The sequence below is a fragment of the Manis pentadactyla genome, chromosome 3 (genome assembly GCF_030020395.1).
Source record: "Manis pentadactyla isolate mManPen7 chromosome 3, mManPen7.hap1, whole genome shotgun sequence".
Taxonomy (NCBI): Eukaryota; Metazoa; Chordata; class Mammalia; order Pholidota; family Manidae; genus Manis; species Manis pentadactyla.
The window spans coordinates 187,554,851-187,626,118 of NC_080021.1; the positions used below are offsets into that span (position 1 = coordinate 187,554,851).

Sequence of the window (71,268 nt, forward strand, 5' to 3'; positions counted from 1 at the left end):
CTATATATAAGTCATATGTCAGGTTTTAAAAGTATTTTAAAGTACAGTGTGAAAAAGCTGGAAGTTGACATGATACAGACACAGGTGACCAGTATGGCATGGCAGAGCCACAAGCCGCAGTGGCAAGAGACTCGGTTCCGACTCAGATGGGAAACGTGGTCAGGGAAGGCTTCCCCTGAGAGATGGCTCTTGAACTAAGGCCCAAAGGTGGAGACAGAATGAATGGGGGGTGAAAGAGCATCTCAGACATGCTCACTCAAAGGCTCAGAGGCAGGCCAGGGGAGGAGGAAGCATTCACGTGGAGAAGGTGGGGAGCATTGGCCAGGCCTGGGGCATGGAGTATGGTAGGAGAGGATGAGGGATGGGACAGGGCCTCCCGGCTGCAAATGGAGTTGTCTGCTGTGTTGATTTCAGGAATGATCCTAGCATGGTGGGTCAAGGGTGGCCTGTGTCAATGATCTAAGAGGGTCGGGTGGCTGTGCAAGCCTCAGGTGTAGGGGAGACCTGGAGGGTGGGAAGTGGTGGGGGTGGAGTTCGAGGTCCCAAGTGGCTATGGCTGAGGTCCCAAGTCACCGTACTTTGGGATACAGGCCAGGCCCAGACTAGAGAGCTGCACTCTCTGTGGGTCTGTGTGTTTAGGGGAAGGTGGTAACAATAGGTAGCTTAAACTTTGTGGACCAAAAAAAGTAGACAGAGTGTCCTTGGTTGGGGTAAGAGTTTCTCAGGACAAGGTCTTGGGTTGCAGCCTTCAGCCCAGGCTGTCTCAGGAGTTCTTACCCAGTTTATTTTCCCCTTTTTGTTTATATGATCAGATTATAAGACAACCTTTTGTTGTCCAACCTCCACCTCAGTTTAGAGAGGGCAACACTGAGGCCCAGAGAAAGGAAGAGAATTGAGAGGAAAGGAGGATGGGTTAGGTGCTATGAACCAAACCTGCAAGGGATCTGGCAGGTGTCCTGGGCTTGACCTCGGGCCCAGAGACTCATTCAGGCTCACTTCAGAGCAGCCTGGACCAGGAAGACCTCAGAAGGGGCCCTGTCCCTGTCACCCTGAGCCAGTCATTTCAGGAGTATGACTGGAATAAAATACAGAAATGTGCCTGGTATATTTCTGCAGAGCAGCAGCAGTTCCTCCTGAATTTCTGTGGGGTATTTTGGTTGGGGTTTTTTTTTTTTTAATTATCCAGATTAGCATTAGGTAGATCCCCATGATTGAAGGGTTCCTATTTTATGAGACAAGCTGTCAAAGTGGAAGTGGGCACATATTGGGTTTGCCCACTAGCTAGTGTGTTTAATAGGCAGAGGATAGTGGGGCCCAAACCCTTCTTTCACCTTACGAGTTAATTTCTCCTCACTGTATAAACATGAGCTTTGTAAAGCCCTAACATTTATAGCATTTGTTTTCATAATGCTCTGGAACCCCAATGGCCATTTCTGCAATGTAAACCAGCCCTCTTCCAATGGGGGCCACACCCTGGATCTTGATGCTAGCGGGACCAGATGGGCAAGTGTAGGGGCAGGGGCTTTTTTGAAAGGAAGACCGAAAACAGATGTGCTGTGAATCAAGATGTAGGTCTGTGCATCTGCTCGGCAATTATTTGGCAATCAACCGTCTACAGCCTGGAGGGATGAACACAAAGGGGATGATCCCATCTTCCACCTCTAGGCCTTTACCTCTGCCATTCCCTCCCCTAGCATCCCTTTCTCCTACTGCTCTGCCAATCAAAATCCTCCCACGTTCAGCAGCCAGCTCAGTGATACGTTGGCCAGGCAAGCAGGCAGCACAGATTTCTCAGGATTGCTGCAAAAATTCCACATTCATGGCCATCACCAGGGCCACCTCACCAGTCACTCATCCTATAGTCCCCCAGCACTCTGCACAAGCATATGATGTGTTTCAAAACAATAAGCATTAAACTGGAAAATTAAATGCATTCTAAGATTCATTTTTTGTAAAAATGAAAAAAACTGTACCATTTATATAGCCATGTACGCAGGTATTTGGGATGTGTGCATATATAAAAGAATATGTCTGTATATTTATGGAAATCTGAAGGATACCTACCAAACTGTTCCTCTTGCTTATCTCTAAGAAGTGGGTTTGCTTTCATATGTTTTATTGTTTGAATTTAATACAGGCATTTAATAAGTTTTTAAGCTTTTGACCAACATTTGTGGAGATGAGAAGTTTCCTGGATTTGCTTCGGTTTTCTTCCTGGATGGACCTGCTTCTGTCCCCATCACCAAGACACAGCACAAAGTGGGCAAAATGTTTGTTAAATGCAGCGTACACAGTGCGAGGGCAAGCCCTGGCCACCCTTCCATGAGGCAGGGACATGATGCCGTTCACTGGAAGGGTTCTTGTGAGACCACAGTAAGTGTTGAATGAATGAATACAAACCCAGTCCAGATTATTACAAATCCTGAATTTGTGAATCTGAATGAATGGTGTTTTAATATATTAATGTTAGGAATCTAATGACACTGAATTAGAAGATACCAACTGAATGGATCTTAGAAATGTGTTACCACTATGCTTAAATTGTTTTCATTTTAAAGTAACAGAACTCTATTTCAAGAGTTTGGAAAAATAAAGAAACGAAGAAAAAGGTATTACCATACCACCCTAGCACACCCATTATTTGTGTTTTCATGTACTTTCTTTACAGTGTGTGAATGTGTGCACATCTCATAGAAACATTGTGGACTGCTCACACAATATTGTATCTTTTTTTAAACTTACTATTATATTTCAAGTATTTTTTATCCCATTATAAAGTTCCCAAATAATTATTTTATGACTGCAATGAACTTTGTTAAGGGGACTTACATAATTTATTTAGCCGGTCATCTGTTGTTATATTGAGGACCCTTCCTTCTTTTGTTATAGCATGTATTTTTCAAATTACTAGCTTTTGCCTAATGTCTTCAGAAGTTAATTCTGGGGTACCACTCACAGGTGCTTGGGCACTGCATGTCCATGTCTCCAGAAGTAGAGGAGAAATAAACAGTTTCAAAGTAGCTGAACCATAAACTGCTAGTGACCAGTCTGCACAAGATAAGGAGCTTGCATCAGACAGTGAGTCAGCGCACTGCTTCCTTCATTGAGAAAGTATTTCTATAAAAAAGAAGGTCAGCTGAACTAAGCAGTGTGCCTGGTGATATAGGGATATACATTCTAGGGCAACTTCTTGTCCCTTCATGGACATTACAAGATTTGCAGACCAGCCTTGGTTTGCAGGTCACATTTTGAGTAGTGCTTGTCTATACAGCTTCATTAAGCCTAAGTTGTTTATTGTGGGAAAGTACATCAGGGTGGATTTGTGGTTGGGTTTTGGAAGACAATAACAGTCTTCCCCATGAACCTGGTGCTGGGCTGTGGCTTTCCCACGCAACACGCCAAGACGCCCACCCTGCCTCTGAAGGCCTGCTGCTCCCAGACTGCGAGGGCTGCTTTGTGTTCCTCCAGGGTGCACTGGTGTACGCAGGCTGGAGATCTCACAGGCACTGCTATAGCCGGCATCATCAGCCAGGGCTGCCCCTGGAAGCGAGGAGAGCCCAGGGCCACCCAATTATCAGGGGCCACCAGGACAATTGTACTGTTGACATATTTCACAGGACCCTTAGGATATTGTTAAAGACAGAACTTTTACAACTAAATTTCAGTTCTTCTCAGAGGAATAAGGCCACCAAGCAAAGGAAGGATATTAAGCTGAGAGATGACATGGTGAGATTTGTATTTGAGAAGGAGCAAAAATACTCTAGTTCTACGGAGTGAGACCAGAGGTGGGGCGCTAGGGGGAAGGTCAGGACAAAAGCAATAGCCTTTGCCCTCACGCCTGCACAGTCTGACGCAGACTCGTGGGAGGGCTGTACTCTCCTAGCCCCGGACTCTGGGCTTGCTCTCATGCCTGACTTTCACTGGTGGAATGGGGAAGAAGGGACTGGATACCAGTTCTCAGACTTGACCTGAAGAGGCCTCACCTGTTTCTGATTACCCCCTTGTTCATGCACCATCACCAGGAGGACATGTCCAGGTAGCACACTGATCCCAGAAGCTGAGTGACGTGCGGCAGCCCCAGCTGGCTGTAGACTCACAAGCAGGGCCAGCTGCAGTCTGTAGAGCTGCAGAGATTTTGTGACTGCTTGTCAGGCAGCATCGCTGCAGCAGTGAGTAGCTGGTACGGGGGGATCGGGAGACGTGAACAAGGCCAAGCAGTACTTGGAAGGCAAATAGAGTTGGTGGTCAGCTTAGTGTGTCAACTCAATGTCTGACTGATGGAGAGTCTCAGAGGACTTAGGGTTGTGGCTCAGGTACCTGGGCAGTTGAAGGTGCTGTGCCTGGGATGGAGAGCACAGAAAGAGGAGGACAGGAAGTGACCTCCCACGTTAGACCTATGTCAGCATCTCTCTCTCCTTTTTCCCTGACTCACTTTTTCTCCTTGCTTCAAGAGGAGACCAGGGCCTGTGTCAGGATAAGCCCATTACATGCATTCTCTGTGGGCCTTCACCTCTGTCAGAATGTCTCCTCCACTACAGACCCATTAGGACAAGGCTTTATTTGGACAAGAGGGTGCACCAGGCTTCCCAGTCATGGGGACCACTCAAGAACAGCTCTGCTGATTTCCCAGGGTTTTCTGCAGAGAGAGTAGTTTATTCTCATTGCTTTCATTTACTTAAAATATTTGCCTTTGCAGCAGTGAAACTGCCCAAAATATTCACTTCTTTATTTCCAAATAGACAAATTGAACTTAATTTGCATAGGATAATTATTTTTCAATTAAGTGATAACGATCCTGTTTCATGCAAAAATAATCTTGTCCAAAGGCCAAATAGTTTATCCCATTTATCCCCAAGAAACAAGGAGGCAGTGACAGAAGAAGGCCTATTAGAATGCTCTCCATGGGGATAGAGGGATGTCCCAGCCAAGTTCCTCATGGGGCACCTCTGACTCCGTGGCTCTGATGGGGTCACTGGCCTAGGATGCCCTCTGACCCTGCTACCTTGAGCCACTCTCTTCCTCTTTGAACTAAGAAAGAAGGACCTCCTGACAGCTGCCAGCTACTAGAAAAGGCAGCTGATGCAGAGCAGAGCCCAGGACAGAAGCAGGAGACCTGAGTTCTGGATTAGGTGTGTTTCCCTGGGCAAGTCACCCCCACTGTGGGCCTTAGGAGACCCCTCTGTCTGGAGAGCAGTAAGGTTAAATATACAGGAGTGCTCCAGCTCAAACATTCTATTTTGTATTCTGTCCTGCTCATTAAGAGCTACCTAGGTCTAAAGCCAGGTTTTCCATAGGGAAACCAGAGCAGCAGCCAAGCCCCACTTTCTGGGTACCCTGTGTATTGCTGAGGCGGAGGGAGCAGGGTCTGAGTTCTGAAGCCTCATTCAGGAGCAGCTTGTTCAAGCCTGCTCTTGTGTTCAGGAGCAGATAGCTCACAGCCAGGGCTTTCAGGAGCTGGAACTTTGAATCCTAAAGATCACAGAGGTGGGAAACACCCCAAGGTGGTGTCGCTGGGCATGTGCTCCCACACCTGCAGCAACAGACTCACTTCTCCCCAGCAGCCCCTTTGCCACATCAACCCAGCTGCTTCTCTCCCCGTCATCTGTTCTCATCTGTGCTCCCCTCCAGCCACACCAGCCTTGTGTCTGCCCTCTTCCCGGCTTACAGCCCACTTCATTCTCACCACGCAGGTCACTGCTCAGATGGCACCTTCTTGGGTGGACCTGTATTGCCTACCAGGAATGAAGCCCCTGACCTGCACGCCCTCGCTCCACCACACTCACCACTATCTTGGAGTACGTAAGTCGACCAGGCCAGGCCTGAGCTCGTTCACTGCTGTGTCCCAGTGTCTAGAATGATGCCTGGCACAGGGGAGACAACAGCAACCGTGGAGTAAACAGATGATGCCACCAGCGGGTGTCTCGCCTGGTGTGGGTCCTGGCCTAGGAGGTGGAGCCCTGGGTGTGGCCTTGGGTCTTGCCCTCCTCAGCTTTGGACCAGAACCACATCACCCTGACATCTCCCCCTGCTTTTCTGAGTCTGCTAAGTGCATCACCTAACAAAGAAAATAATCTGTGAACAGAAATACAAACATCTCCTAGGAAATTCTGAAGGTATTTTAGGTTTGAAGAGGTAACATAAATTTAAAACTTTAAGTTTACTTTTCTCTCTTTACCAGATAAGACTGAAAGTTACTTTCATACTCAAAAGTCTTTAAAATATCCAAGCTCTAATGTTCTTCATGTAATTGTAGATTAATGATACAAAAATATATATATATATCCAAGCTCAGTTTTTGAAGGGACTAAAACTGTCTCTTTATCATTCCAGAGGCCCTGATTTCACTGTCCTGAGACATTTTCACCTCACTGCGTCCACCCCAGTGGGACAGTATGTGTGTGGTGGGGGGCTGTTTCACCAAGGAGTGCCCTGGGCGAGGGAGTGCCCTGGGCGAGAGCATGCTGGGGTCCAACATTCAGGGCAGCTGCCCAGGGAGGCACCACTGGGGGAGCATGGTACCTACTTAACACTTGAGTGTCAGCCCCATGGGAAGGTTGCCGTGATGGTCTTTCTACTGAGAACGGCAAAGCCAGCTCAGACCTGGAGCTGTGGACTTAAAGGGCAGCACAGCCGCCACAGAACACAGATCCAGGGCTTAGCTCACAGCTGCCCAGCAGGCAGCAGACAGGGGCAGAAGAGGGATCTTTGAGGCACTCCCTTTCCCGGGGAGTGCAGGCTCAGCCCAGGAGGGAGCACGGCCCCCAGCATACAGGCCGCACGCACCTGGCCCTGGTCCTCAGCCTTGCTGGAGCTGAGCTCCTGGTAGGAGGAATACTGGACACAGCTCAAGGGATGCAAATTCAAGTTCTGTCTTTGCTGCCACATGTGGATGAGGTACACCTTGACTCTTGTCCTTGCCTCCCCATTTATAGAGCAAGAGAGTTACAGCTGGTCATTTTCAAATTTCACTCTCTCTCATGATTTTTTCTTTCCTGACCTTGTTGCAGCCTCTGGGATGGGGGTGGGGGAAGTCAAAATGAACAGGCCGCGTGGTGACCCTGTCCTCACTGAGCTCCAAGTTTGGGTAAAGAGATGAAATGAGGCCATGAATGCTGCGCAGTGGGAAGGAGACTTGAATGTGATCCAGTGAAGTGTCCTGCGAGCTCAGAATGGAGAGTCCTCTGCGGCCCAGGAGACCAGAGCTGCTTCCCGGAGGAGACAGAACCGGTGCTGAGCCTGTAGCATCTGGGGGTGTGCATATGCTGAGATGAAAGGGGAGAGAATTGCTACAGAAGAGGATGGAGTGCAAGATTTGGCCTCCCTCAGTCAGGCCAGCAGAGGGGTCCAGGTGGAGGTGCAGGTGAGAAAACAAACTGAGTGGATTGGTGCCCCAGTACGTGGGGCTGGGGAGAGAGGGTTGTTTGGGGTTTGCTCATTGTTGGGGCCAAAGTGTGAATAAAGAGGTTTTTTTGTCTTGTATCTATAGCTGGCCTTTGGCCACAACAGGAGCTTGTTCTTATGGTGGCACAGATCAGTGGGTGGAATTCTTCAAAGCAGTTGATGGACCCATTGCTGCCTCCAACGTGAGAGTCTCATGTGAGACCAGGCTGCACTTTATTTTATGAAAAGACATTTTTGTAAAAGTAACCTTAGACCATCATGGGAAATTCAGAAAAGAGAAACAAGGAGAAACAAAATTACCCTATTATTTCTAAAGGCCATCCCTGAGATACTGGGTGTGTTTCTATCCAGTATTTTCCAATATTGTGTGTGGGCATGAACTACCGCTATGTATCTTAGCCCCGTATCATATGGTAGGGATCGTACTATTCATGCACATTTTTATTCTGCTTCTTCCGTATGCTTCCCTGTCTGCTCCCAATAATACCTCTCTATCCATCAGCTATTGCTGAATAACAATCCAACTTAAAATTCATGGTTTAAAACAAGTTCTCTTGTTGCTCATGAGTCTATGGGTCAAGTGGACAGCTCTACTGGTCTGGGGAGGCTCAGCTAGTCTTGATTGGGGTTGTTTATGTATCCGCGATCAGCTGACAGGTCAGCTAGTTGGTCTAAGATAGCCTCATTCACATGTCCTGTGGCTGGTTAGCGACTGCCTGGGCAACAGGGGTGAGGGCACCACATTTCACCCTCCAACACATTAAAGCAAGTCCCAGGACCAACCCACAGTCAGAGTCAGAGGCACACCAATTTTCAGGGTAAAGGGCATGGGAACAGGGAGACCAGTAATTGCAGCATCAGTTATTGCCAACAATCTACCATGCTCCAAGTTTACATAGCTGCCGTTTTTGATAGCAGAAGAGTTTTCCCAAGATGTACCACTTCCCACAGCCATACCATAAAATGAAGATGTACCACATTTAATTTGTTTAAAATTTTTCTCTAACAACACTTAAGTGATCAATTTGGTACAGACTTAATCTTTGAGGTCAAGAAAATCAGTGTTTCCCACCCTTAATTAAACCACCCAAGATAAAGCAAAGAGGATTGATCTGAAGTGTTCCCATGGTCCTTACAAGCAGTGCTGCCCAGAGACCTTCCCGTGTCCCTCATCTGACCAAATTCACGTGTGTCCAGCTGGGAACACCAGAGCAAGTCCTGGCTGTTGACATCACTTTCACGAGTCCCTTTCCATCTCTGGGCCTCAGTTTCCTGATCTACAAAACTAGAGGGTTAGACTGAATGGTGGAGAGTGTTTGACTAGAATGGTGTCTTTCAAATGATGTTAATCAGGCCTAAAAGCCAAAAAACATGCCAGTGACATCTGTCTTACATGTACTTTTACATATGTAACAAATACACAAGGCACACCTCTATCATTCTCCCTGTCCTGTGGTGACCCAACTTTAAGAAATAGTGTCATGTGCAGAGCAGAGAGGGCAGCAAGAGAGGTGCCTGGCTGGCACAGGAGAGGATGATGTTAGATATGTGTATCCAGGCCAGGCAGCCATCATAAAGCTGTTGATGATTTCTGGTCTTTGTTTAGTGTCTTGTCTTGTAATCTCAACATGTATTTGTGACCTTGCTTGGTGTTCATTGTCTGTTAAATGTACTACAAAATTTAATTCCTGTGGTTTGTGGCTGAGCAAAGGAGCTTTTAAAAGAAAGTTATGTGCATTCTAACTCATGAGCTCTTATCATTATTTTAAAGGCTTTATTAGAGCAGTTTTAGATTTACAACATTGAGAGGAAGGTACAGAGATGTCCCATACACCCTCTCCCCCACACATGCACAGTCTCGCTCATTATCAGCGTCCTGCACCAGAGTGATACATTTTTAACTAAGGATGAACCTACATTGACACATCATGAGCACCCTAAGTCTGTGCTTTACTTTAGGGTTCACTCTTTATCTCGTAGATTCTGTGGGTTTGGACAAATGGATAATGACACATAGTCATCATTATAATAGACAAAGACTTTTCCCTGCTTAAAAATCTCCTGTGCTCCACCTATTCACATGCCCTCCACACCTGCCTATCCCGTGGCATTACTGATCTTTTTACTGTCTCTATAGTTTTGTCTTCACAAGAATGTCATGTAGAATCATACAATACATAGCCTTTTCAGATTGGCTTCTTTTACTTAGTAATGTGCATTAACATTTCCTCCATGTCTTTTCATGGCTTGACAGTTCATTTCTTTTTAGTGCAATAGAATAACATTCCATTGTCTGGATGTACTGCCATTTATTTATCCATTCATCCACTGAAGGACATCTTGGTTGCTTCCAAGGTTTGGCAGTTATGAAAAAAGCTTCTATAAACATCTGTGTGTAACTTTTTGTGTAGACATAAGTTTCAACTCCTTTGGGTAAAACCAAGGAGTTGACTTCTGGATCATATGGTTGGAATATGTTTAGTTTGGTAACAGTCTGCCAAACTGTCTTCCAAAGTGGCTATATCATTTTGGATTCCCACCTGCAATGTCTGAGCATTCCTGTTGTTCTACATCCTCGTTAGCATCTAGTGCTGTCATTGTTCCAGATTTTGGCCATTCTATTAAGTGTGTAGTGGTGTCTCATTATTGTTTTAACTTGAATTTCCCAGATGGCATATGATGTGGATCATCTTTTCATATGGTTATTTGCCATCTGTATCTCTTCTTTGGTGAGGTGTCTATTAAGGTCTTTGGGACATTTTAAATTTGGGTTGTTTGTTTTCTTATTGTTGTGTTTTAAGGGTTCTTTGTATATTTTGGATAGCAGTCTTCTATCAGATATATCTTTTGCAAATAATGTCTCCCAATCAGTAGCTGCTCTTGTTATCATTTTAAAGAGTTCTGTAGATCAAATAAGTGGACTCCAAGCATCCTTTGAGCTCTAACAGCCTAAAGAAGAAGTAGAGAGGGGAGTGCCTGCTTTCTCTTCTCATAGCTGGGTTCAGAGGTCAACAGTCCTCACACAGTGGGCAGGTGCTCATTGGTACTTCTCAAGGGCCACCAGTCATAATGGCCTCACACACTGCAGAGGCCCTGGGGGTGGGACTAGCAATTCCCTGGTTATGAGATTTTCCTGCCTATTCTGCTGGAAGAGGCCTTTCTCATTTCTCCTGGTAGATGTTTAGTTTTGCTTACTAGTGTCCATGGGAGAATCACTCCTCCCTAACTCCATGAGGCTGTCAATTGGTGGCTCCACCATCCAACTCCGGCCCTCTAAGGCAGATAGATGATCTCTCAAGGTCACTCTGTCCTGCCCCTCTGCACAGTGATTGGGCATGTGACTCAAGTAACCAATCAGAATATTTTTCTGGGATTGTTATGTAGTCTCCAAGAGAAAGAGGATTCCTTTGGATAGCCCTGTCTTGCTGGGAGGTTGTATATCCAGGCTGCCCACCACCATCTTGCCTAACTCATGGAGAGAAGAAAGCCAAGCAGAGCCAAGAGATGGAGAGAAAGAGACAAGGCCCTGCCAATGCTGCCTGAGCCCCCATGTTAAGCCTTGTCTGGATGCACCCAGACTCTTACCTTTCAGAAGTCAATGAATTCCTTGATTGCCTAGGCTCAAGCAAGAAAGGTATATCTCTCTTGCAACCAAGAGTCAAGACCCACTCAACAGAGCTGCCATGTACAGCTGTGTAGGTTTGCATTGTGTAACTGTAAGGGGTACCCCAGACTTATGTAATACACACTCTGTTCAGCTGAATACAGTATGATGCTCAGTCATGGCTCAGTCACAGCCTCCTCTCAGAAGCCCTCCTTGATTTCCTCAAGTAGAGTCCGTCATTCCCTCCTCTATGCTTCCAAGTATCTTGTAAGAAATATATACCATGGAGCTAATCTGTCTGTATTCAGTTTACATACATACACACCTGCTTGTCTCCCCATAGAACTAGGAGCTCCTTCAGGGTAGGAATTAGATCTGATTTCTCTCTCCTCAGTGCCCTAACCAAAATAGTGCCTACATGTTTAAGTGAATTATAATCAAATCTCACTAAAACAAACAACTGGGATATCCCATCTAGTTTGTTATAGAGAAAGTTGCCCTTGTAACTGCCATAGAAAAGTACTGTAAGTAAGGAGTCAACAAACTTTTTTCTGTAAAGAGCCAGATAGTAAATATTTTCGGCTTTGCAGGCCACATATTCTCTGTCATGACTACTTAACTCTGTTATTGTACCACAAAAGCATCATGGACAATGTGTAAATGAATGAATATGACTGTGTTCCAGTAAGAGTTTATTTATAAGTACTGTAATTTCATATAATTTCCATGTGTCACAAAATATTATTATTTTGGTTTTCTTCCAAACATTTCACAATGTAAAAACCATTCATGGCTCTCAAGACATAAAAAAATAGGTACCTGGTGGGATTTGGCCCACAGGCCTTAGTTTGCTGACCCCTGATATAGACGGTCACTGGGCATCTCCACCCAAAGGAAACCCTGTAAGAGATTCGGCCTCTGTCCCCTGACTGCAGGTCCCAGAGCTGTGACAGCTGTCGCCTTGCACAGCAGCCTCAGCCCTCACCTGCCCTCACTGTGTGAATCAGAGATTTGGGGCAGGGCATCCTCTGGGAGATTCTCAGGCTTTCAGTGTTCCCCCGGCAGGAAAGGCCTTGGGTGACCTCAAGCACACCTCCTCGCTATAAACCCACTGAGCTGAGGCCACCCAAGCCTCCCGACAGGCCCGAGGCCACACACCTTGGTAGGTCTGGGTCCCGTGGGACTGGGCATGCTGTTCCCAGGAGATTTCACCAAACCACTCAGAGGTGCTGAGAGGAGGTTCAGCTCTTCAGTCATGATCCTCCAGGTGCTGGTTTCACATTCACGCTCCCTCACGCCTTTGGCTCTCAGCTGCACCCACCTCCCCTCACTGCAAATTCTGCCAAGCTGTGACAGTGTGACAGTGCCCCTGCCCACTCACCCGTGAGGCCCAGGGCCTTACCACATGCTGTGGGCTCACGCGCCAGGTCCCTCCCAGCACCCCCTGCAAGCCCAGCCCGTAAAGTCACCAAGACACCTTTGTACAAGGGTCTTTTTCAGAGGCCCAGGTGGCTCCAAGTGTGTCTTCTCCATCTGCAGGAGATAACAGACATGCATTTATGCATTTTTAAAAAGGAATAAATACATATTTAATGATTTAGGTTAAGTAACTGGGCAAATATTCATTTTCTTAAAATGTTAGCACATAATTAACTGATAGTAAAATTAATTGTGTAAAACAGTCTAAAAATAATGCAATACTGGTGTGGGGGATCACAGGGAGAACAGTGTAGCACAGAGAAGGCACATAGTGGATCTGTGGCATCTTGCTGCACTGATGGACAGTGACTGCATTGGGGTATGGGTGGGGTCTTGATAATATGGGTAAATATAGTAACCACATTGTTTTTTCATGTCAAACCTTCATAAGAATGTATATAAATCATACCTTAATAAAAAAAATAAAAAATAAATAAAATAAAATAAAAATAATGCAATACTTACTGCATGAGGGAATATAACTGCTTCAAAAGAGGTTTAATTGTTCCAGAGACCAATGAGTCCCCAAAAGCTGAGAAGGGAAGGGGCTTTGTCCAGCCACTGGTTAAGGGCTCTGGGCGTGGGGCTCCCTGCCCCCTCTGGAGGGGGTGGAGGTGAAGACCACCTCTTGCAATTCAGCAACTTGACAGTGGATTTAGAGAGCATCCCAATGTCCACCCCAGCCCTGACAGCACCCCTCCGCCACCACCAATTTGGAAAGAAGGGAGTTGATTAGGGGGCGTGCAGTCAGAGGAGGTAATGTGGGACTGGCTGGGGTGGGTGGGCTTTGACAGTACAGAGAAGGGAGGAACATGAGCAAAGGCCTGAGACAGAGAGGCACAGGTGAGCCACAGGAAACAGCCCAGGTTTTGTCTAGCTGAAACAGGACACAGGAAGGGCATGGAGAGAGGTGAGTGGAGGCACAGTCTGGGAGAGGGGGTCACAGGTGCAGGAGGAAAGCAGCTCAGCTCTCGCCACTGTTGCCTGGGACAACCCTGCACGCTCTGGGTCCCACTGTAGGCCATACCTTTTATAATTCATCTCTCTTGTGAATTCAGGTGGGGAAAGGTCTGCTGAGAGTCATGCCAGAATTCACAGGAGAGAGATTCTGTAATTTCTTTTAGCTCTGTGACTCTGGACAAAGTATTCAGTATTAATGCAGTTGGCCATGACGTCTTCTATGTGCACGACTGACAGACCAAATTACCTTTCCTTATCTCCTGGGGAGAAAAAAGGACCATTTATTTGACATATTTCATAATCATTTCACCGGCTTGCCCCCTATGGAGAGCATCGGTGACCTGGCTACCTACTTCGTGCTCGATGCAGGAAGCATGTCGGCTAATAAAGCCCAGTTTCTAAAGAATGTTTTTAATCTTGGAATATGAGCACGATTTTCAATTGTATTTTTAATTCTCTGTCTACTTCTTAAAGCCCAGGTTTCTGTTCTCTCTAATTCTTATCTTCGCTCATCAGACCCAGGAGGGACCTCGGACATTCCACATTCCAGTCTCCCTCTCAGCATTCGCCTGTGGAGGAGACAGAGGGCAGTCGCTCTTGAAGCGGTGGGCGGCAGGCTCAGTGTCAGCGGTGAGGGCTCTGCACCGCTGGGGGCCCTGGGCACAGTTCTGTAGGTGGTGGGCAGGAATTCCCACCCAAGACAGCTACGAGGCCCCAGAGGCATCTTTTCTAATCACAGTAAAATACACATAACATAAATTTACCATCCTAGCTATTTGTAAGTGTACAGTTCGATAGTATTAAATAAACTCACACGGTTGTGCAGCCATTACCATCTGTCTCCAGGCCCCTTTTCTTCTTCTCCAGCTAAACCTCTGTCCCCACGAAGCTGCATTTCCCCATCTCCTGCTCCCCCGCACCCTGGCCACCACAATTCTACTTTCTGTCTATATGAATTTGATGCTCGAGGTACTTTATATAAAGTAGCATCATATAGTATTTGTCTTTTTGTGACTGACTTATTTCACTTCACATAATGTCCTCCAGGTTTGTCCATGGTGTAGGGTGGGTCAGCATTTCATTCCTTTGAAGGCTAAATTATATTCCATTGTATGTATATATTGTATTTTGTTGATCCATTCATCCATTAAGGGACATATGGTTGCTTCCATATTTTGGCTATGTGAATAATGCTGCTGTGAATGGAAATATCTCTTCAAGTCCCTGCTTTCAATTATTTGGGGTATTTATGCAAGATACAGGATTGCTGGATCATACGGTAATTCTAATTTTAATTTCTTGAGCAGAAGCAATTTTCACTTACCACCTCTCTGGTCCTCTTCCATTCCTCAGGCTGGAGGCCAAGGCAGGCGGCACATGAGAGTGGGAGAAACCAGCCCTCACCCAGCGGCTCCCGGGGCCCACCAGGCTCCTTAGGGCTTCTCCAACGGAAGGGAAAACCAACTGTGTGGTGGTTCACACCCCCCGTCAGGCTCTGTACATGGCCTGTCAGGGTTTCCTCTTTGGACTTCCAGTCAGTGTTTCCTGGGGTTACCAAGACCCTGGGTCTGAACCCTGCAGGGGACACACTCACACATTAGGTAGAATCGTTTAAGTGCCAGGGACCTCCCATGCAGTATTTCATCTAATTCTCACCTTAACCCTGAGAGGCAGGTACAATTATCCCTTTTTACAGGTGAGAGCACTGATGCTCAGAAAGGCTGAGTGAGGAGCCCACGGTCTCAGCTAGAAAGTGGCTTGGCGTCAAGCCCAGCTCTGTCCACATCCTTCCACTACCTCAGGCTGCCTCTAGTGGTGCTGAGGTGCAGTGATGAGAGGTATGAGCCCAGTCCTGTAGGAAGGAGAGCATAGGGGCACTACACACCTATTAGAATGGCCAAAATCTGGAACACTGACAACACCAAATGCTGATGAGAATGTAGAGCAACAGGAGTGCTCAGACATTGCCGGTGAGATTTCAAAATGATACAGCCACTTTGGAAAACTGTTTGGCAGATTCCTACCAAACTAAACATACTTTTTCCATATGATCCAAAAGTCAAGTCCTTGGTATTTATCGAAAGGAGTTTAAACTTATGTCTACACAAAAGTTACACGCAGATGTTTATAGCAGCTTTTTTCATAATTGCCAAAGCTTAGAAACAACCAAGATGTCCTTCAGTGGGTGAATGGATAAATAAATGGTGGTACATCCAGACAATGGAATGTTAGTCCCTTGCACTAAAAAGAAATGAACTGTCAGACCATGAAAAGACATGGAGGAAATGTTAATGCGTATTACTAAGTAAAAGAAGCCAATCTGAAAAGACTATGTATTGTATGATTCTAACTACATGACATTCTTGTAAAGACAAAACTATGGAGACAGTAAAAAGATCAGTAATGCCAAGGGGTAGGCCGGTGTGGAGGGCACATGAATAGGTGGAGCACAGGAGATTTTTAAGCAGGGAAAAGTCTTTGTCTATTATAATGATTGCTATGTGTCATTATCCATTTGTCCAAGCTCATAGAATGTACAGCACGAAGAGTGAACCCTCAGGTAAACCATGGACTTCAGGTGATGCACCATGCTCGTAAGGGATGTTGATAATGAGGAGACTGGGAGGGGTCAGGAGGTATATGGGAAATCCCTGTACCATCCTCTTAATTTTGTTATAAGCATAAAACTGCTCTAAAAAATTAAGTCTTAAAAAATTAATTTGAAAAAGCAATGAAAGTAAAGCTTATTAAAGCACTTCTCTTGCAAAAGGATGTAGGCAGCTCTCAGGATGAATCTTGTCAGTTTCATGTAAGAGTTAGTGCTTGTGCTATTTAACCTTTTCCAGAGCTTAGAAAAAAAATTAAAATTTTCCAGTTAATTTTACACACTTAGAATAACTCCAATACCAAGGCTTGATTTTTATTTTTTTAAAGAGCACAAGATAAGGTACATTTATCTAAAATCAAGAGTCAGTATCATATCCAGTGATAACACTAATCTTTGGTCTAGAGAGATTCAGATTCAAGTCAGAGGTAAGACACAGGTATCAGGTATCAGCAATGCTAGCTGCTATAGAAAAAAAAACCCCACCCAAATCTCAGTGGCTTAAACCAGTAACAGTGTATTATTTATGCACACAAAGAACATTGAGGATTCCTGGTCAGCAGGTGCCTCCCATGTGGCCTTCCAGAGACCTAGAATAACTCCTGCCTTCTGGCTCTGCCATTGCCTAGACGCTCTGCTAGATCCTCTGGCAGTGTAGGAAGGAAGAGAGAAGAGAGGATCGTAAAGGAGGTTTTATGGGTCAAGCAGGGAAAATGTATACATAACTTCCAACCATAATCCAATGACTAAGCCCAGTCACACTGCCACGCCTAACTGCAAGCAGAGATGAGTATAATCTAGTTATGTACCCAGGGTGTAAAGGAAACGGGCAATAATGTAGCATTTCTTGAAGAGTGCTCCACTGTTGTCTCCAGGACGTTTTTTTACAAATCACTGGCACTTTCTGCACATTTTGATGTGTGGTAGGCAGGCGATGACTGCTTCCTGAGCACCAGTGATTTTAAAAACACCCCAATTTCAGAGATTTAAAATGTGAAAAATTTAGAGGCATGAAATACTGTATATGAATGCTAGATGAAATCATGAGAAATGCTGTACTTGTAGAAGCCTGTGGGTGAGCAAGAGCTTTCCAGGCATTGTCCCAGAGGCAAAATGCATAAAAGATCAACTTAACTACAGAAAAATGAAAAATCCCTCACATCAAAAAAGGAAATTAAACACAGAAGGACCTACTGGGGGGAAATACTTGTAACATATGTGGTAGACCAAGAATCAGTAGGCTTCCTATTAGAGCCTTTGTAAGTCAGTTGTGAAAAAGATGAACGCGCCAAGATGAAGTGACCAGGAACTGCAGCAGGGAATTAACTACAGGAGACCTAGAATTAGTTAGATGTGTTAACTATCAGAAACTATTTGGTAGTCAAAGAAATGCAAATTAAAACTACAGTATGATACTTTTTTTTAACCCTCAAATTGGCTGAGATCTGAAAATTTGACAATGGCGTTTGCAAGGACTGGGAAATTAGACTGTTAGGCCTCTGAAGGGGATGTGATCGGTGCTGTACTGAGCACCGAGGATGAGATGTTACCTGCGTGCGTGCCTGTTGACCCAACAGTTCCCCTTCTGAAGTTTATCTCCAGGAAACAAATACAGAGATCTTAAAGATATTCACAGAAGGCTGCTAATCACAAGGTTTTTTGCTTTTTTAGTTTTTTTGGGTTTTTTAGTTTTTTTAGTTTTTATCAAAGTTATACATGCACATCATTTTAAAAGTTGGAAAATTCTACATGGTTTGTTACGAAAATCAACAATTCCCTGAAGTCCCTCCTCTCCCACCCACCTCCTCTTTCTCAGTCCCAAAGAGACTGCTTTCAATCCTATTGGTGTTTACTTTATTTTCTGTAAATAATAGGCTAATTTGCGACTTCTTGGTTTTTCAGGTTTGGGCATTTCTAATGATTTCTCATCATGTAAAGGGAGGATTTAGCTCTCTTCCCAGCCCCCTCCCCTTGACATGCACAGCTCACAAAACACAAACATATATGTCCCCCATCATCTTTAGCCTCCAAATATAGTTATCTGTAATTTTAAGCAGATCACTATTTGTTATTTGCCTTGAGACTATTAATGTTGTCAGATGAGCTGTGTAGGATACTATCATTTTTTTTCCTGAATGACATTTTGTTTTTCCTGAAGTTAATAATTGACTGGTTTTTATCATTGACTTAGTTTGTTAATATTTATCTGTGGTATAAATCAAGCTTCTTTTCCAAGTTTGGGATTTGCCTTTCTTGGATCTGTTGCATCCATTTACTTTCCAACTTCCAAAGTGGTATTGCCAGTGAATTGACTCCTCTACTGTTCTCCTCTTAATGGGCTTTTTCTTTTCCAATCAGTCTACTATAGCATGGGGAGAAAGCAAAATTGCACCCTTGGTTAGGTTAGGACTATGGAATCTGGCTCCATGTGGAGGGTCTCTGATTAACATCCTTCTGCCCCCGACCCCCACTTGGGTCCTGGGCCAGCACCTCTGTGCCTCACCCTCTCCCACAATTCTCTTAAAATCGGCTACTGTTCAACTCAGTTCAGCTGGGAGGCAAATGCCCTTAACACAAATTAATGACCTAAATGACCAAGTTAAGAAGTTAAAAAAAAATACAATAAACCCCAAAACAATATAAGGAAAGAGATGATTAGAAAACAAAATAGAAAACAAATGTGCAGTGAGAAGACCAAAGAAGCCAAGAGTTGATTCTTTGAAAAGACAAAATAGACAAACCTCTGGGAAGACTGATCAAGGCAAAAAAAAAAAAAAAAGATACAAATAAATAACATCATAAGTGAAAAGGTTAAAATAACTATATTTCAAACAGAGGTTTAAAAGATAGTAAGATAAAGTAGCCACAGTCTGGGATTTTATCTTTTCATGTAGCTGTATTTGCAAGTGAGATTTCTTTTTTTAAAGATAGGAGAATGCTATCAACAACTTTATGCTGATAAATTTGAAGATTTGAAGTCTTAGTAGAAACAGCTAAATTCCTATCAAAAACTGGGAAAAAAATACATATTCTTAACAGTCTTAAAACTATTAAAGAAATACAAGCAATAACTGAAAACCTTTCCACAAAAACTCAAGGCCTAGATAGTTTTATAGGTGAATTCTACCAAATCAAAAATTAGATAAACCCAATTGTATAAGAATTCCTCTAGGGAATAGAAAAATAAAGCATACAAATTCATTTGTTAAGGCCAGTAGAATCTTCATGCCAAAATTAGACAACTAAAGCACAAGAAAGGAAAAATACAGGCCCATTAAACTCATGAACATAGATGTCATAATATATTATTAAAATAATCCAACTGTGTGTAAAAAAGCTAATGTACTAAAACCAAGTAGAGTTTATCATAGGAATACAAAGATGGGTTAATATTAGAAAATCTGTAAAGGTAATTTACTACATTAATGAAGAAAAACCATATGATTATCTAAATAGATACAGAAAAATCACTTGATGAAAGTATATACTGATTAATGATAAACCTCTAAGCAGATTGGAAATAGAAGGAAATTTTCTAAATCTATTAGAAGATATTTGTTTTAAAAATCTAAAGGAGGAGAGGGGCAGAAGATGGCGGCGTGAGTAGAGCAGCGGAAATCTCCTCCCAAAACAACATATATCTATGAAAATATAACAAAGACAACCCTTCCTAGAATAAAGACCAGAGGACACAGGACAATATCCAGACCACATCCGCACCTGAGAGAACCCAGCGCCTCGCGAAGGGGGTAAGATACAAGCCCCGGCCCCGCGGGAGCCGAGCGCCCCTCCCCCCAGCTCCCGGCAGGAGAAGAGCAGGCAGAGCGGGAGGGAGACGGAGCACAGGGCTGCCGAACACCCAGCCCCAGCCATCCGGGCCAGAGTGCAGGGCCCTCGATACTGGGAAAACAGGGCAGCAAGAACAGTGAGCGGGCACCGGAGGCTGGGCAACAGAGGACATAAGAAAAGCGCGCGACCATTTTTTTTTGCTTTTTTGCTGTTTTGTTTTGGCGAGTGCTTTTTGCAAGTCTTAAAGGGATAGGGACCCCAATACTAGGGAAACAGGGCAGAAAGACCGGTGAGCAGAGGCCTGAGGCTGGCACCGCAGAATAAAGACAAACGAACGACCACCCTTTTTTTTTTTTTTTTTTTTTTTAATTAAAAAAATTTTTTTTTTATTTTTTTTTTTGGTGGGCGTTGTTTTGTTTTGGCGGGTGCTTTTTGGAAGTCTTAAAGGGGCAGGGCGGGTCACTTAATCCAGAGGTAGGGAATCCGGGATCTCTGGGCACCCTAACCCCTGGGCTGCAGGGAGCAGGGAGGCCCCTTACGGAGATAAATAGCCTCCCAGCAGCTCCTGCTCCAACGCGACTCCACCATATTGGAGCAGAGGCCCGAACCAGGCCACGCCCACAGCAACAGTGGAGATTAACTCCATAGCAGCCGGGCAGGAAGCAGAAACCCTGTCTGCGTGCAGCTGCGCAGCACAAGCCTCTAGAGGCCGCTGTTCTCCCAGGAGAGGAGGGCCACAAACCAACAAGAAAGGAAGTCCTTCCAGCTGTCACTCGTCCCAGTTCTGCAGACTATTCCTATCACCATGAAAAGGCAAAGCTACAGGCAGACAAAGATCACAGAGACAACACCAGAGAAGGAGACAGACCTAACCAGTCTCCCTGAAAAAGAATTCAAAATAAGAATCATAAACATGCTGACAGAGATGCAGAGAAATACGCAAGAGAAATGGGATGAAGTCCGGAAGGAGATCACAGATGCCAGAAAGGAGATCGCAGAAATGAAACAAACTCTGGAAGGGTTTATAAGCAGAATGGATAGAATGCAAGAGGCCATTGATGGAATTGAAATCATAGAACAGGAACGCATAGAAGCTGACATAGAGAGAGACAAAAGGATCTCCAGGAATGAAACAATATTAAGAGAACTGTGTGACCAATCCAAAAGGAACAATATCCGTATTATAGGGGTCCCAGAAGAAGAAGAGAGAGGAAAAGAGATGGAAAGTATCTTAGAAGAAATAATTGCTGAAAACTTCCCCACACTGGGGGAGGAAGTAATCGAACAGACCACGGAAATACACAGAACCCCCAACAGAAAGGATCCAAGAAGGGCAACACCAAGACACATAATAATTAAAATGGCAAAGATCAAGGACAAGGAAAGAGTGTTAAAGGCAGCTAGAGAGAAAAAGGTCACCTATAAAGGGAAACCCATCAGGCTAACGTCAGATTTCTCAACAGAAACCCTACAGGCCAGAAGAGAATGGCATGATATATTTAATACAATGAAACAGAAGGGCCTTGAACCAAGGATACTGTATCCAGCACGACTATCATTCAAATATGATGGTGGGATTAAACAATTCCCAGACAAACAAAAGCTGAGGGAATTTGCTTTCCACAAACCACCTCTACAGAACATCTTACAGGGACTGCTCTAGATGGGAGCACTCCTAGAAAGAGCACAGCACAAAACACCCAACATATGAAGAATCGAGGAGGAGGAACAAGAAGGGAGAGAAGAAAAGAATCTCCAGACAGTGTATATAACAGCTCAATAAGCGAGCTAAGTTAGGCAGTAAGATACTAAAGAGGCTAACCTTGAACCTTTGGTAACCACGAATTTAAAGCCTGCAATGGCAATAAGTACATATCTTTCAATAGTCACCCTAAATGTTAATGGGTTGAATGCACCAATCAAAAGACACAGAGTAACAGAATGGATAAAAAAGCAAGACCCATCTATATGCTGCTTACAAGAAACTCACCTCAAACCCAAAGACATGTACAGACTAAAAGTCAAGGGATGGAAAAACATATTTCAAGCAAACAACAGTGAGAAGAAAGCAGGGGTTGCAGTACTAATATCAGACAAAATAGACTTCAAAACAAAGAAAGTAACAAGAGATAAAGAAGGACACTACATAATGATAAAGGGCTCAGTCAAACAAGAGGATATAACCATTCTAAATATATATGCACCCAACACAGGAGCACCAGCATATGTGAAACAAATACTAACAGAACTAAAGGGGGATATAGACTGCAATGCATTCATTCTAGGAGACTTCAACACACCACTCACCCCAAAGGATAGATCCACTGGGCAGAAAATAAGTAAGGACACGGAAGCACTGAACAACACAGTAGAGCAGATGGACCTAATAGACATCTATAGAACTCTACATCCAAAAGCAGCGGGATATACATTCTTCTCAAGTGCACATGGAACATTCTCCAGAATAGACCACATACTAGGCCACAAAAAGAGCCTCAGAAAATTCCAAAAGATTGAAATCCTACCAACCAACTTTTCAGACCACAAGGGCATAAAACTAGAAATAAACTGTACAAAGAAAGCAAAGAGGCTCACAAACACATGGAGGCTTAACAACACGCTCCTAAATAATCAATGGATCAATGACCAAATCAAAATGGAGATCCAGCAATATATGGAAACAAATGACAACAACAACACTAAGCCCCAACTTCTGTGGGACACAGCAAAAGCAGTCTTAAGAGGAAAGTATATAGCAATCCAAGCATATTTAAAAAAGGAAGAGCAATCCCAAATGAATGGTCTAATGTCACAATTATTGAAATTGGAAAAAGAAGAACAGATGAGGCCTAAAGTCAGCAGAAGGAGGGACATAATAAAGATCAGAGAAGAAATAAATAAAATTGAGAAGAATAAAACAATAGCAAAAATCAATGAAACCAAGAGCTGGTTCTTCGAGAAAATAAACAAAATAGATAAGCCTCTAGCCAGACTTATTAAGAAGAAAAGAGAGTCAACACAAATCAACAGTATCAGAAACGAGAAAGGAAAAATCACGACGGACCCCACGGAAATGCAAAGAATTATTGGAGAATACTATGAAAACCTATATGCTAACAAGGTGGGAAACCTAGGAGAAATGGACAACTTCCTAGAAAAATATAACCTTCCAAGATTGACCCAGGAAGAAACAGAAAATCTAAACAGACCAATTACCAGCAACGAAATTGAAGCGGTAATCCAAAAACTACCAAAGAACAAAACCCCCGGGCCAGATGGATTTACCTCGGAATTTTATCAGACATACAGGGAAGACATAATACCCATTCTCCTTAAAGTTTTCCAAAAAATAGAGGAGGAGGGGATACTCCCAAACTCATTCTATGAAGCTAACATCACCCTAATACCAAAACCAGGCAAAGACCCTACCAAAAAAGAAAACTACAGACCAATATCCCTGATGAACGTAGATGCAAAAATACTCAACAAAATATTAGCAAACCGAATTCAAAAATACATCAAAAGGATCATAGACCATGACCAAGTGGGATTCATCCCAGGGATGCAAGGATGGTACAACATTCGAAAGTCCATCAACATCATCCACCACATCAACAAGAAGAAAGACAAAAACCACATGATCATCTCCATAGATGCTGAAAAAGCATTTGACAAAGTTCAACATCCATTCATGTTAAAAACTCTCAGCAAAATGGGAATAGAGGGCAAGTACCTCAACATAATAAAGGCCATCTATGATAAACCCACAGCCAACATTATATTGAACAGCGAGAAGCTGAAAGCATTTCCTCTGAGATCGGGAACTAGACAGGGATGCCCACTCTCTCCACTGTTATTTAACATAGTACTGGAGGTCCTAGCCACGGCAATCAGACAAAATAAAGAAATACAAGGAATCCAGATTGGTAAAGAAGAAGTTAAACTGTCACTATTTGCAGATGACATGATACTATACATAAAAAACCCTAAAGACTCCACCCCAAAACTACTAGAACTGATATCGGAATACAGCAAAGTTGCAGGATACAAAATCAACACACAGAAATCTGTGGCTTTCCTATATACTAACAATGAACCAACAGAAAGAGAAATCAGGAAAACAACTCCATTCACAATTGCATCCAAAAAAATAAAATACCTAGGAATAAACCTAACCAAAGAAGTGAAAGACTTATACTCTGAAAACTACAAGTCACTCTTAAGAGAAATTAAAGGGGACACTAACAGATGGAAACTCATCCCATGCTCGTGGCTAGGAAGAATTAATATCGTTAAAATGGCCATCCTGCCCAAAGCAATATACAGATTTGATGCAATCCCTATGAAACTACCAGCAACATTCTTCAATGAACTGGAACAAATAATTCAAAAATTCATATGGAAACACCAAAGACCCCGAATAGCCAAAGCAATCCTGAGAAAGAAGAATAAAGTAGGGGGGATCTCACTCCCCAACTTCAAGCTCTACTATAAAGCCATAGTAATCAAGACAATTTGGTACTGGCACAAGAGCAGAGCCACAGACCAATGGAACAGACTAGAGAATCCAGACATTAACCCAGACATATATGGTCAATTAATATTTGATAAAGGAGCCATGGACATACAATGGGGAAATGACAGTCTCTTCAACAGGTGGTGCTGGCAAAACTGGACAGCTACATGTAGGAGAATGAAACTGGACCATTGTCTAACCCCATATACAAAAGTAAACTCAAAATGGATCAAAGACCTGAATGTAAGCCATGAAACCATTAAACTCCTGGAAGAAAACATAGGCGAAAACCTCTTAGACATAAACATGAGTGACCTCTTCTTGAACATATCTCCCCGGGCAAGGAAAACAACAGCAAAAATGAGTAAGTGGGACTATATTAAGCTGAAAAGCTTCTGTACAGCAAAAGACACCATCAATAGAACAAAAAGGATCCCTACAGTATGGGAGAATATATTTGAAAATGACACATCCGATAAAGGCTTGACGTCCAGAATATATAAGGAGCTCTCACGCCTCAACAAACAAAAAACAAATAACCCAATTAAAAAATGGGCAGAGGAACTGAACAGACAGTTCTCCAAAAAAGAAATACAGATGGCCAACAGACACATGAAAAGATGCTCCACATCGCTAATTATCAGAGAAATGCAAATTAAAACTACAATGAGGTATCACCTCACACCAGTAAGGATGGCTGCCATCCAAAAGACAAACAACAACAAATGTTGGCGAGGCTGTGGAGAAAGGGGAACCCTCCTACACTGCTGGTGGGAATGTAAACTAGTTCAACCATTGTGGAAAGCAGTATGGAGGTATATCAAAATGCTCAAAACAGACTTACCATTTGACCCAGGAATTGCACTCCTAGGAATTTACCCTAAGAACGCAGCAATCAAGTTTGAGAAAGACAGATGCACCCCTATGTTTATTGCAGCACTATTTACAATAGCCAAGAATTGGAAGCAACCTAAATGTCCATCCATAGATGAATGGATAAAGAAGATGTGGTACATATACACAATGGAATACTACTCAGCCATAAGAAAAGGGCAAATCCAATCATTTGCAGCAACATGGATGGAGCTGGAGGGTATTATGCTCAGTGAAACAAGCCAAGCGGAGAAAGAGAAATACCAAATGATTTCACTTATCTGTGGAATATAAGAACAAAGGAAAAACTGAAGGAACAAAACAGCACCAGAATCACAGAACTCAAGAATGGATTAACAGGTACCAAAGGGAAAGGGACTGGGGAGGATGGGTGGGTAGGGAGGGATAAGGGGGGGAGAAGTAGGGGGGTATTAAGATTAACATACATGGGGGGGTAGGAGAAAAAGGAGGGCTGTACAACACAGAGAAGGCAAGTAGTGATTCTACAACATTTTGCTATGCTGATGGACAGTGACTGTAAAGGGGCTTATAGGGGAGACCTGGTATAGGGGAGAGCCTAGTAAACATAATATTCGTCATGTAAGTGTAGATTAGTGATACCAAAAACAAAGCAAAAAAAAAAAAAAAAAAGGGCAGTTCCTGTGTGGTAACCGCCAACGAGTTCTACACAAGGGTATAAAGGGCATATAAAAGTGTAGGCAAAGGGTCTGTTTGTGTTTATACAGAGGATCAAAGCCTAATTGGGCTACCCCGAAAATGAACTAAGATACGATATGAAAAAGAACTTCCAACATCAGCACTCTCTGGAAGACTCATGCCAGAAGATGATGATCAAAAAACCCCAACAAAGATCCACGCACTGCTACAGCTGTAGATGCACTCATCCCACCAGTTCCTGGACTTGCCATGGGAATGAGGAAGGAGATATCTAAGCTGGCCTGTGCATACAGTAAAACAACAAATTTGACTGGATCTATACTGTTGGAACTCAACCAAGAATTTGGAGAAGTGCAAATTGTAGCGCTCCAAACTCTTACAACTACAGACTATTTACTGTTAAAAGAACATATGGCATGTGAACAGTCCCCAGGAATGGGTTGTTTTAATTTGTCTGATTTCTCTCAGACTGTTCAAGTTCAGTTGGACAATATCCACCATATCATAGATAAGTTTTCACAAATGCCTAAGGTGCCTTAATGGTTTTCTTGGTTTCACTGGAGATGGCTGGTAATTACAGATATGCTTTGGTTATGTAACTATACTCCTATTATGTTAATGTGTGTGCGCAATTTAAGTAGTAGCTTAAAACCTATATATGCTGAAGTTACTCTACAAGAAGATATGTCAAAGAAATAATCAATCTTCCCATGTTTTCTTCCGTCTGCTACTTCTATAGCTTTTCTTCTTCCTTCCTAATTACAACCCTTAAATAGAATTCGTGCCTCATATCAAATTTACCAAGTATCATAACTCCTCCAAGTGGTAAAGATACCTCAAGACAAATGCTGGGCATAGAAGCCACAGGGCATAAATATGCAAAGAAGTAAAAAGCTAACCTTTTCAAACAATAAGGCTTCCCTCTCACTTACCAACTTCACATTTCCCTGTATGGCCCCGGAAGATGACTGGTTAGCCAGAGACGGGTAAGATTCCTCAAGGGAGGAACAACCTAAGACAGGCACAGTCGCAGGGGGGCCATCAGGTGAGAAATTGGGGATCAACAGAGGTGAGGCTTAGAACCTCACCCCCCCTGTTCCGAGAGAAATCTTCTGCATATGTGGATGTTTTATTGCCCTGGTCTAGCTTGGATTAACACATAGTCTACAGGCACACACCTGATCACCTACATCTGCTCTCTTACAACACTAAACTATGTTTTGTACCTTTATCTTGTATCTACCTACCACTTCAGCATTTTATTAAAAATAATAATAATAAAGAGAGAAATGTGGTATCCACATATAAATCAAGTATAAAAACCAAATGAGTATTCATATTTGAACTGACTGTTTAGAGTTCATAATGCATGAGCAAAACCGAAAGATTCTGTGATGACTCCCCTTGTACTGTTCACTATGTAACTTATTCATTATGTAAGAATTTGTTCTCCATGTAAGAACTTGTTTGTTATGCCTCAGAAGATTGGAGACTGACGAAAATTAGGCTTGGGGTGGATTAATGATTGTTCATTGAGCATTGACTCCCCTATACAGAATTTTATTGTCGTTAACAACCATTTGATCAATAAATATGAGAGATGCCCTCACAAAAAAAAAAAAAAAAGGACAGACTTCCAATGGTAAAATAAATAAGTAACCGGGATGTAATGTATAGCATAAGGAATATAGTCAAGATACTGTAACAGCTTGGTAGGGTGATAGCTGGAACCTAGAATTATGTATATAAATGTTCTACCACTGTGTTGTACACTTGAAACTAATGTAATGTAATACTGTGCGTCAACTACCCTTCAATAAAAAATAATTATTAAAAAAAAAAAAATCTAAAGGAACCATTACTTGACATGAGAACAATAGAAGCATTTCCTTTAAAATTGGGAAAAGATAAGGATGCCCACTATTACCTTTTTTATCTAACATTATACTTTTGAAATTATTTTTCTTGAATTAATACATTTAATGGCAGAAGTTTTTAAGTAAGTCAATAGGTCGTAAGTCAATAAAGAAAATACATCAATGGCATACATTTGAAAAGAAAGAGAAAAACTCATTATTTGCAGATGATGTCTATTTAGAAAATCCAAAAGAATCTGAGGACCAATTATTAGTTAGCAAAATTTGTGGATATAAAGTCCATACGCAAAGTCAATGAAATTCCTAGTCATTAAAGAAGAAACACAAATGGAAAATCAACTTATGAAAATATGCTCAACCTTCCTAGTTATCTGGGAAATTCAGATAAAAAAAAAATTCAGATAGCATTTTATACTTATCGGATTAGGAAGCATTTAAAAAAATCTGACACCACCAAATGTTGGAGAAAAGGTGGAGTACCTAGAACCCTGATTTCTGCTGGTGAGTGAGTCATCGGTACAGCCACCTTGGTGGGGGCCGTGAGTGCCATCTAGCTAAACTAAGCTGAAGTTGCCCTGGACCCCGCAAATTCATACCGGGGTACATGGCCAGAAAATCTCTTCCAAGAATGTACAAAGAGACATTAACAAGAATGCTCATGGCAGTATTGTTTATAATGACCAAAAAAAGAAATCTTTAATGTTTATTCACAAAGATGGTACATTCATAAAAAAGAAAAATATAATACTGAGTAATGTGCAAGATATGGCAGGATATTATATTACTTAAAACGGCAACATTACACCCCCACCTCTCTATTTTTCCCCTTTGTACCTCTAACATGCTAACATATTATGTAATTTATGTATAGTTCATAAATTTTGCTGCTTATTTGGTTCACTCCACAAGAATGTGCACACCACAAGAGCAGTGATCTTCTCTGTTCTGGTCACTTAGGTTCCCAGGGCTTAGAATGGTGCCTGACATACAGTAGGTGCTCAATAAATATTTGTTGAGTGTGCTTGTTGAATGAATACCAGACAGTATGAAACCACATACTGAAAGTTTAAAAGCATGCAAAACAATACTACTTAAAACGTTTGTGGATAAACACCCAGTTCTGGTTTGGGTTACCTCTGTGACAGAGGAGCATGAGATCAGGGACACCCAGGACACTTCACATGTCCCTGTAGGATTTTATTTCCTAAACTGTGCAGTAGAGACAGGAGTGTTTTATGCATTACAGTCAACAATTTTTGCATAATGGAAAATTTTCACATTACAACTGTTTTAAAATAATAGGAACAACAAGCACCTGCAGTGACTGTTAAGAGTTTCTAAGGGTTTTCCCACATGATCTCATGGGTCAAGAGTACAGAAGGGGCTTCCTATAAGCCCAGCTCAGAGCAAGGTGGGGCCTGGGACTGGGGGTTCTTCCACATCTCCCAAGGGGGGAAATCCCAGCCAGAGAGAGATGAAGGGGCAGCCCAGCGGCCACCTCCCCTGGATGGGACAGGAGAGGGTGGGGGAGAACAGGGCTTTGCCATGCACAGTCCTGACCTGGTAGCAGGGGGGCCTTGCTTCCCCTCTCGGGCACCAGAGGCTCGCTGCCGAGTCCCCACAGGGACTTGCTCCTCTGGGGCAGCACTGGTTCTGTGTCAGGAGCCCTGTGAGCTGTCTCGGGTCAGAATCTGAGTCCCTGTGGTAGCTCACTGCTCAGTCTCCATTTTCTCCCTTGGATAATGGGAGAGTAAACAAGAGCCCTGTTGGGTTCACTGCCTTTGTGAAGCTCATAAAGCCAGGAGAGAAAATTGCCCCAACAGCAGAGACCAGAGTCTCCATGCCGCTTTTCACCTTCTCCTTTGGTGTGAAACCTTTGAAGGTAAACACCATCCATCCACATGATCTTCAAAATGATCATTTCTATTGGCTGAAGAACCATCAAAGCCTCCATCATAATTTAGTAAATCATCCCTATTGTATAGGTTGTGTTTATCATTTTCCTCAACTGTAAACAGCATTGTAACTAACACCTTTATGTGCTTAAATATTTGCTTTGCTTTTTTGGAATTATTTCACTAGGGTAAGTTCCAGAGGAAATAACTAGTCGCAGTATATAAATGGCTTTTCTGGTTCTTGATATGTCCTGTCAAAGTGCTGTTTCCCAAATGGTTGGCCCTGGTGGCATGTAGGCGTGTATGGGACCTTTGCATCTTACACCAGGAAGGTACTACTCCTGTCACAGTAAAACTCAAAATTCACTGAATCCAAGACTAATCCTGACAAAAGGTGAGAGGAAACATTTATATTTGCTTACCAGTTTTAAAAATGCCCTTCTTGGCAGTACTGTGAATCCAGTTTATAGCTCACTTAACCAGACAGCTTTGAAATTATTTGTTTCTTGACATACATTTTAAAAGGTGGGAGAATTCAGACAAAATAAATGAGGTTTTAATAATATTTAAGATTTCATAAATATTACCTTGCATATTTAAAATACTGACAAATGCTTTTACACCGCACTAGTTTTGCCACACCATCTCCACCATTAAGCATCATTATTTTAATTTTTTTCCCTAAACAAATAGGTCTTCTAACTATCCTTTTTGCAGCTCCAAGACTGTGGGATCTATGTGTGAAGCAGAAAAGGAGGAGACAATGTAAGGTATGTGCCTCTCTTAGAACCAGTGAACAATGTTATGTTCTGCTTACTAAGAATTTACTTTCTGCCAGGCCCTGTGCCAAGCACTTTTCTTGTGTTACCTCATTTAATCTTTGATCCTATTGGATAGGTACAATTTTCCCACTTTAGAGAGGAGGAGACTGAGGTGCAGTGCCTAGGGATATAGCCCTTATGGAGGTACCAGGTAGAATCAGAGAACAAAGATAGGACTAACGAGAGGCAGGCAGGGGCTCTGTCCCCAGCCCTGGCGCATCATTCAACCCTGCTGGGTCTTGTCTCTGCCCAGGGAGAAGCTGAGGACCAGGGATGGGCCCAGTCATGCTGGTTCTTCACATCCCACAGGTGGCTTCCCCCACCCCAAGGGAGAGTTACTGCCTTTTCTTTCTCCGCATAGAACACCGGGAGAGCCGTGACCTCAGCCTCAGCTGAGCGTGGCTGGACCAGGCAGCAGCAGGCTGGCACCGGCTGTGTTCACAGCACCGTCACTGCTCACTCAGGAGCTCTGGAACTCAGATCTGCCCCTTCCTTCATTGTCCAAACACTTTTCGAGCACTGACTGAAGGCAGCAGGCCTGGCCTTGGGGCGGGGAACCTACTCCACTCCACCTGTGACACCTGCCGTGGGGCTTGGGTAAGTCACTTCTGCAGACTCTAACCGCAATTTCCTCATCTGTAAAATGGGGAAAATAATGACTACCTTGGAGAGTTGTTATGAGGCTTAAATGAGAAGGGTGTGACTGAGGCCACCCAAGAGGCCCTGTAAACGTGAGCTGGGGCGGGCTCTCCAGGTGTTCTCTGGCTATGACTCAAATGCCCATGGGGGGAGCTTGGCCGACACCCTAAACAGACCACAAGGGAGAAAGTGTCAAGGAGGAGGAGTAAGTAGAACAAACTTTCCCAGAGGGTTGGGAAGGGCTTGGGAGGGGCCGAGGGAAGGGGGTGTGCTCCCTGGAAGAGGTGGTATTTGCACCAACGGAAAATAAGTCCTACTGAGTGATCAGAGCTGCTGTCTGCTGCTGGAACTTTCATTTAGAACCTGGACAGACTTCCCCATGAGCTAACATCAGGCTGTGCCCAGGGGGGACCCCCCAGAACATCCTGGGGGATCCTGCCCACCCTCTCTGTCAAGTGAGAGATGTGCTTCATTCATTCATTTGATAAATATTTACTGAGCATCTGCTATGTGTCAGGCATTGCTCTCGGTCCTGGAAGTATGTCAGTGAGCAAAACAAACCCCTTGCTCTCAGAGCTTACCTTCTGGCGGAAAAGAGAGGGAAACTAGACAATAAATGAGGCTATATTGGTTGGTGGTGAGTGTTAAGGGGATAAATAAAGCAGGGTGAGGGGAGTAGAGAACGAATGAGGGGCTGCCATCAGAGAAGTCTGCCAAGGTGACTTTTGAGTGAGATCTGTAGGAAATGAAGGTGCTGGCTTCAGGGAAGGAAGTTCCAGGCAGAGGGAACAGCAAGTGCAGAATCCCTGAGCTCTCAGCAGGGAATCAGAAGAAAGGCAGTGCAGTCAGAGGGAATGTGGGCAGTGACAGGCCCTGCTGGACTCCAGTGACCCCAAGGGCGGTGGGAGCTGTTGGACAGCTGCTCGGAGCTGTGACAGGCATGGCTCTGACCTCCTGTGAGAAGAGACTGGAACAGGGCAAGGCAGAAGCAGGGATGGCCAGGAGGCCAGTGGAGAGGCGATGGTGGCTTGGACCAGGGTGGAGGCATGGACAGGCTGAAGAGGTCAGATTCTGGGTGTGCTTAAAGGTAGAGCTAAGAGGCATTTTTAATAAGTTAGACTCTGTTCCCCTAGACCTTCCTGGGTCTGCAGGACTGGGAGGTTCCCTCTGGCTACACCAAACACCACCTGGGAGGCTCCTCATTCCACAGGTGATTGGGAAAATAAGACCTTAAATGCTTCATTTTAGGCTTTTTCCTGAATAAAACCAAATGTAATCATTGTAAGGAAAGCCCCACCTCCAGGGCACTGTTCCCTCTGTGGAAGCAGGGATTAGGGAGATTTGCAGGACTGGGTTGACTCCCAGTTTGGATGCTTTCCATAAATTAATGACAGAGGCAAAGCCAGAGCTGGGAGGGAGGTCTGGGGCCATCGGAGCAGCTCTCCCCTCCTCTCAGACAGCTGGACCGTTGCCTGCCATGCCCTGCAGGCTCTGGGAAGCTGCTGGGACTCCTGATTTCTACCCCGACTTGCTGCTTTCAGACCCTGCGTGCAGATGAAGCATCTTCATCAGAGGACTGGGGAGAACACCGAGGCTTTGGTCTTTCTCCCTGGGGCAATAGGGAGCTATGGAAGGTGCCAGGTGGGGAAAGGACTGGACCAGATATGCTTTTTAGAGGGGACCCTCTGGCAGCTCCAGGAGACTAGACTGAAGGAGAGGAGGCTGTAGGCCAGGAGGTCCAGGCAGAGCCTCCTGGGAGGGAGGAGAGAAGGAAAGTGGCATCAACTATAGGAGCAGGAGTTGCCTCTAATACAAATGCAGCTCAGGCCTGATGCCCCAGTCTCCTGTTGGTGCAGCCTTTTGGGGCCCAAGTCAGGCCTGTGACTCATTTCTGAATAAGACAGTTCTGCCTCTCACCTGAGCTACTTGTCCCTCCTCGTCACACTTTAGGGTTTTGGCTCCAAACAGTATCAGATGACAGTGGGATTTCCTAAGGTGGTTTATGGGACTTTTGCTGAAATAGTTGAGTGAACTTCACTTGAGCCTGCAGGAAGCTGACCCGATTCTGCGATGTCCATGGTCCTTCTTGGCCTGTCCTGAGATGGGGCCTTGGCTCCCATCCAGGTAGAACAAGGCAACCTTGGCCTTCCAGCAGTGTGCCTGAGCTCTTGGGTATTGCTCAAGCCCTTTTCCCCAGCAGAGCCTGCATGTCCTGTTCCACAGCACACAGCAAGGCCACACCTCCTCCAGGAAGTTGTTCTCACCCCAGATCTCCTTGGATGGTGCTGACTGACAGGGTACAGGGAGTGTGGAAGCCCAGGTCCCTTGCCTGGAGTTTCTGGCAACGCTGAGAAGTACATTATACTCCAGAGCCCCCCACAAGATCAGAATGAAGCTACCCTCTGCAGGATTAGTCAGAAAGGGCACCATTTATCTTCCCTTCCCTTTTTGTGTCCCGTTCCTCTTCTGACTCATTCTGGGAGCACTTCCAGGGTAAATCACCTGCAACAAGTCTTCAGTGATGAGCCTGCTACTGGGGAGCCAACTGAGGATACAGCCCCCAAGCTTTTACTCCTGCTGTTTCCCTGATTCAGCCCATCCTCCTCTGCAGCTTCCTTACCTACTAGAACGAAGCCTGTCCAGTGCCACACAACCTCTTCTCCCACAGGGAACCTTCCCAGTGGGAATGGCCCTGCTCTGAGACCCTGGGACTCCCAATGGCCAGCCTGGGGTTCCTGGGATGTGGCCCCCTCTCCTTGGCTCTGCCCTGCTGCGCCTGCACTTCAGTCGGCATGTGGAATTGTGCTGCCCCAACCTCACAGCCTCCCTAGGCCTCCATGGCTTCATCTGTATAATGGGGGTGCTGGACTCTGGCCCTCTGTGAGCTCTGCTGCTCTTCCAGGCTTGGATCCTGCTCCCCACACACACACCCCTTTGCAACCGCTGAGCCTTGTCACTGGGAAGGGAGGAGCCAGGCTCACTGAAGAATGAGCAGTTGTTCCCTGCTCACAGAACCACACACTGTGGCCGTTACAGCTCATTACTAAATCCCAGCTATGCATTGAGAAGGATTAAGGAAACGGCCCTGGTAAAAATCCCCAGCAGAAGCAACGAGCCCCCACTGTAGGAAGCCCTAGAAATCTGACTCTGGTAATCTCTGGGTCTTCTCCCACCAAGGCGCATTCCAGGTGTTTGCAAACCATTGGGGTCAGCTGGCAGCTGGGTGATGGGCCTCTGCCAGGCAGAAAAGGGACCCAGGTGCCAGCTTTTGGATCTGTGTGCAGGACTTTGAGCTGTGTAGCTGCTGGGGGAGCTTTGTTTGTCAAAAGCATTCCATGGAGGGAGCCTCACTTTGGACAGCAAAAGGCCAGGGCAGGTCACTGCTCTGCCTGGAGCCTGCTGGTGACCTAGGCAGCTTACTGTCCCCTACTAAAACTCCGTTTCCCATTTGAAAAAAGGGGATGGTGTCCACCCTTGCAGAGGTTCATTTACTCAGAGAGACCATGTTTACCAAGTGTCTGTCTGGATGCTACACCAAAGGCGTGGACCCTACCTTGTCCTTGCCCTGGCATTGGCCCTGGTTTGTGGGGAGGGTGGGCCAGTAAGAAGAGTGGTGAGGGGAAAGGGGAAAAATGAGGCATGTATGGCAGGTGTCACATTAGCACAAAACCAGGGGCCTGCAGCCAGCATCCCAGGTCTTGGGAAGAGACTCTTGGCCGAAGCAGAAGCTCTGGGAGATCCCCTGAGGCCATGGATAAATCAGTAGCTGGGGATGTGGCCATAAGAGCCACTGTTGGGTGCTGGGGTAGGGGAGTCCTGGGTGTTGTGGCCAATGCTTTGGTGTTACTTGACCTGGGTTTGGGGCGCAAATCTAACTTGGTGACCTTGAGGAAGTCCTTCTGCCTCTCTGAGCCTCAGTTTTCTTGAGGAATCATAGCAGTGACTACTCCCAAAGATCACATAGTTTGAAGCCCTGCACAGAGCTGGGCCTAGTGTGGGTAATGATGGCTCCTCAGTGTCTGAGACCCCCAGACCAGGCCCTTTGCTCCCCAGAAGAGCAGGCCAAGGGACTGAGAAAGGGACAGGTAGCTTCCTGTGCTGATGCATGACTGCCACAGGGCTGGAAGTCCAGGGGTGGCCCAGGTCTGCTTGGAGAACTGGTGGCCCTCATCCCTTCCTCTGCCCTAGTGAGACGGGCCTCTGGAAAGCCTGTGGAACATGTCTTGTTAAGCGTCCCTTCCTTCCTCTCAGCCTGCCTCTCCACATGTGCATCCTATCCCCAGGCCCATGATGCAGTGGGGACTGAAACTCCAGCACATCTCCCAGGCCCGTGCTCGCCAAGGGGCCCCCTGCTACCCTCCGTGGTCAGGGCTCAGGCCTTTCTGTATGGTAGAGTCAGCTTCTAGCAACCATGTGAGAGCCAGGCAGGGGCCAGGAAGGAAGCCACACTGAGCCTAGCTTGGTGTACATCATCAGGGAAGTTCTTTTCCCTCTCCAGGCCTCAGTTTCCATATCTGTATAATGGGCGAGTAAAATATATTTGAGGTCCATTTGTAAGTCATTATAGCTGTTCTACTCTGTGGCCCAGAGAAACTAAGGGAGCCCAGATGAGAATCCAGGCATCCTGCCATTGGGCCTGGGCTCTAAGGCCGTAAGGGTGAGCAGAGGAAGGCTTCTGGATCGGCTGTCAGGCCCTGAGTTAGTGAGGAGGTGCTGAGGGCTTGGGGCCTTGGGCATCTTGAACCTCAGCCCCCAGTGTCCTGCGTGTGCCCTGCCAACATGCCCCGCGCCAAGCACAAACCAGAGACAGGCTCTCCCATCAAGGAGGAGGGAATCAGAGGATCTACATTCAAATCCAGTTCTGTCCCTTACCAGCTGTGTGACCTTGGGCAAGTCACTTCACTGACTGTGCCTCAGTTTCCTCATCTGTGAGATGAAGGTCTTAAAATCTACCTCAGTGGCCTCTGCGAAGATTAAAGGAACTCATGTGTGTGGAGAGCCTGGTACGGATCAAACACTCCTCAGTGGAAGTTCCCTTTGCCTGGGGCTTCTTCCCCTCCTCATTATCTGGCTCCATTTTCCACTGCACATCTCAGCTGGTTCCCCTTCTCTTCCCTTCTAGCACATACCCGTGCCTTCCAGCCTCCGGTCCTTGGTTCATGCTGTTTGTTCTACCAGGAACGCCTTTTCTCCCTCCCTCATTTCCACCTTTTCAAACCTTATTGCTTTAATTATTCAGCTCAAATGTTGTATCCTGTAGGAAGGCTCTCCTCCAAAGAGCTCTTCCCCAGCATATAAGGACACAGATGACAGGGGCACCAGAAGGGGCAGCTCCCTGCCCACAGTGGCCTCCTCTGCCTTCTGCCTGGGTTATACTCAAAACACTTATTTTCTCCCCCACCCCGCAGTACCCAAAAGTGCCCACTAGGTGGTGATAGAACGACAAATTCCCCGCAGGGATGAGCAGTAAAGGAGGCCAACCAGGCATCCTCCATCATTCATTCACTTCTTCAACAATATTTGTGGGACCTCTGCCATGTTCACGACTGTAGGACAACAGCGGCAAACAGTAACAAGGTCTCTGCTCTCAAGGAGCTTATGTTCTAGTGGCAGGAGGTGACAGAGCAGAAACACACAAAAAAATAAGGAAATAAAGCAAGAAAAACATGGGACAGAGGTGAAGGCTGTACAGAAGATGTTGAGGTCTGCTTGCCTCCAGACCTCTGAGTAAGTGTTTCTTCAGGGAACAGCAGGATCGGTACTTACGCATCACTTAGGCTCTCAGGAGGAAGCTGAGCTGGAAGATTCTCCAGCTCCTTGTTACTCAGTGTGCACTCTTGAGCTGGCAGCCTCTGCATCACTTGGGAGTTTGTAGGAAATTCAGATTCTGAGGTCTCTCCCAAGTCTACTGAATCGGCATCTGCATTTTGACAAGATTCCCAGGTCACTTGTGTACATGTTAAAGCGAGAAGCTCTGCTCCAGTCCAGAGGCCTGGGGGTGGCCCACAGCCACGGGTCAAATCTGGCCACCTATTTTGTATGACTCCCATGCAAGAATGGGACTTGCTCAGAAAGGAAATTCAAGAAATAATATTTTTTGACACATGAATATATGTAATATGTAATTCAGGTTTCAACGTCCAAACATAAAGGTGTGTTGGAACACCGCCATGCCCATTCTTGGGTGTATTATCTGCAGCTGCTTTCGGGCTCAGATAAGAGCACTGAGTAGGGCAGGAAAGATCAGATGGCACACAAAGCCTAAAATATTTACTGTTGGACCTTTGGTAGAAAAAGTTTGCTGATCCCAACTGTAGTCCATCTTCCTCTAATAAGGAATCAGGGCCTAGAGAGGGGCAGCATCCTGTCAGGGCCTCCTAGGAGCCCTACTTATATTTCCATATGCTGTTCAAGGCCTCGTTTATACAGCCTCTGGTGGGGGCAGGTGCGTTGCCCTCACCTTCTCTGTGTGTAGAATGATAGCCTTGTTGGAAAAGGTTATGTCTAAGATGTATGATGTAATCCAGACATCTCAATGAATTTCCATTTCACATGAAGCTAGTTTGGGGGCACAATGAGATGTGGGTACTCATAGATAGAAGCTAGGTTTACTAGTGCTTACGTGACTTATACTAGGCCTTTCCTGAGATGAGGGGACCCTGAAGGGAGGACGGGGTATCTGGAGAGTCAGTGCAGGGAATGGGAAGGAGTCTTTCCTGCCTCGTCTACCCGCAGAGTGAAGGGTTCCTGCACCATGCGGGGTGCTCTGAGGCTTTAAGAGCTGGGGCTGGGCTGGCAGTGGGGCATCTATCTCAAGTCACCAAGTGCTTCCCTGATGTGTCTCCATTAGGAGTTTGCAGGTCGTGGTGCTGGTTGGGATGCAGGCACCAAGAAGGGTTCCCACCGTCATCACACTTGAAAGCAAACTGCACCAGCCTGGCCCCCGCCCCACTCCCTACACATACCAGTTTCCCGGGTAAACAGAACTGTTTGCAGCTCCCAATTTGGGCCCAGGCTTTCCCCCTCAGGACCTTTGCTTCTGCTATAGCCAGGCTCTGAACTGCAGTGCCTTCTCTCTCTCCCAACTGCCTCTCCCAATCCTCCCCACAATTCAGGCTCCAGCTCAAAGCCTACTCCTATAAGAAGCCCTCTCTGGCTTCCAACAGGTAGTTACTCTGCCTCCTTGCAGCATCTTAAGCCTTCTTAAGCCTTGAACCTTTCTCAAGATCAGGAACACCATTTGTCTATCTTTACTCCTCTGCTGGATCAGGACAAGAAGAGGGAAGAGCACAATTAACTGTCTTTCATGCATAGATTTACAGCTCAGCTCAGCACTTACTAGCTGTGAGGCCTGGGGCACATTTCATAACCTTTTGGAGCCTTAATGTCCTCATATGCAAAATGGGAAAGATAACAGCATTCACTGCAGACAGTTGCTGTGAAGATTCAAAGAGGTGACATATCATGGCTACCACAGACACAGCTGGCATTCACTAAGTGTTAGCTCTACTAGTATGCTGGAACAGTGTTATTATTATTAATCCTTTGTTGAATAAGCAGCTTGTCACACATAATTCTGAATCAGAGATTTGACCAGCATTTCTGGGCACCTGCACTGTAGCCAATACTGGTGGGCACTTTCTACACGCTGCCTCTTGCAGTCCTTCACCATGGCTAGGGGCTAGCTCTGCTCCCTGCTTCCCAGCCTGCAGCTGCCCTCTGCCTGTTGGGCCTTCAGATGTCTCTGGTCTGCATTCGGGGCTGAGTCGAATGAATGAACCCTATGCCTGAGTGTGGGGAGAAGGCTAGGTTTCAAGGTCAGCCCTGGGGTACTGCAGTGGTGCCCCAGCCCAGGGAACCAAGGCTGGACTTTAGCCAGGGTTGGGGGGAATAGTGGTAAAGAGAGTGAGGCAGGCCCCCAGCACAGGTGGTCAGGACTTAGAAGGGTTACTGGGTTGGCTCAGACCGCCAAGTTTCCAGATTCCAGAAGTTGGGGTAGGGATAAGTCTTAGTGACTGGGCAGAAGCCAGATGACCAGAACAGATGCCCAAAGGGAGACCAGACCCCTCCTCAGGCGAACCTAGTCCCAGACCTGTGAGCACTCAGTATCCCCTGACCCCAGGGGCGTGGGGCTCCAGGCCTTGCAGCAGGAAGGCAGGTGCCGCAGCTGTAGGGAGGGAAACTGGTGGGAATGGGGAGGTAGGCAGTGCCTGACAGGGATATGGACGTGGCTCGGGCCCATTTTCTTCCTTTGGCAAAAGAGGTGCAGATGATAGCCAGTCCCATTCTGTCAGTATTTCCTGTGCATGCCTGAAGCCCTAGTCCTGGGCTTAGCACATACTGGCCACTGTGATGTCAAGGGATCATCCCCATTCTGTGGTCTGGAAACCAGGGGTCAGACAGAAGTGCCTTTGCTTGACACCGCCTGGCCAGTTTGAGGCCGAGGCAGATTTTATGAGCCAGCCTTGCTCTCACGAAGCCTCAGGAATTACTCCAGCAGCAAGTACCTAACTTCCTGCTTCCAGTGGGGCCCTCACACATGTCCCCACCTGTATTAGTGCACTCTTGGGGCATAACAAATAGCCACACACTTAATGATTTAGAACAGCACCCCTTTACTATTTCACATACGACTAGATAGGTAACTCAACAGAAAAGAACAGAATATGAAGTTTAGAAATAGACCCAAATTCAGTATATGATAGTGGGGAAAAGATGGATTATTTCATAAAAGATGTTGAACAACTTGCTAGGTATCTGGAAAAAAAAATGGATCAAAATTTCGGTAGAAAATTAAACCATAGAGGTACCAGGCCTAGGAAGCATGAGATATGTATATTTTTAAAACTAAATCCAATGTGAAAAAGGCTTTTTATGTAAAAAGGCAGTTATAAAACATGGCCCCCCAATTTTTCCATACTATTCCTATCAAGAGGTGGGTTGTCCCTTCCCGGAATCTGGGCTGTGTGACCAATAGAATATGGCAGAAGTAATAGAGCAGTGTTTCCAGGCTCAGACCGAAACAGCCTGATAGTTTCTCCCTTTCTGTCTCTTGGAATGGCCGAGGCTCCAGGCTGTGGGGAAGTCTAGGCGACGTGCAGAGGTCCTATGTGGATGCTCAGGCCAGCAGCCCCGCCGAGGGCCCAGCTGTCAGCCAGCATCGGCGACCAGGCCTAAGTAAAGAAGCCTTCTGCTGATTTCAGCCCAACCACCATCGGACTACACGACATAAAAGAGCCTGAATGGGAAGCTCTAGCTGAGCCCAGGCAACCTCCAGAACTGTAAGAAATAACACTAAAATGACTGTTTTATTCCCTCCTGCCCCATAGTGCTTTAAGCCACTATGTTTGGGGATAATTCACTATGCAGCAATAGGTAGCTGATACCCTATGTGTGACAAAACATAGAAACCATAGAATAAAAAACTTCTGCATTAAAAATAATTAACTAAATTGTATGACAACAAACTGGGGAAAGACAATATTTGCAACTCCTATTATAGACAAAGGGCTAAATTCCTCAATAGCACCTAGAAATCACTAAGACAAAGATACCCAGCTCATCTGAATAGGCAAAGGGTATCAAGAGATAGTTCATAGAAGAGGAAATGGTTCTTACTCAGGACCTTCAGATTATGAGACTGATGCACTGCCTACTGTGCTAAGGAGGCAACTGGAAATGGTTCTTAAATATAAAAAAAAGTGCTCAACTTGGCTCAGAAGAAAACTGTAAATTAAAATTACAGTAAATAACATTAAGAAAAAAGTACACTGGAGAAAATAGGTGCTTTCATACATTACGGGTAAGAGTAGAAATGGACCAACTTCCATGAAAAGCATTTTATTGGTATCTGTCAAGATTTATAGTGCACATATTTTTTGGATCCAGCAGTTCTATTTCTGGGATTTATCTTATACCTGGGTTCACATACCTGGCAAAATGACAAATGCCAAAGGTTCTTTACTATGACATTGTAATAGTAAAAGATGGGAAACAACCTTAATGTCCATTAATAGGGGACCATTCATTTATGGTTCCCTCCTGCAGTGAAATACTCTGCATCAGTGACAAGAATGAATGAAGCCCCTCATTGTATACTGATCCCCAAGATACACTGTTCAGTGGGAAGACAGACTGCTGCAAAGTATATATGCTGCCATTTAGGCGCAGGTGAATGAATATTCTATAGAGAGTACACATCTCTGGGAGGATGTGACTGCCTCTGGGGAGAGGACCTCAGTGGGGGACGGGTAGAAAAGAAACAATTTCACCTTATACCCTTGTGTACCTTCAGAAATTTGTATCTTGTGCATTTCTGATATATTCCAAAAATAAAGAAAACACTCATTTGAAAAAAGTAGTTGAATAACTGATTAACCAATTGGAAAAACAGTCAAGAGAACCCCACTTCAAACCAAATATGCAGAATGTTCCAAATTGATTCAAGATTTAAATGTAAAAATGAAATTATAAAGGTCCTACAAAAACTTTTTTTGTACTGTCATTCTGAAATTTGTGCATTCTAAATTTCAGTCTCCCTGATGGAGCTGTGACCCTGCCCCTCAGCCTCTGGAGTGTGTCCCAGGCTGCCCTTCCATGCTGATGACTCTGGGATTGCAGTCCTGTGCCTACCTCTTAATGACCATCAGATTCCACATCTCTCCTGGGCTTTTCCATGTGAGCATCCCCCAGCACCTGGAACTCAACCTCTTTTCCCCTCATCCTCCCCAACACCTGCACCCCCTCCTGCATATCCATCAAAGTGACAGCCACCTCCAAGAGTTCCCCCAAGCCAATACCTGAGAAGTAGCTCCTTACGTGCCTCCTTTACCTTCTGTTATGGACTGAGTGTTTCTTTCCCCCCAGATCCACATATTGAAATTCTAATCCCCAGTGTGATGGTATTAGGAGTGAGGCCTTTGGGAGTGTGGAGCCTGAATGAATGGGATTAGTACCCTTGTAAGAGAGACTCCAAAAGCACCCTTGCTCCCTCCACAGTGTGAGGACGCGGTGAGAAGACAGCCGTCTGCGAACCAGGAGTCAGGCTCTCATCAGACACCAGATCTGTCTGTACCCTGGTTTTGGATTTCCAGCCTCCAGAACTGTGAGATAAAAACGTTCGTTGCTTAAGCCCCCAAGTCTAAGGTATTTTTGTTACAGCAGCCCAAACGGACCAAGACAGCTTCCCCACTTCCACAGGGCTTGCACGCTGGTAAATAGCTTGGGTCTGGAGTCTGGTTACCAGAACTTGAATCCAAGCTCAGCTGCCTCATCTCTGAAGTGGAGAGAATAACAGTACACCTTATAGAGCGATGAGATGTTTAAATTAGTGAGTTACCACGTTACAGTTCTTAGGACAGTGCCTGGAACTTATTAAGATTCTATAAGTATTAGCTACTTATTAGATTGTTAGTTTTACCCAGTGAAGCCAGGTCAGGCCTCCAACCCCGGTCCAGTCCAGATCTTTCCTCTCCCTACCATTTCACTGAATTAGTCCTCCAGAGCCCTCTGCTGGCTCATGCCCACCACCCAACAGTACCTACTGGATGCTAGCTGGGTGCTGCCCTTCCATGCTGATGACTCTGGGATTGCAGTCCTGTACCTACCTCTTAATGACCATCAGATTCCACATCTCTCCTGGGCTTTTCCATGGGGGAGGGGCCCATTACTGTGTCATGCCCCCTCCTGCCCCTGGCATAGAGGCTTGCCCAGGTTATTGCCTGTCTTGGTGTGTATGAGGAGTAGGGCTCAGATGTCACCATTAATTAAAAGAGGATGGAGCCACATGGCCATTCTGTCCCCAAGAGGGCCTGGCCTGGAGACAGAAAAACACCTTGTTGTGTCAATATTTGAAGTATTTAAAAACTTGTCCCTGAGGTGGCCTAGCAGTGCAGATGGTGATCTGTGGGTAAGACATTTGTTAATGTTGCTTAGGAGAAGGAGATCCAGGTGGCCTGGGAAGCCAGCTCTGCCCTCTCCAGAGTCACTGTGTGACTCCAAGCTGGAGATGTTACCTCCCTCTGCCTGTCTGTTTCCTGTCTGGGCCCTGAGAGGGCAGAATGAATTCAGATGAAATCAGCAGAGGAGAGACCGCTAGGCAGGGCTTTTGCCCTCTGGGTGCTCCCAGGCCTGGGCCCTCCCACTTGGCCTGAGTCTAACTTCAGCATCTGCATCTTTGACCAGTTGCTGTCTGGGGGGAGGGGGGAGGGAAACAGTGACCTGGGTGGGTTTCCTTGGATGTGTAACTACTTGTCAAGGACCCATTACATGTGTTACATGCTGTGGTCACATGTTGCACTATATACATAATTCATCCTCTCATCAAGTCATGAGGCAGGTACTACTATTATCCCCGTTACACAGACGAAGAAACTGAGGCACACAGAAGTTTAATGATTTGTCATTAGTGGGTGGCAGAGCTGGGACTTAGATCCAGGCAGGCTGGCTGCAGAGCCTGAATGCTTCACCTCTCCCCTCCACTGCCTCAGCCCTTGATGAACACCTAACAAAGCCAAGGGCCTATGCAAATGTTGCTTGCTTAATAGTGGCAATGACCTCTAAAGCAAGTGCTCATAACCCCATTTTGTAGATGAATAAACTGAGGGCAGGCAGATGATGAGCATGGACCAAGACCACGCAGCTTGTAAGTGACTGAGCTAGGATTCAGACCCAGGTGCATCTGACTGCAGACCCCGGGGCTGCTCATGATCCATGGTGCCATGCAGCACCTTGGCCGTGGCCCTATGCACGATCTGCCTCAAGCCAGTCAACAGGGGTCCAGCAAGCCAGGTGGCCCACAACCAATGGAACTCTGCCTCACAACTGTATACTTCACATGGGGAAATGTATCAGGTATTAAACAGCCATTCCTGATTCAGATTGCTCTGGTCCAGCATCCAGGGAGTGTGCATAAGCCATAGGCCAGGCTCAGAGCCCCGTCTGTGACCAAAGGCCCCTGCCCGGAACAGTGTAACCAGGATGGAACAAGCCTAGAGAGGAAGGTCAGGGCACTTAGGCCCTGGGAATGGGGACAGGGATGGCCCTCCCCCAGCAGACACACTCTGACAGCTGTAGACGCCCTGACATCCACACACACTCCCACAGGACTCTCCCCGGATGCCCCTTTACCCACCCCAACCCCAGACTCCTCTGCCAGTCCCCAAGCCTCTGGGAGAGTGGGTGCCCTGAGGAAGGCCCCGAGGGTCCGACAGCCAAGGCGAGAGCTGAACCAGCTCCCGTTCCATTAGGGCTTGATGACACACAACTGAACAAGGCGCACACTCGGGGCCCCATAGCTACTCCCCACACAAAGGAACCGTCACGCCACTCCCTGAACACGCACAGGTCCCGCACTGCTGCAACTCCGCGCGCCCGCGGTGAGGCCCACCCGCGCCCCGCCCACAGCCCCGGGCACGGCGCGCCTCCGGCCCCGCCCCCGAGGCCCCGCCCCCCGCCGCGTCCTGCTTCCGGCCGCCCTCTCCGGGTCGGAGTCCGGCGGCTGCAGGGCGGATGAGACCAGTGCGACTCATGAAGGTGTTCGTTACCCGTAGGATCCCCCCCGAGGGCAGGGCCGCGCTTGCCCGGGCCGCAGAGTAAGAGCCCTGCGTCCCCGCGCCGCTCGGCGCGCCGAGTACCCCCAACCCCGGGCGCGGGCCGAGGTTGGTTTCGGGAGAAAGGGCTGCGGAGCCCCGGGCCCTCCCCGGGGTCTTGGGCACCCTTGCACACAGGGTGACTGAGTGTCCCCAGGCGCGCCTTTGGGGGCACCCGCGCCTGCTCCTGGGCTGGCTGCGGGCGGCTTCCAGAGGCCCTAGTTATTTTTGGTGGGCAGGACAGGGCGGGGGGAGAGCCGGGATCCTGCCCTTGGGCCCGGGCTGGTTTCCACCCTCTGCCTGGATGGGACGGTCTGGAAGTTTTTGGAAGCTTAGAGTTCTCTGGGGTCCAGCATTCTCCAGGCCTATTGCAGTGACGCTGGGACCCTAAACTGTTCAGGCCCTTGCAGAGCGGGTGAGGGAAATGGGCTGGAGACTTCCCAGTCGTTGGCCTGGGAAGAGGGACCGCGATGACGCAAGGGCCAGGTTGTTAATCCTTGACCCTCCGAGGTCACTTTTGGCAGGGTCAGGGACCCTGGCAGTCACAGGCCTGGCCTTTTGGACAAACGGCAGGAGCTTTTGTGACCCTTACTAAATTAAATCCTGCATTCTAGCCTTGCCAGGTGCTTCAAACATATATACTCTTGTAATTCTTGCAACATTGTGAAATTGGTACCGTATTAACCATTTTACAAATGAGAAAATTGAGACAGTTTGAGTACCTTGCCCAAAGTCTCACAGCTGTGTGTGGCAGAGCTGGGGTTTGAACTAAGCACTGCCTTATACAGATCTGCACTGCCAATGTCAGGCTGGGAGAAGGTGGAACCCAGCCTCAGAAATCTGTGCTAGGGGAAAATGAGATTTATTTACATCATTCAATGCAACAAAACCTTTTCTGAGGGCCTGTTTTTTCCCAAGCATTGAGGGGAATGTGAGTGAAGGCAGAAATAAGTGTATTAAGCTCAGGCTGCTTTAGGGCTGTGTGCCACCCTGTGCCTGGGGCTAGGTCAGTGAGGTGCTGCCGCTGAGCATTCTGAAAGGTGCCAGCAGTGGTCCTGTGTCTTGCCATACATGTTGGCAGCACTGATCTAAATGGCAGGGGCTGGGTGGCTGGGCGGCTCCGGTGGAAAGGTGTCCAGTGCCCACAGGCTGCCACAGAAGTGCACCTCCAAGCGCCCCTCCCGGTCCTTCCTTTTGATCCTGTCCTTCCTGACTGAGTACAGATAGGATAGTTTTCCATTTCGTGGACTCATAGGACGGGACATGCATCCGGGCATGGAGCAGGAACTGCCCCCAGCCCCCAGTTGGCCTTGCCGACAGGTGGCCTCCTAGGGCCAGGGAGCTGGCTGCCTGTGGGCCTCCTGTGAGGGTGGAAGATGGCTTCATTGCATTGAGCTGACAGCTGCCCCCATGACTTTCTTCTTTCATTTTAGGCTTGTCAGCTCTTGGTGAGCTGTGCTCTGTGACAGCCCTTAACCTTTCAGCCACCCCCTCAGGACAGTTCTGAGGCTGCCCAGGCATGGCCCTGATTCCCCTCAGCCCACCCCAGGCAGCCTGAGGCCAGAGCAAGTAGAAGGCACTGTTTCCCACTCTGAGAGGGGTGTGGGGGTTTGGCTGGGGGTTCTCTGAGGGCGTCTGTGGGGCTCCCCTGCTTCTGAGTGGCCTTCTTTTGTCTTCAGCTGTGAGGTGGAGGACTGGGATTCAGACGAGCCCATCCCTGACAAGGAGCTGGAGCGAGGTGTGGCTGGGGCCCACGGCCTGCTTTGCCTCCTGTCTGACCGCATAGATAAGAGGCTCCTGGACGCTGCAGGTGTGTGCCCTGGGCAGATCTGGGGAGGATTCCGGGTGTGTCTCGGCCCTGTGCTGCTACTGGCTGCTGGAGCAGATCTGCAGTGACTTTTCTCAGTTCTGAGGGCATTCGCTGCAGTAGAGAGGGAGCAGTTTTGTGTAGGTCCATATGACTGTGAACCCCTGATGGGAGGCCCTAGGAGGGTAAAGACGATGGCATGAAGGCAGCCATGTGTGTGGGGAGCACCCCAGGCCCTGGGCCCTCTGTGCAGCCTTGCCACAGCCTTGTTTTATGACCTGGGGCAAGGCCCTGCCTCTTGTGGACTCATCAGTAGCATGTTGGAGGGCCTGCTTCAGTTCGGGGCCTAGCACCAGAAGCACCAGCGGGCACCCAGGGTATGTCAGCACCACCCCAGCCCTGAGCCAGGGTAAACATCACACTGAGAGGTTGTTTTAAGGAAACGTTCAGACTTAAGAGGCTGCTGGATTGGGGAAGTGGGGGGGGGGGTGTTCATGCATCAGTGCTGAGCCACCCCCTGCCCCAACCTGGCCCTGGAACCTTCTGGTGCCCTGCCTGGTAGGAAAGGTATGGGATGGTTATTCCCCAGTTGCCTTCTCAGCAGATGCCTCTCAGAGATGTCCGTAGGAGGGCCCCAGGTATGGTCAAAGGAGACCAGAGACCTTAGTGGGTGGACAGCCTAGTTTGGAACAGGATAGTTCTGGATTTTAATTGAGAAACAGATGTGAGACTTTCCTCTTAGTCTATGAAAATAATAAACAATGTCCCTGTGACGGTCCCTGTTGTTGTGGCTTTGAGTACCATGGGAAAAGATGCAAACAATGCTTTTTCTGCACAACAGGAGCCAATCTCAAAGTAATCAGCACACTGTCCGTGGGTGTTGACCACTTGGCTTTGGATGAAATCAAGAAACGGTAAATGCAGCTTGGCCTGTGGAAGAGAGCCTGGAGTGAGGGGCAACTACCAGGGGGGAAAAGAGTAGCTGAGTATTTGTTTTTATTTCCTATCCTTTGACCTTTCAGTGAGAATGTGAGGTGGCTGATGATAAAATCTGTCTACTAGTGCACAGCTCAGTTAAAATAAGCCTGAGAAGTCAGAAGCAGTGGGTAGCATCTGTGCCAGTAGTACCTTTCACATTCATTCTCTTTTTTGATCCTCACAACAACCCCTTGAAGGAGAAAGGCAAGTATTATATTCCTCTTTAGATGAGGAAATTCAGAAAGGTCAAGTAGTTACTTGCCCCGCTTTGGACCCTGATCTTCTATCTTCATATCCTTCCCAAGTGGGAGATCATTGAAACAGGAATGAGGGTTGGCCGTTCCCGAGTGCCCATTCACTCAGCTTCCTAGCAGGCCGCACAAGGAGGGAGCAGTCAGCGTCCTGGAAATGTCCTTGCAGTAGAACTTAGTGAAGGTGTTACCACCAGATGTTTGGTTCATAGTGGGATTCGCGTGGGCTACACCCCAGATGTCCTGACAGATGCCACAGCAGAACTCGCTGTCTCCCTGCTGCTCACCACCTCTCGCCGGTTGCCAGAGGCCATCGCGGAAGTGAAGAAGTGAGTGAATCCCTAGCAGGGAAGTCAGCTCTGTTGAGCAGCTGGTTCCTGAGCACCCAGGTCGCCCTGGTCTGGATCTGATCCCTGTCCCTGGGTGTGCCTGAACTAGTGAGGGAGAGACAGACTCAGCCAAAATGTTCTACTTTACAAGGTAGAGCTGAAATAAATGGGCATGAAGGGGAAAAGTGATACAAGGATAAGGGAGGGACAAAGAAATTCTGCCTAGCTGGTGAAGAGGTGGGAGAGGAGTGCGGGCCAGGGAAGGCTTCACAGGAGCAGCAGCAGGCGGGTGTCCTCTTGAGCGCTTGGACGTCCATCACCCTCACTTTTTGGATGTAGAAATCCAAAAAGCTCTGAAAACCGAAGGTTGCTTCATAAGTCTTTGGGTAGCAAAAACTGAGCAGAAATAACAGACTATTTGTAGTTTTTGTTTCTTTTACTCCGTGTAACTGTTCATACGTTTTGCTGCCAATATGTCTGTGTATTTGTACAGGGTACCGTCCCAGATGCTGCTAAGAGTGTTATGTACAATACAGCGTTTGCTCCATACCACCTTGCTAATCGGAGAATTTTAAAAGTGTGGCTTGAGGGTTTCAGATGAGGGATTTAGGTCTGTGTATCCAGAGTTGGGGCAGGCATTCCAGGGCAGGACTGGCCTCTGCAAAGGCTGGGAGGCATGCAAATGCAGGTCTTCAGAATGTGGACAAGGAGCAAGGGCCGAGGCTAGACAGCAGCATGGGGCTGAATGTCCTGCTCACCCTCCTGTCTGGGGAGTTGGCATCGTCACTGGAGGTGGCTCAGGTTGGGGCTCTGTTCCCCTGCCTGCCCAGGACAACAGGGGTGGGCCAGTGGCTTTGCCTTTCACTGCGTTTCTGGGGTGCTGAGAATAGTGGTTTTGGCATTGCGAATCCGGGCTCGCAGCCTGCTGCTCCCAACTCTGCCCTGGCTGTATGACCTCAGGCAGGTCACCCTTTCTGTTCTCAGTTTATCTGCAAAATGGGATAAGACCTTCGAAGGCCCCTTCCTGCCCTTGGATTCTGTGTCCCCACTGGCTTTAAAGGAGGTCATTCCTGCTGCTTACCTGCAGTGCTGAGCAGCTGTAACTCATGCCATTCCCCATCCTTTGACTGGAGGGCTGGGTCAACCCCTGGACCACAGCCCCTTTCTGGGGTTGCTGGGTCTGTGAGTTTGCAATGGACCCTCATTGCCTGAGGCAGAGCCTCTCACCCACCCCTCTCCCTGCCCACAGTGGCGGCTGGACCTCATGGAAGCCCCTGTGGATGTGTGGCTATGGACTCACACAGAGCACCGTTGGCATCATTGGCCTGGGGCGTATAGGTAAGGCTCCTGTCTGCCCACTTGCCTACCCCAGCTTTCATGGCCTGGTTTCCATCTCTGGCACCACGTGTCTGGACCCTGATAATCCTCCTTTGGAAGGGCTGCCATAACTGTGTGTCATCAGTGCCTTTTGCACACAGTTAGGGTATCTCTAACGTGAAGACACAACTTCAGAAAACACAGCACCGAAAAAAAAAAAAGTCAGGAGCTCCTTTAGAAGTCACTAGGTGACAGAAGCAAGTCATAAGAGCCAGGATTCTTTGTGATTACTGCTCCGTACAGAAGAGGTGAAGGTGACTGGCTGGGTTGGGGCCTGCAGGAGGGGTTTACTGTAGGAGAGCCCAAGGGCTTCTGGGCCTGGGTTCTGGAAGACATTTGACCGAAAGACCCGAACTCAGGAACTAGAGGAACCTGTGATTCTGCAGATGGGCAGAGCTATTTTTCTCCTAGTAGCTCCTGTTTGGAGAAGTCTGGTGTAAAGGCTTGTGCTCACTGGGCAGCTGTCTGTGGTTCTCTGGTATCCTGCTTGGTGCAGAGGTAGGACTGAGGATGGAGACTGGATTATCTGTCTGGCCAGCTAGCACCCCTGCCTCTCACACTGGACAGCTGCTCACACCAGCTTTGGGGCTTGTTCTGCATCTGAAACCCAAGTGCTCAAGCCTGTCTCAGCAGCACATGTGAAAAGGTCTTACAGATTTAGGGCAAGTTGGCAGTTTGGCAATGCCACCAGGAAGTCAAATGAGGTTTGGGGCTGCATTAACAGAAGCAGAGGGGACTGCTTCACAGACCTCTCCTGGGATGCCAGGCCCAGTTCTCACCCCTCGAGGTGGCCAGGACCATGTGAGGCCAGCATAAGCTTCTCACAGCCGCAGGAGCTGCAGTGCTGCCTGCAGGTTTTCTGAAGGGCTGTCACAGCAAGGGCTTCTTCCCTGAGGGCAGTGTGGCTGGGCTGGGGCTGGCTGCACTGGGGCACGACCAGTTCATGTCGGGACTGTGCTGACGAAAGGGTCTGCCCCAGGAGGGGCTCCCTGTCCCTGGAGCTGCTGGGTGCTGCCCCTCCCCCCTCAGGTTGAGAACAAGCTGTGACCCTGACTCCTTGTCTCCAGGCCAAGCCATTGCTCGGCGCCTGAAACCATTCGGAGTACATAGATTTCTATATACAGGGCGCCAACCCAGGCCTCAGGAAGCAGCAGAATTCCAGGCAGCATTTGGTAAGTAAAGCCCTTATTCCCACAGGAACCCCACCGTGCTCGGAGGGTCTCTGTTTTCTGTAATGGCAGCATTTGTGGGCAGAATGCAGGAGCTCTGGGGGTGTCTGGGGTCTGCTGTGTCCCTGAGCTGTTACCTAATCTCCCAGCCCCTGGACACAGGCCCCCTCAGGGAGCACAGGGATTTACCAAGCCATGCGGTGAGTTTACTCCAGGGCTCCCGTCTCTGAAAATCCCTTGTCACCACTGCCCATGTATGGACAGGGCAGCAGGGATGGTGACAGACATAAGGAATTGCTGAGAGCTTTACTCTCAGTTTCCTTAAACTGGTGAGCTCTGCCCCCTACCCCACCCTGTTCCCAGGTGGATCCAGTGCCCTGGCAGTGTGCTCAGCCTTGTGAGCAGAGGGCAGGTGGATTCCAGCCATTCCTCACTTGCTTGGTGCATTGGGCCCTGAAAGTGGTGAAGCCCAGAGTGGGTGTGACCTTCAGCAAGCTCCTCCTCTCATTGGCCTCAGTGTCCCGATCTGTTAGACCAGGGGGCTGGATGAATGATATACACCAGGGTCCCACAAGTGGCTGCTGACTTTGTAGTTATCCAAGTCGTCCAGGTAGAAACAAAACCTTCAGGAAGCATCTTAGAGGTTTCCATTATGGGAGGGGGAGGAGGAGGAGGGAACGGTCTTGTCTCCTACCCTCTTGCTGTGCCTGCCATGGGCTCAGCATCTGATGGAACCCTGCCCTCCCCCAGTGTCTGCCCCCCAGCTGGCCGCCGAGTCTGATTTCGTCATTGTGGCCTGCTCCTTAACACCTGCAACCAAGGGGCTCTGCAACAAGGGCTTTTTCCAGCAGATGAAGAAAACAGCTGTGTTTGTCAACATCAGCAGGTAGCCCAGGCTCACCTACCTTCCCTAGGTCACTGGGCAAGTTTAGAGAGGGGGCTGTGCCTGCTGCTGTGATCTGAGGTTTTTCTTCCCCATGGTTGTTTCTGAAACCTCACACTGAGCTTGCCACTTTCCATAAACCCAGAAATACAGTAAAGGCATGAGACAGCATCCCAGACTGGGAAGAGCTATCGGAGCAGGGCATGGCTGTCTGGATCCCAGCAGTACCCTGAGCCTCGCTTGGGCCGGGCACATAGTAGTGGTGGGTCTGGGAGTGAGTTACCAGGTAGCTTTGGGCAGTCCTGTCCCTCTATTCCACAGAGTGTTGGACTTAGTGACCTTACCAGCCCTTCAGAGGCCAGCCTGCCATTGTGCTGAGCCTGGGTGTGTCTGTGTGTCAGTGACAGCTTGAATCTTCATGTTCTTAGGAAGACACCCAAAACCCAGGTGTCCTGGTTCATCTAACTGTCCTCAGGGAGCCTTCAAACCAGTGTGCATATTATGGGGGCAGACCTTCCCTGTCTGCCACTCCAACCCCTTCCTGATTTAAGCTGGTGTCCTTTGAACCAGCATAAATCAGCTTGGGAGCAAACAGAGGTGAGGGAAGGGATTGGATGAGGTCACCCCGAGGGCTCTCCACCCTGGAGGCCTCTGTAATTACTAATGTTCAGCTACAGAGGTGACTCTGAGGTGGAGTGAACATGTGGGAACACAGGGCACACGCTGATGGTCTCCGTGTGCTGAGCACCCACACGACCCAGTACTACATGGCGTGCTGCAGTACTGCTTAGGCACGAGTGTTCCCAGTGCACAAGGTAAAGTCTCCAGCAAATCACTTCTCACTTCAGTGACCTTCAGTCGTGGGAAGGCAGGCTGCTCACCCGGACTTGGTGAGGTGTGTCCTGTGCCCCATTAGGCAGATGCCAGGTGGCGTGCTGCAGTGGGTCTCAGCGGGTGGTCTGGGGAACAGCCAGATCAGAAACACCTGGACAGGACCCCACACAAATTGAGGCTTCTGCACCCTGTTCGTGCAGTGGGGCGTCAGGAAGTGTTCGTCCTCAGCACCCCTCAGAGCTCAGCAGTATTCTCCCTGTCTTACAGGGGGAGAACCCGAGGCACAGTTTGAGACACTTCCCAGGGTCATGCAGCTGAAGTACTGGGCTGGGGCTCTCTGACCGTAAGACCTAGTGTAGGAAAGCACACTGCAAGCTTACTGCTGTGGAGTCAGTGGGGAAGTTCACGCTCGGTTGTTCTGCCCTAAGGGAGGCTGGGTGGAGGAAGCTTTGAGGCACCCACATCGTCGCTGTCATCCCCAGGGGAGACGTGGTGGACCAGGAGGACCTGTACCAGGCCTTGGCCAGTGGTCAGATTGCCGCTGCCGGACTGGATGTGACAACCCCAGAACCACTGCCTGCAAGCCACCCTCTCCTGACCCTGAAGAACTGTGGTAAGAGCTGCGCTTTTCCAGCACCAAGTCCCATAGCACCTCCACAGGTAGAAGTGGTCTGGGGGTGCCAGGTACCGAACACAAAGGGACACACCAGGGACCACCCATGTTTATGCTCTTAGTGACATTGGTAGTGATTCTGAGAATGCTCACTAGGTCTATGTCCCTAGAGGAGCGAATGTAGTTTCAGGGAGTTGATTTGTTTAAAAAGAGGGGGTTGAGTGCCTGTCTCATAGCCATTGCTAGTCATGGGTGAAACCTATTACTATAAATTGCCATTATCAGTTTAAGTGTGGGAAATTAAAAGTGTAATTACAATACCAGTATTTGTAACTTGTGCCAGTTAATAAGCTATTGTCTCATGGCTCTGAATCCACCCGTGCCTGTTTTGCTTTGTGATGCTGGGGCTGGGACTCTGCACCTCCCACTTCTGGGCCCTGTCAGTGTGGATGCCGGAGGCAGCAGGACCTGGCCCTGCCTTCTTCCTGTCTGTCCGTGTCTGAGTGGCACACAGCTTCTTTCCTGGACTGGCTGGTGAATCTGGCTTGCAGCTTCCCAGCACTTGGTTACCCACTGTGTCCCCTCGGAGATGCAAGCCACAGCGCCAGAGGGGCCCATCCTCAGTCTCCTAAGGCTCAGCGATCCCACCCTTTTCCCCGTCCCCCCAGCCCTAGGGAGGTGGATGCTTCCCGCAGTCTGTCTCTGTGATACTCAATTCAGTGGTTCTCAAATTCCTGTGTTCATCAGTCACCTGGAGGGACTGGCCCCCAGAGGCTTCTGCTTCAGTAGGTCTGGGTGGGACCTGAGAATGTGCACGTCTAACCTGTGCCCACATGCTGCTACTGGGCCTGGGAGCATATGAGAAGCGTTCTCTTTCTTAGCCTTCTCAGTTAACCTGGTTAACTTTATACCTAGTTAATAGCTACATTAAGTTCTCTCTGTTGAAGTAGCTGGTGTGGTTTGTCTCCAGACTAATACATAACTGTGAGAGGAAGGGCTTAGGTTGTCTGAACCAGCCCTTGTCCTTTACTTACCTTCTGGAACGGGAACCCGGAGGTCCTTGGCTGCTTTCCCCACAGTGAATGCTCCCATTTTTGTAGCCCTTAGAAACTCTACTGTCCCCACCCCCAACACCAGGTTGGAACGAACACTGGCTGTGATGTCCAGGTTGTTGCCCACAGCTGAGAAAACTGTCCCGTCCCCCCAGGTCTGGGGGTTCAGCTCAGTGCTCTGGGTACTGCCTTTGAAAGGCGTGCTCTGGGTACTGCCTTTGAAAGGCATTCTCTGAGGACAGGTGACCTCACTTGCTCTGCAGTGGAGCCAGGAGCTGTGCTGTCCAGCAGTTCATCGTGTAGTTATTTCCATAGATCAGAAGCTCTGGGGCCTCACTTTCAAGGGTGCAGGGTGCGGATGATCAGGGTTGAAACGCCTAAGCTATAATGGCACCTAGTTTCACAGTCTGATGTCAGAAGCGCTGGGTCTAGATCGGCTCTGAGACCCCTTCCAGCCTGTACATTCTCAGATTTTGGATGTGGATCTCATCACCCTTGCTCAGGGTTTCAGTAGCACGGAGTCCCAGTACTTTGTTACCTGCCCCTCAGCCCCGGGGAAGTATAGTAATTAGTGACAGTAAAAGGGAAGGTAACTCAATGAATATTGAGGCAGGTTCTCTTTGTTCCTCTTACTGGCAACTACTAGCCATGAAGATGGTCCACTTTAAGTCTCCCGAACCACACTTCTTACCTCCCTCTCCTCTCCTTTCTAGTGATCTTGCCCCACATTGGCAGTGCCACCCATGGAACCCGAAACACCATGTCCCTGTTAGCAGCTAACAACTTGCTGGCGGGCCTGAGAGGGGAGCCGATGCCCAGTGAATTCAAGCTGTAGCCAGACAGCAGATGTGGAGGGCCAGGCAGCAACCAGCGCCCCTGGACTCTGTCGGATGCACCCTGGATTGACAGAAGCTGGGCAGGAAGGCCGATCTATGCTGATATTATGGAAGAAGGCTGGTGCTGATAGATAGTTGCCACTCTGTGGTTGGAAACATCTGAGCCAAAAACATATAATTCCAATAAATAATTCTCTCGCAGACTGTCTGGGCCTGTAACTGGGAGACATTCATGAGCAGAGCATCTGCTTACCTTTTCTAAATCAGGGCACCTAGCGGCGACCTGCAGGCTCTGCTCTCCCGCCAGTCTTCACTGCCTTGCATTTCATTACTAGAACCTGGCCAAGCTACCTCACTCCTCCGCTGGTAAGATTCCTGCACTTGTCCCTCACTAAGGACAGGACACCCATAGCCCAGTGGTGACCATGCCACCTGAGTCTGCTACCTGGACCATCAGGCAAATAAGATACACAGGGCGAAGAAAACTAGGTAAAGTCATACTACTATTATTTTTTTGGTCAAGAATAGTTGAAGATAGGTGGTTTTCTTCATTTTTATTTTAAAATTAGTTTCAACACCTTCACACTTTGCACCCTTGTCCACCTCCTCCTCCACCCCCACCCCCTGGCAGATGCTGTCTAATTACCACCTCACTCCCTCCTTCCCTAGGCCAGGCCAGCATCGCCAATGCTCCTGCTGCCGGGATCAGGTTCCAGCTCTCCCACAGCCAAGCCAAACCAGCAGGTGGACCTCCTGGCCCAGGAGGCAGGGAAGGGAGCAGCGGGAAGTGTAAGGTTCCGCGGACCTTCTGAGAGTAAACCTGGGTGGATGAGAACAAATCTTCATGCGTGTCTATGGCTCAAAAAGACAGAGTGCAGGGATAGCCGAAGGGGCTACAAACAATAACTGTTATTAATGGACAGCATTAGAGTATTTTCTAGGAGGCTTGGTTTAAAAAAAGTACTGGTCAGGGTCAGCAGAGAAAGCAGTATGATTTCCCTTTCTTGTGTCAATCTTAGTAACCTAAGTGAGGAGAAAATGCATATTTAGTTGGACACATGAAGGTGACAAATTCTTTATTAAAAAATTTCAGATTTTGACCAGCATAGCACCTCTGACATGGGTGCCCTGATAGAACTTTATGATTTGATCACTAGAAATGATTATGCCAGGCTATAATTAAGGCTAACCAATCAAAATCTAGGTATCCAATACCAGTTGTAATTCAGGTAGAAACTACAGATCACAGGACCCTGGGACTGGTTTTCCAGGGAACTTCTGAATTATTTTTTAAGTGCTACAGCATGTATGAGGACACTGGCCTGCAAGCTTGCTCCTCACATGGAGAAACTGATTGATTGACTAAGAGGTAGATGAGAGATTCTAGATTCCATCTAGCAGTGGAGAGGCAGGGCTCCAGCCACTGTGTCAGAGAGAGGCTCCAGCAAAGTCCATTTAAGCCTGAGCGGATGGGAGGGGGCAGCCTCCCAGTACTTCCTCAAGACAAAGGGAGATGTCCCCGGGCCCAGGCAGGGTCTCCCCGGGCCCAGGCAGGGCCTCTCTCGTGCTCCACATTGACCCACCTGCCTCCCAAGTTTAATCTCCTCCCCAGACGTCGGTCCCCACATCACGTACAGGGTGGATGTACAGCCGCCTCACATCAAGTCAGAACGTGACTGCTAACAATTAGCCACACAGAGGACTGAACTTCACAGGTGATCCCTATCTTCCAACAGTCTGTTTCCCACTTTTGCTAGAAAGGAGAGGAATCAGAAATTGCCCTTTTGGCTTCCTCCCTGGGAATCAGTTGATAGAGATGCTAAGCCTGACTATGAACATTATGAGTTTATCTATAGACAGATGTGTAACTGCACACATTAGATTAAGAGAAGAAAACATGCTGATTTTTGTTTTAGACTACACATAGTTTAGCTTTCTAAACACAAAAACTGAAGGATTTCTCTCAATTATGCCACAAGGGTGTCTCTAGAAAAGCTGTACAAAAAATGAACTCATGTTCATGCATGAATTAAACTGACTTTATGAGCTCTATAGAGACACATTAACCTGTGGGGTTACCCTGGAAGCACATGAGCCAGGGCTCAGCCTAACACAAATGCCACCTGATGGCACAGTCAGGAGAGCAAGGTGGGCTGAGCAAGTGAGGCAGACCCGGCTGAGCAGACAGGCCCTGGGCAGTGACCCAAATATCTTCTCAAACAGTCTCAGATGCTACCTGGGGACTGCTATGCTCTGGGCTGCCCTACTCTCTTACAGTCTGGAAAGTATCTGTGGATACTGCTATGTTTGGATTTCAAGCCATTTTAAACATTCAGTTTAAATATTAGGTTGGGACAACAGAAGTTCAGGATCAATACTTAAGTATATAACTAATAAAACCCATGGTGGAGGGGTCGGGGAGACTGGCCTCCTTTTTGGTTTGTAAGTGAAAACTTAAGCTAGATCTGGGAAAAATGCCATATGGGGCACAAGAGTGAAGAAGCAAAGCACAGAATGGGCTTCTCATTGGGCGAGACGTTGTCAGGCTGGACTGGCCCCTGAAGTCTGGATGGCGCAAAGGGTAAGTACGCCAGGAAAGATCCCACAAAACAGGACTCCACATCAGCAGAACAAAGACAAACACGACCTCTTTTCTGACTCCCACCATGGAACTGTAACACCTGTAATACGAGGTGGTTTAAATACTGCTAAAAGAGCACATACAGAAACCATACCTTACTTGTCACCCCCTACAAGGACATACCCCATTTACAACTGTTTTAAAACCAGAACAACTGTTACCACATCTATCCAACAGTGATGTTTTCAAAAGTATGTACACCTAATAGTGCAGACAATGCTTGCTCTGGACCCAGTGTCAGCACCATCAAAATGCAGTGTCTATCACTGCAAATCAGACAAAAATAAGATACAGTACTTTCTGAGGCCTAGGACTAGCATGATACACTTTAAAGCATTGTGGCAGACAGGCGTGTCCTCAAGGGACTTCCTTTTAGACAGGCACAAACTTGCCACTGGTTACATGTAAGTGCGTTCTGCATCACTGTACAGGTATATAATATTTCCTTCAGAAGATAAAGGAAATTTAATTAAAATGCCTCACAGAGTTTTACAAAAATTGCTAAAAAATTTTTTTTGCACTTTAATTTTTAACTCTTAAATGTGCTACTTTAAACATCAATTACAAACTACTTTCTGACTGCATTACTCAACCCTAAGGAAGAACTTGGTTTCAGGGATCACATCCCTCTGAAAGCATGCATTTCACGCAGAAATGCAGCATTACAAGCGCTACATGTATTAATTCTCCACTCATTAGTCACCAAAATTTGCAGGAGCCGTGGGGCAGCCTGAAGCCTCACACCCCATGGCATTAGCCACCAACCAAAGTATAGATTTGGTCCTACAGTTGGCATCAGCGTTATCTCAAGAGGCCGGGGTTAGAGCAAAGTGCTGGGAAGATTGCTGCTCTGCCAGCGCAGGCAGGTAGTCTTCGAGTGTTTATATAAGTGGCTGGACTGACTGAACCTCTTACCACACTTCAGGCAGGCATAGGGCTTTTCACCTGTGTGAACACGGATGTGCTTCTTGCAATCTGTCAAGGTCAGAAAAGTCTTGCAGCAAATTTTGCAAGCATACTTGCGAGCACCTTCTACAACCAAGACGTTGTGCTCTGATAAGGCCTTCTTGCACTTTGATAGGACGTCAGCAGATGCCCTGGTTAGCTGTGGAGGGCCAGGCTGCGAGGGATGGCTATTTTCAAACGAGGATGTGGCTGCATTCATCATCAGCTGAGAACTGGCTGAGTTTTCTGGGATCTGTGAGCTCCTGACAGAAGTCACAACCGGCATTTTGGGAGCTATGCGGCGGTAGTAGGGGAAGTTACTGGCACCTCCTCGTGGGGAGCCCATCATGACCCTAGAGAAGGAGGAGTGGAGGCCCAAACCAGCCCTGGAAAAATCCATTCCAAACTGTTCTCCTTGGTAGCCTGAAGTCTGCACACACGGCAGGCCCATCACGTCCTGCATGGGCCTAACGAAGTGGGAGTCTGCAGGCTCACTGAATGGGTTCTCCACATGAGTGCCTGGGGCTGAGGAGGGCCCGCCTGCAGGCCCAGCCTCTGGACTCAACAAATACGGGGCCTCCCCATCCAACCTGCAGTCGCTAGTGGTGTTTGGGATATTATCATCATTGTTCTGATTTGCACTGAAGTTACTACCTCTGCTCTTATTAAGAAAATTTGAAATGCTAAAAGCAGATTTATGTTCTAGGTTATTTGTGACTTCCAGAATATGGATATCACCTACCCTGTCAGTGCTAGACTGGGGGTCTGAAAAACTCCGATCACTGCTTTCAGGGCTCAGGTCTATCTTCTCAGCGCTGACCACACCTCCTTCCACTTCCACAGATTCACTGCCTTCTGCTTGTGAGGTCACATCGCTAACTTCATCTTGAGGCTCAGGAGAGCTCAGGGGCTCAGATTTAACCACCACTCTCATGTGCTCCTTCTCACCAAGGCCAACCTCCGGATTCTCACACTGAAAACCACTTTTCTCAGTTGCAGCTTCCTGCTCAAAACTAGTCTCAACCTGAGTTGCACGAGAGGCCATGGACAACTGGGCCATGTTGCCGGTGCTGTTGTCAGACTGGCTGGGCACCTGGGCGTCTTCTTGAGCACCAAAAGACTGGTCAAACATGATGGCACCGTCTTCCTGGTTGTCAGTAATCCCGTCAGCCTTAGGGTTATCCACAATTTTCAGAGAATCTGGTGAAAAGAACTCCTCCCGAGGATGAACCCCTGACGGCCTGTTCTCTGGCGTAACATCAGAAATGGCAGACTCATCCATGGTGGGTCGGAGGCGCTGTCTGGCCCGCTCCTCTGCAGACTGCTTGCGCTTATGGAGGCGTCTCATGGGGAAGGGTGTCCGCTGGTCCAGGTTACTGCGCATCGCGGAGCTCATGGGGGCCGGCTGCTCTTCACCACTCTGGCTGGAATTGAGGGCCGAGCTCACAATGCTGAGTCCCAGCTGCTGCAGCATAAAGGAGCGCTGCATGCGGGCACTCTGCTCCTGGACGCGCTCACTTGAGGGGGACAGGGGCAGTGTCCTCGTTGTTAGGTAATGCTTACAGGCCTTCACAACAGAGTTCAAATGCAAGTGAGAAGCTGCCAATAAGACATCCATAACATTGCTCTCCCCCAGCATGAGGGTGGAGGTATACATCATGTCAATCAGTGCTGCAAAGGCCTCCGCCGTCACTACCTCGCTATCCAGCTGGATCATATTCATGGTCTGATCTCCCTCTGCCACTGAGAAAAGGGCTCGGAAATGCGTGCTGCATGCTGCCAGTACGGAGCGGTGGGCTTTAAAATGTCTATTCCCCACTACAATGACACAATCACAGAGTTGGCCATGAAGTCTCTGGTAGTTCAGCTGCTGGAAGATCTGTTCAAAGTGTCCAGGAAAATCCATGATCCTATGGGAAAAACGAAGTATAAGACTTAGAAAAGTGCAAGTCAAAGTCAGAGCACAGAAGGTATGATGAAGAGAGGCATAGATGGCCACACTTGGACCTCTAAGGATTGTGATGTTTTTGATGATGCACATACAGACTAAAAACCTGTTAAATAAGGAGCAAATGCTGACTCAGCTAACAGCCCTGGAAGCATGCACATGTGAGATAAGCTACTGGCTCTTTACTGGCTCCCCTCTGCTCTTCCTGTGACCTACTTTGAACACTTCAGGCCTGTTAGAAAAGACCAACGTGTGGGTGATAGAATATCTACCACATAGGAGTTATGAGTTCTGCCTTCCCTAAGGACAATGAATAAGCTCCAAGAAATCCCAAACAGTCTTTTAGCAACCTTCAAAAAGTAAAAAGGGCAAATCACTATTAGTGTGGAAGATTTCCAATTATAGATGGTAGCAAATGTGTTTATCCCCCATTCATTCCTGAGGCCCCATTAAAAAGACACTGAAGTTTTTTGGTTTAAAGGTATATAAACCCACAGTAAAAAAAAGAATGGGAAAGAAATATCAATAGCATTTTGGAAGCAGATGAGCAGGTGATAAACTTTAACTGACTTAGCATACCCTGGAAGCTAAATCCCAAAATGACAGTGGATAAAGCAACCTGACTTAATTACAACCCCCACCCACCCAATTACCCAAAGGCTCAGGTGCAGGGGAAGTGGAGTGAAAGTGACACCAAGACAGGAGGACTTGCTTGAAGTTTATTCACTAAAAAATAACGTAATGGACATGCCATGCCTGAAGCACAGAAAAGGTAAATCTGTAGAGACCAAGCAGTTTAGTGGTTACTAGGGGCTAGGGGTGTGATCACGGAACGACTGCAAATGGGAATAGGGACCCTCTGGGGGATGAAAATGTCCTAAAAGTGGATTGTGGTGATGAATGCACAGCTCGTAAGTTTTCTAAAATGATCGGAACTGTACACTTAAAACAAGGATTTTTATGGTATGTACGTTATACCTCAATACAGCTCAGTAAATTATACCTCAAAAAAAAAATGGGGAAAGAAAAACGAGATGAATAAGCCTCAAACTCTTTTGTTCAGCATCCATAAAACTAAACACTGATTAAAATATCACATCTTTGATGACATTAAATAATTACTGTTATTTTTTCCTTGGGTGTGATAATGACATCTGATTTATTTTAAAGTGTTAATGAGACATTTACAGATGAAATGAAATGATGTCTGGGATTTGCTTCAAAAGTTTATTTTGTGTATTTGAAAATTTTCATTAATGTTAAAGGGAAAAAAAACAAAAGTCTACATGGCCTGTGGGCAGATCACTTTGTGGTGCTTAGCTCGGAACCATTAAACACCTGCACATTTTCATCTCCTGGACTGATTGGAAGCAAGAACTTGTTTATTCTCTCCTAAGAAACTGCTACTCTTCCCAGGAACTACATGATTACTGATTCATAGTCTCTGTCCTTGACTGGTGCTCATGACAGACTCCCATTATATGATTAGACAAGAGGGTCAATAACCCCAAAGGGTTATTGCCCTCTGCCCACAGACTCCATAGAAGCTGAAGGAGCCACAGAGTTTTAAAAACCCTGTTTTATTCTCTCCAGAGAAGGAGCCTCTTGTCTTCTGGAATGCAGTGAGGCAGAATCTAATGGCTAAATCTCAGCCTATCAACACATGCAGATTGAGTATCTGAAGTGCCTGGCCCTAAAGACAAATCCAGTGCCTGTGCACAGGGGGACAGACTAATAAACACTCAACTACAGCGAGGTGTTACCAGTGCTGAGGCAGGGGGAAGACGTGCAGAAGGCTTCTGTGGGAGGGGCCTGCAGTCTCCAGCACAACTGGGCAAGCTGAACCACAGCAGCTCTGTCCTCCGGACACTGCGTCAGCACCTGAGGCTGGAACAAACTGCTACACTGAGAACTGGAGCTGTCAGTCAGTCTGCACACAGAACGTGAGACTCCTCCAGCCCTACCCACCAACTGGAAGGCTAGCAGCCAAGCCCATTTGTTGGAGTCCCTACAACAGAACACAGGTCCCCATCTAGTTTCCCAATGGTGAACCTCACTAGTCCTCAAGGCCCACGATCCGCTCAGCATCCAAACAGTTAGTGCTTCACTCTTAAATATGAACAGTTAAGGAGCATCACAAACTAGAGGGAGGGAAAAAAACCTCTAACATGAAAAACAAAAGCCTTAAACAAACAAACAAAAAAGGTATCTGGAAGAAATGGAAACAGTACAGGGAAAAGAAAACCAAGAGGCAAAAAACACCTATAATTAACATCCTCAGAGAGGTAAGATACCATATCCATGAAACAAGAAGAAAAGATATTTAATAATTTTTAAAAAGAGTATTCAGGGAACAAGAATACTATCGACAACTTAAAATAGCAAAAAAGAAGTTTAAGTTACTATGAAAGTTTAGAAGATAATGGTTGAGGAAATTTCACAGATAAAGGAGAAAAAAAAGTGAATGAGTAAGACAAAAAATTAATTAGGTCCAAATCTGACTGCACAAAGAGAAAAGACAGAAAATGGGGGAAATGATAAAAGAAATGTAAGAAGAATTCCCCGAATTGAAGATTTTGCTTATTCAGACTAAAAGGTCCACCAAGTGCTCAGCAATGGGAATGAGCAAATTCCCACTCCAGGCTCAGTACAATGACATCTTAGAACACCTGGGATAAAGATCCTGAAAATTTTGAGGAGGGGGGTAGAGGTGCTAGGTTACAAAGAATCAGGAATATCACTGCATTAGACATTGAAAGCTTCAAAATTCTCCAATTCATTAAAAAATCTCCATTATTTCCTACTTAGACCATATCCAGTCAAACAATTATAAGGGTCGACTAAGGCATTTTCTGACAAGCAAGATCCCAAAGGTTTGTTTACCTCATACATATCCTTTCTCAGGACACTATTAAAGGTTGTGCTTAAAGAACCAGTGTCTGGAATAAACCAAGAAAAGGGAATTTTAAAGATGATGAAACTCAGTTTGACAGGTAGGCAGCACGGCAACCAGTTCAGACTGGAGTAGGAAGATGGAGGACTCCTAGGAGTTTCCCAAGGGGAAAGAAAAAAGAAAAGAAAAAAGGAATGGACAGATCACATGATATACAGTTGAGAGTGCTAAGAATTTAATAGTAGGAAGATAGGTCATTGAAAAACAAGAAAAATTTTAAATGAGGCAATTATTAACTCCAGGAAAAATAAATGGTGGTTTAGTTGCAGCACACTATGTGGTTTGTTTATGGATGATATTTACATAGTCAGTGCTAAAACTTAACTAAATTTGAGATACTGGAGGGAAAGGGGAGGAAAGGCCAGTTTGAATGGGGGGGGCAGGGAGCAGAAGACAAGTGATATAAGAAAGTTAAATCCTTGCCTTCCTTGTTAAGAAATACTGTCTGAAATACTATCTTGAAAAACAGTAATATAAGCACGTTATTTAGAAGGTCAGAAGTCAGTGGCAGATGAAGCAACAGAAACAACTGAAAACAAGTGGCTCCTCTGAGGAGTGGGAATTTGGAGGGGAAAAGGATGGGACAGGGGACCACTGTTTTTTAGCTCAGCCTTGTAAGGAACTATGTGGCTTTTAAAATACAAGTATAAGCACATATTAACTTTTATAAAATGCAGTTTTAAAACATGGCAGGTCCTTGACATTCTTAAGGTATACACCCTGAGATCTTTGCAGATCTCCAAATTCACAGTATGGCACTTCACAAGAATTACTGCAAGGAGCAGGCAACATGGATGTCACACCAGCTTCAACCACTTCTCTGATGCCCTGGCCTTACAGAACACAGTATGTCTTTGGGGGAAATCACTTTTCACCCATTCTTAGGTCCATGTGGTACAAATCAGACTGCCCCAAACCTCTGAGTTCCAGAAATGGACAGATAATCCAGGGACGTCTGGCCAATTTGCCCAGTCCCCTTGATTACAGTGATTGTTTCAGAGATGGGTATGTGACCCAAGCCATGCTGATTAGAGTCTGCCCTGGGATTCTCTTCACTCAGCCTGCAAGCTAGGACACAGATAAAAGTCTAGCTGATGGTAGCCTTTGTTGCCTATCTGAGAATGAAGCCAGTACAGAAAAAAAGCAGTACCAAAGACAATGTCCTGATGACATCAAGGCCCTGGGCTCCAGCTGTTAGTATCACCCTACTTCATGAGCCAATGAATTCCCCTTTAACCTTAACCTGATTTATGCTGGATCTCTGTCACATAGTTTACCATGAGGTTCAAATTATAACCTCAGAAAACCTAAATAACATTATCTCAAACCTTTTTAAATCTAGATGAGTATTTAAAAAACTCAGTTACTTTGGGAGATATATGTTACTCTCAGCTCTGATGAAAGGGAATCATTAATCAAGATTATGGTTATTCAAAACTCAGGCAACTCTAGCAAGCTCAAAAGACCAGTGTAAAAGCACTAAGAGAATTCATGTTGAGAAGATACGTGTTTTACCAAAAGCTGCCTGTTGAAAGTTTTCAAAACAAAGAAAAGAGCTTCAGATCTCTAAAAAATGTCAAGATGTGACAATACCAGACTGGATAGCTGGAGAAGATACTGGTAAGTAATCTACCAATTTGTAACTTTCTGACCCAAAGCAAGTATACACTACAATATCTGTTATCTGCAGGAATGTTTTTCATAATTTCTAAACTAAATATAATTAAGAAAGTACACTTATACAACTATTATTACATTAACATGAATAACCAAGAGCTGACTGTTTTCTCAACAGGATTTACTTAATAACGCTTTACTTAGACTAATAAAAAAATAGTTTTCTAGAAGAACAAGCCAGTTAATTGCACATTTCAAACTATTTGACTTACATACTGACTTACCCACATGCTTTCTAATAATATACTTAGTTCATAAAGAGAAGTACACCCCATGCCCAAACATCAACACCATATCAAGTTATTCACTGCCCACGTGCCAGCAGGACCTGCAAAGCTGTCCCCTAAAAGCTGCTTAACATTCAATCTCCCTAACAGAATTCTCCTCCACTTGTGGAGACAATATAGATAAAAATAAATATAAGAGAACAAAATTGGACAAGGTGCCAGTCAAGCAGGCTAGGATTTTTGACAGGGCTCCCAGTTCTGGAGTCCTGCAATATTCATCCTTTGTTCCGACTGGACCAACAAAGTGGGAGCAAGGAAAAGCTGGGACTAGGTGGGCACACAGGCCCAAGGATGGCCCCAGATACCAGGTCTTAGAGCATGTCTAATTTTAAACTGTGTTTCGGCTTGGTCAGGGCTGGCTCGGAAACTGGACAGATTGGGTCTACTGAAAAGAGAACCCACCAGTGACTAAGAGTGATCATGACAGGGGAAGCCAGGCTAGTGCCAGAAGCCCATCTAAACCTATCCTCCAACTCATCCTGCTCTGCTGCCTTGTTTTCCAGGTCAAAATTCCTGGGGATTAGCTGACATAGAACTTCTTATCTCTATCTGAATGAGAATAGGTATTAGTACCTGACTTATTTTCCCAGTGCAAACTCAAAATGCTTTTCCTACTAAACAGCTTGTTGAGGGCAAGGATTTTTTCTTTCTCTCCCAAAGTGTTTGATAGACAGCTCAGTAAATGATTTGTTGAATGAACTCCTGACTGTATACAGATGAAATATAACACCATATTAACCAATGGTCATTTTTCTGAAACTCCCAACTGTCTCTAAAATCATCCGAAAACCAGAAAGAAAAAGTCTCACAATATGCAAAATAAAGATCAAAGCCCATGTCTCAAAAGATTTCCTCATAGGAAAGTCCCTTACACCCTCACAGTCTTTTGTTTTAAACAAAACTCAAGTTTTTCTAATTTCCCAACTGACTGAAGATGAGCAACAGCAATTCTACAATGAGGGCAAAAGGGGCTACATGTTGACAGCTCCAAAAAGAGGCAGCTGACCCACTAAGGGAGAAGACAGGCCCAGCAGCTTGGAGCCATGTCCTGGAGGGGCTGTTATAGCCCTAGAGATCACTGTGTATTTGGTACCCAAATTCATTCATCTGATGTTTTTAAGTGCTTACTTCATTCAAGGTTGTGCTTACTTCATTCAAGGTTAAGTGCTGTGGAAGAGAGATTTGGAGAGCATAGTCTTAACTGTCACAGGTGCTTAGTGAAAACAAGACATACACAAGTAACCATATTAAAAAGTAGAAAGCGTTAAGTGCCACCTCAGAGATGAAGTGTACTCAGCTCAGAGAAGGCAAAGGTTATTTCCAGCTTCATGGTGGCACTGACAACAGAGCTAAGCAATGGTTTGGATTTGGATAAACTCAGATATAAAATACATTGGAGACAGAGGTAAAGGTGGGGAGAGGTCAGAGTCCCCAGGAAGACGTGAGCCAGACGGAAGATGACAGGATACTCAGAGAAGAGACAGCATGTAGTTCTGAGTGTGAGCAAAGACTAGGAATAAGGATTTGGAGATTGGAGGGACTAAGGGAATGAAGCTGAGAAGCAGGGTCAGAGTCAAGGATGAGAGGTGAGAGTGAAAAAACAGTTGTGTAAAAGAATAGGTAAGGAGTGAAAAGAGTACAAGGATTCTGGAAGAGGGTGCAGGAGGGGCTTTTCTCCTCTTCCTCAAATCCTGCCAGGGTCACATGCCACCCCCACAGACCCCATTGCCAAGCCCTGACCACTACCAACAGAGCTGGTTTGGAAGGTGAGGGCAATGAAGGATAAAGTTTGCTTTCTCTTCCCACTTACTCTTCCTCAACCCTGCCTTTCATGAGACTATGCCAAAGAATCAGAGTTTAGGGTTTTGGAGAGCAGGGAAGGGTGAGAGAATACATTCCTGGCAGCCGAGTAACCTACTATAATGGGAAAATCTTGGTCCACCCTCTCCTGTCAGGGAGGTAGTCAGTCAGGGTGGTGGCCCACCAGCAGTGTGCTGTCTGTCTGAAAGGTGGGCATATCCAACACAGTCAAGTTAAATGACAGAATCTGAAAATACTACTTTTAAGCTTCAAAATAATTTCAACAAATTTCACTGCTTTGTTCTGTTTAAAATTTTACACTTGCACTGTAATTGGCCTAGAAATTTCCCTTCTTGGGTACTACATTTTCCTAAAACAAAATGAGTAGCCAGCTAGCTGGTTATCTAGATTAAAGAACATCCATACCCAGTTAACAAACTAAAGACCATACAAGCTTCACAAAGGTATCCAAAAACCCATAGAAACCAACAATCAATGGCTTGTTTTAGCTGCTTATAAATCTAAGACTGTATCTATTTTAACATCTGTTTAGTAAGTCTAAAGATAGTTTTCCTCTATCATTTAGAAAATGTAGCCTGCTACCCATCCCAGTTGCCCCCACCACACATCTTTTCAGCAATTATAAAAATAGTTTTCATTGCCTTTTACCAATGACAGATCAAGAAACATTTCTTAATGAAAAAAGCCTAAACTTTTATCAAGAAGAAAGCCATGACAAAGCATTGGAGACACTGTTATTGATGGTGCTTTCCAGTAGAGAAGATGAAAAATGGATTGTATTCATTTCTTACATCTAGTTTGCTTTCAAAGCAGTGTATTCCTTCCTAATCAATAGTTTAGCAAGTGACATACTTTTGCTGAGTTGCTTTTGAAGTCCTCAAAATAAAGAATACAATGTATGTTACGAAATGTGTTTAGATTTTTGTAACGTGTGAGTTCTTCTCACAACCCCAAAATAGTTGGTTTTCCTCCCCCCTTCCTCAAATCTGCTTTGCAGTGGAGACTATAACAGAAAGACTAAAATACGGAAGGTCTTGCATTTTTAGAGGAATATAGCTGAGTGGATTTTAAATTATAATTGACTAAGATGGACCAAAAATCATTTACACCAAGGTAACAATATCATGTGCTGGACTGAAGGGAGAGTAATCCACCCTAATCATTTTAAACATAAGAAGCTGGAAATAAAGCATTTGTAAAACTGTTATCAAGTACACAAAGTAGCAGACTATATATAATTTCCAAAAAGCTGACCTAGCACTCAATCATTATTTAAAGTTTGTAAAAGAAACAGAACCCTTTGTTAATTTCTATTTGTATATCACTTCCAAGAGGACTTCTTTCAATAACAAACTTTCTCCAGAGTACAAAGCAAATTTGGAAAATTAAGTGCTTACAATTACAGAGAATTAATTGGGTAGAAGTCTTTAAATTTCATTAACACTAAGATGCCACTAATTATAAAAATAAAACATTATTTCATGCAACATTAGAAGAAAAAGACGCCACTTATGCTGCTTTACACTTACGGCATTCTGTCTTTAAAAGGTGAGCAAAATATCCTTTAGAATCAAGGAAATATTGGAACTTTAAACATATTGTTCAAATAGGTTAGAAGATCACAAGGAAGATTATCTACAGATAAAATCTTGAATACTAAGACAGTAATCTATGCCTATTTTACAATAAAGTCAGTACTCCAACACAATTCCTAATCTGTCTGAGCTGTCAGATAAAGCTTTTAGCAAATGTATGTGTAACTGAACAAATGAAAGGCATCCCCCAAAATTGAATCTTGAGATTAAAAGCCACTGTTCAGTAATGAAAATGGTGAAAACTGAAAGAGCAAGTTCAGTCAAAAAACAGCTGGTCCTTTAGCATATGCAAACTTAGACAAAAGGTGCGGTGTAGTGTTACATTCCATCCCACCTACCACACTAACAAAATTTGACTATTAGATAACATCCATATTTAAGAAATGTTAAGTGCAGTAAAAAGAAATTATGTTTACCACTGACAGAAGGGAAACATATTTTTACAACAAATTTACATTAAATTGAACTGTGAAGGTGGAGTCAATACCTTGAGTTTTTCTTTTCCCATTCCACAGAGAAACTGAGGCAGGTTCAAGATTCAGTGTCAACACTACAGCAAGCTTGTGTATCATTACAAAAGATATTTTTGTCTTACCCACACTAGAAAACTCCAATATAAATCATGTTAAATACTTTAAATACTAAAATATTTACATGCATTTTTGTATCCAAGTGATTCTTTAAAATGACTTCAATCTCTGAGATAGCCTTCTCTGACAAGGCCCCTTTTGAGAGCACTGACCTCTCTATATTTAGGAAAACACCCCACTCTAACATATTTTTCTACAAAATCTTGTCACTTTCAGAATTTTCCTAGAGATACCTCAGTTAAGCAGAATACAGTTTGCCAGTATCCCCGGCTAACACTAACACGTTTTAACACAGATTTTAGGAGAAAAAAGGCAAATCAGAAAACAAGCTGACTTCAGACTCTTTAAAAAGTCCTGGTTCATTTACCAAACCGAAAGGGCCCGGAACCAGGTCCCCAACCAGTTCATCTTACCTGGCAGGTCACCAAGCTGCTTCAGTGGCCAAGCCAGTCAATCTTCCCAAATTTGCTGGGATTTCCAAAGGAGGTTAAAAGCAACAGGGGAAGGCCTTCCGCTGATTTGGGGCTTTTCTCTCAAAATTCTTTTCTCTCTCTCCACCTGGTCTCTTTCCCTCACCTCTGCTCTTTTAGCTTATAGCCAACCACTGAAATCTCAAAATTGTAGCAAATGAAAAAAGCAAGTTCTCCAGAAAAGATGAGGCAGCCAGCCCACCTTTTAAAATGATCTATGGCACAACAGCCCATGCAAGGATAACAAATCACCAACAATGACTAAGGCACAACATTCTCGTAAACCTCTGAAGAAAGACCCCAATGTATGTAGTATCTTCCACTTACAACTGGAAAGTATATGAACATATTTTGGAAAAAATTTGCTTCAGTTCTTGAAGGTGAAGGGTTTCTTACTTCTATTCACTCAATTTAACCAGTACCCAAGCATACCAGTTACTAATCAAGATTTTACTGTGCCTTTACGTCAACATTTTCCTTCAAATTAAATATTTGTGATATGTCTTCTATTCAGAAATTAGTTTCTACAGTACCCTCCACTATGCCAGAATGCAGACTGACTTAACAAATGATCGCTTTTGGAAGAGAAAAAAAACCCTTTCAACTCCGCTTAATCCACTGCCTGACGTTTGTGTTTATGTGCAAATCTGTCCTCCACCGCAAGCCCCACAGCTCCTAGTACGAAGCCTGGAAGTAGAGGGCACTCAATAAATCCCATAAACACTTTAGACCTCTGATACCAAGTTGGGGCGTTCCAAAACACTGGCTTCATCCCTCCAAGGTCGGCTGCCGGTTACCGATTCCAGATCGCCCTGGCCTTGCTCTTGTGCAACGAAACCTCGTCGCTCAGAGACCCAGGCTGGGAGCAAGGGAGCCACCTGACCCCATCCCGCAAGGCGGCAGATCCTCTATTCACCTCGCCAGGCTGTTGGTCCTAAGCCTTTCCCACCCTATCCCAGTAACCAACGTCTTCAGCCCGAAGCTCCTAGGGGGCAAGAGCCCCCGCCCCACCGGGCGGGCAGGCAGACAGCCTGGCGTCGGGACACGAGGGACGCCTGCGCAGAAGAACCCGCCTCCCTCCCGCTTGGCCCCTCCGTTCGGAAAGGTAACAATACCCGCTCAGAAAGACAGGCAGGGAAGTCTGGGGAGCCCCGGCACGCGTCTGCGCGCGCCCCAACGCCCGAACGCGACCCTACTCGCGTCGCCGGCCCAGCCACTGGAGCTCAACCGTCTCCACGTGAGCGCGCCCGCGCGCGCCACCACCGCTCGCGCTGACAGGGTCGCCTCACCTGAGCCGGGCTCCGCCCCCCTTCTCGCTGGAGGAGGCGGTGACCCTTCTCCGATCCGACCCGACGGCGTCGGAGGAGGCGGGAACGTCCAGGCTGGCGTCTCGGTGATGGGATTTCCTCCCTCTTCCGCCCACCCCTCCTCTCGTCCCTCAGCTCCTGCAGTCCGTTCACCGCCTCACTCTGGAAACACCGCGGCG

General features: G+C 46.4%; 2 protein-coding genes and 1 long non-coding RNA gene across 6 annotated transcripts in view; 2 read left to right on the forward strand and 1 right to left on the reverse strand.

Annotated features, from left to right (window-relative positions):
• The first annotated feature begins 30,151 nt into the window (after positions 1-30,151).
• On the forward strand, positions 30,152-40,397 carry LOC118914042 (uncharacterized). The gene is made up of 4 exons (XR_005025450.2): positions 30,152-30,447; positions 30,860-31,095; positions 37,988-38,113; positions 40,204-40,397. It is a non-coding gene; the product is annotated as an uncharacterized LOC118914042 (long non-coding RNA).
• Positions 40,398-44,585: 4,188 nt separating this feature from the next.
• Positions 44,586-55,059, forward strand: GRHPR (glyoxylate and hydroxypyruvate reductase). Its single transcript, XM_036888522.2, has 9 exons — positions 44,586-44,729; positions 46,406-46,536; positions 47,375-47,447; positions 47,975-48,091; positions 49,341-49,429; positions 50,536-50,640; positions 51,388-51,523; positions 52,837-52,967; positions 54,733-55,059. The coding sequence occupies exons 1-9, from the start codon at positions 44,647-44,649 to the stop codon at positions 54,852-54,854; spliced, it is 987 nt and encodes a 328-aa protein (XP_036744417.1). The 5' UTR covers positions 44,586-44,646; the 3' UTR covers positions 54,855-55,059.
• An 857-nt stretch (positions 55,060-55,916) lies between these two features.
• ZBTB5 (zinc finger and BTB domain containing 5) overlaps positions 55,917-71,268 on the reverse strand; it is a 15,403-nt gene continuing 51 nt past the window's right edge. The window contains exons 1-2 of one of the 4 annotated variants that reach the window (XM_036888512.2): positions 71,072-71,268; positions 55,917-60,351 (exon numbers count right to left, since the gene is read on the reverse strand). The exon at positions 71,072-71,268 is cut by the window's right edge and continues 51 nt beyond it. In XM_036888512.2, the coding sequence (XP_036744407.1) occupies positions 58,317-60,347 (2,031 nt within the window). In that variant the 5' untranslated portion in view covers positions 60,348-60,351; positions 71,072-71,268 and the 3' untranslated portion in view covers positions 55,917-58,316. The other 3 variants (XM_036888514.2, XM_036888515.2, XM_036888513.2) reach the window with 3 other exon arrangements.

Excerpts from the sequence above, each read along its gene's own strand:
- GRHPR (XM_036888522.2), top strand. The coding sequence starts at position 44,647 with ATGAGACCAGTGCGACTCATGAAGGTGTTCGTTACCCGTAGGATCCCC. Across the intron at positions 44,730-46,405 it reads GCGCTTGCCCGGGCCGCAGA|CTGTGAGGTGGAGGACTGGG; the intron begins GTAAGAGCCCTG and ends TTTTGTCTTCAG. Across the intron at positions 51,524-52,836 it reads GTGTTTGTCAACATCAGCAG|GGGAGACGTGGTGGACCAGG; the intron begins GTAGCCCAGGCT and ends TGTCATCCCCAG.